Genomic DNA, 72,089 nt, shown 5'->3' with positions numbered 1-72,089 from the left:
ATTTTTAAAATAAAAATTGTTCATGTTAATCTTCAATAGAGAACTGCACTAAGCAGTTTCAGAATTAAATTTAGTTTGTGGTAGTTTTTCAACAACAAAATAATTCCTTTCAGGCCCTGTATGAAGCTGGAGAGAAAATGAAAGGGACAAATGTTGATACATTCATCAATATTCTTACAAGCAGGAACATTCCACACTTAAGGAGAGGTAACGTATTGTCTGTCTAAATGATTGTCTAATCTAACATTCTGCAATTGTGGAGAAATAACAAAATTCATTTTAATATTTAATGTATCATGAATTGTAGCTGTCAAATCCTACCAATATTGATCTTGGTTAGCAATACAATACCTATCCCTATATAATTTACTATCTATACAGCACCTTTTACATAGGGTGGTGTCCTAAAGTGTTTTGGTTGGAGAACCAGGCCAGGGCTCAATGGAGGAAGAGCTGAAGAGTGAGGGTAAGGGAAAAAAGATAACTCAAAAATATGTGTCTAAAGGCGAGTTTTAAAAGTGGGAAAGTAAGGTACAAGGTTTTGGGGGTCAGCTGGGTGTCTGACACATGCATAAACCCATCACCATACTTGAGTATCCAAATGAAATAGAATTCCATGCATCCTTCCTCTACATGGAAATTCCCAAGATACTTATTGGATTGGATCACGCACTTTGGAGGGATGCATCTCACTTGCCTATTCCAGATTGTCTGTTGGGGTACTGCTGGAGTCCAACCAGCTAAAACCACATAGCTTGCCGTTGTGAGCACTGTCTGACATACTTTGCTGCTGCTTGTCCAACTTGGACTACCCCACTCGTTAGGCCTTTGGCTTATAGGGTTAACATGAGCCGAGTGGCAAGATTCCCTGTCTGTGACTGGTCTGCCCTTCCAGGTCCTGCCCATGAGCCAGGCTGACTACGCAGTCCCCTGGACTGCAATGAATCCACCTGGTTCAGGAATTGGACTAACTAGCCAGTTCAAAGTTTTGGTTGACCCCCCAAAAGAAGACTGTTTTCTTGCATTTGATTTTGTCTTCTAAATCTTGGAAATTGCTTCGAATTTGTTTTATTTGTCAATCAATAACAACTTGCATTTATATAGCGCTCTCCAAGTGGGATAGTGTCTCAGAGCACTTAATCAAGGAATTGTGACCTATCCTATGGAAAAATTTGTATGGGTTTAAAATATTTCTTTCATGTGATGGTTGCAACCCTACTGACCTAGGACAAAAATTCAAAACATTCAGGGAACTAGATAGCCAAGCTTGAAAGAGTGAGTGAGCAGGGTTTTCAGGTGAGCATCAATCACAGGGTAAATGCATAAAGACCAGGTTGAATGGTGAATTAATTCACGTTACTTGGACGACTCTGTGCTGGTGCCTTTGTATATTAGTGAAAACTGTAAAGCTCATGTCCTTTGCCTCTGTTGGTTTCCTATGGTTCTTGTCATTTAATTTATGGACAATTAGCAACATCAGATATCAATTTACACAACAAAGCTTCCAAACGTGAGCCCTTAAATGAAATGCCAACCTGGCACACAATTGGCGACCAGTACTCCTAGGCGATGGAGAAAAATATCAGTTATGGTTCCTGTTCCTGGTTACTATTCAGCCACCCTTGCTTAAAAAATGCACGTGTGGTTAGTCAGAACCTGGCTTTGGTGTGATTTTCTTTCATTCTCCCTCCCACCACACAATGCTATTATCTGCTGAGAATTGCTATCTAGACTCAAAATGCAAAATAAATTAATAAACGGTTCCCACTTGGCCAAGAAAATGGAGGCCAACTGATCTCCATGCAGATATATCCCTAGCATTAGTCAATTGATTGTTTGGGAAAAGGATGCGTAAAGATAAAATCAATAGATTTTCACTCAATATTATTTAAGCAATTTTGAAAATACTCTATACTTTTTCTGAATCCTATTCTAGTGTTTCAGAAATATTGCAAGTACAGTAAAAATGAAATTGCGATGGCACTGGAACTTGAACTGAAGTCTGATATAGAAAATCTTCTTGTATCTTTAGGTAAGTGAAACACTCTATACCTGAGAGATGTATTGTTTGTCCTCAAAACTCGTGACCTAATCTAACCACAAAATTTAACCTCGGTGCTGAAATCACACTACCTACTTTTTCACGAAACTAGTATTCGTCATCCAGCTTCCTAGTTGCTATTACGTTGAGAATTGCCAGCTTCTTCAGCAATAGCATTGCCTTGGTTAGCTTACAGTGCCTCGTTTAAGGCAAGGCTGGAGGAAAAGGCTGTGTGGAGAGCTAAATAGGGCTTTATTATTTTATTTTGGAAGAAAGTATTACTTTTACCTTTTTATAATTCAATGACTTTCTAATTCTCAAATTTAGTGAGCTTGAAGGTCCACTAAGGAAATCAAATGCTTTCCCCTGCAGCATTGTACTGCTATCCCACTGAATCCTTGCATTCACGACTAAAAGCAAAAAGCTGAAAGTGGATTTCAGAAATTATATCAAATGCTGTACTATGAACTTTCTCTGGGTTCACATGTGTTTCTTTTTATTTATAGCTAAATCCATTGGAAACAAACATGCCTTTTTTTCTGAGAAACTGCATGAATCAATGAAGGTAATCAACACATCAATTATTGGGCTGGGATTCCTTTTGAAGGATGTTTAAGTACAGACTGAGATGAACAAATAATCCATGGTGCAAAGATAGATGATTTTAAGTTTGATCTTTATCAGGATCAAATCTTCCAAGCTTCAGTTTCCATTACAAAGTAGTCACCTAAAGTTACTAGGGCCACAACTCATTAAGAAAGCCACAAAATAATGAATAGAGACTTTGAAAACCTGGCTTCTAACCTGAACGCTTTAATAAAATCACTAAACATTACTGGGAGTAAATAGGCCAGATTTGAATAATGCAGATGTAGCAAGTGATGAAGTCTGAAGCTTTTTTCTTTGTTACCATTGGGGATTAGGGAGAATCGATGTGTAACTTTTCCTCATGAGATCAAGTGAATGGATCACAGACCACTCAGGGTAGATGCTGCATTATCTGAGGAAGGAACAGCCTTGATGGGTTGAATGTTTTTTTTTCTCTCTTCTTGCTTTTATGACTTTCGCTCTGAACAAGTGTGTCCCAGGTTGCATATTAAGACTGAATTATTATATGCCTAGATATAGTGTATTTTTTTAAATCAATGAAACACTGGAAAATTGCTTGATTGTTCATTGCCTAAAATTATCTTCCTTTAAATGTTAAACCTGGAAGACGAGTATAAGTGCTGTATTAGAAAGAGGAAGATTCATATTTAAGAACAATATTGTTTTCATTTCTGTGTTAAAATAGGGCTCTGGCACCAGGAAGAGGATTCTGAGCAGAATCGTGGTTTCTCGCTGTGAGGTGGATTTGGAGGCCATTAAAGCAGAATATAAGAATGCCTATGGAAAAACTCTACACCAAGCAATTCTGGTACGATTACTGAATCTTCTGACTATTTGTCACAAATGGTTCTTTTCTAAAATGCTCAAACAACCCATTCTATATTTGCAAATAATGATTTGAAAAATGCCATGGATCTTTTTGATTTTTCGTTAACTTTTTTGATGTGAAGTTAATGTTGAATATAGTTCCCACATTGCCATTCAGGAAGATTATGGCAAATGTTACTTTGCTCAATTTTATTTATGTTATGGCTGTGTGTAAATTGGTTGCCTTGATTTACTACAAATACAATACAAAATTCCATTTGTAGAGCGCCTTTCACGTCGAGAGCATGTCTTAAGGCACTGAACTGTCAGAGATTAGGACCCGAGTAGGGGAGATGGTTAGGATCAGGGAAAGTGGAGGGCAAAGAGGGTAGGAGAATGGCCAAAGGCGTGGTTGAAAAGGAGGGTCTTGAGGCAAGCCTTGAAGGTGGCAAGGGAAGTAGTGAAGCAAAGTGAATGTGGGATGGAGTTCCAGAGATTGGGGGCAGAGGCTGAAGGCCCAACCACTGATTGGGGGGGCAGACGAGGCGGGGGACATGGAGCAGGCCAGAACCCGCTGAGTGGAGGGAGCGCACAGGTTGATAAGGGGTTAGCAGGTAGGAGGGGGCAAGGCCATGTAGGGCCTTGAAGGTGAGTAAATACAGTCATTACACCTTACATTAAATCCTATGAAATGCGTTGAGATCTTTTGAGAAAGTGATAAGACGCTGCATCAAATGTGAGATTATGAAGTACAACAACAACTTGCATTTACATAGCACCCTTCACGCAACGTTGTGTCCCAAAAGCCTTCAAGATCACTGTTCATATGTATAATGACTGGTCATACCTTCGCCAGATTTTCAAAAAATTTGTAAAGACTGAATTAAAATCTAATTTGCTGGAAAGATTATGAAGTATTGTAAGACAGCATGTTTTGGAAAGAATATTATGATAATAATAATCCTTGCATTTGATATAGCGCTTTTCACGTCTTCTAGATGTCTCAAAACGATTCACAGAATATGCTGTAAAGTGAATTGACTGTATTTATGGGCGAAACGCGGCAGCCGATTGCGCATAACACAAGCACTTGCATAATATAATCATCATCCTTGCATTTGATGTAACACCTAATCACGTTGTTGAGTTATCTTAAAATGCTTTACAGGACAAACTGTAAAATGATATGATTTTTGTGTGTATATTGGGCAAACAATATATAAATGACAACATCAACCTTTTTTTTTCATTCCATACAGGATGACACCAAGGAAGATTATGAAAAAATCTTGCTGTGTTTATGTGGCAGAAATGAATGAATAGGATGCACTTGTTCACTTATGCATGGAATGATGTCTCTTGTAAATGCAATGAAGATAAAATAAGACTAAAACTAAAATTATATTGGTTCATATTCAGTAAAAATAGTTCATCTGAATTTTCTCTCCTATTTATACTTGAATGCACACCAGTTTACTTCTATTATTATTGAATACGCTTCCTGATACAGATTTACTCTCAGGCTCTTCCATATATAATCGACTCTAAGTGACGTGGCACAATTGTTGTACTTTGTATGTCCTTAATTCAGGTCCGCAATAAGATGAGAACTAATTTAGATGATCGTCTGTAAGAAAGGCACCCATGATGCCATATGTTTTGATCTTTTAACAAACTGCCTGTAGAAAATCTCAAATAAAATTTCACCTCTGATACCAGTTGGGTTGTGTCATGCCATCTGGTGAATTATAAGCCATTGTTTAAATAATGCATGGATGTCTAAAAGAAGCGGTTCTCACACACCTTTTAATGAAGTCTATGAATCGTGAGGTATTTGCAATGGGGGAAGGGAAATGCTCAAATCAGACAACCTGCCACAACCTTTGGATTCAGGAAGCACACATTGATATCACAAGATTAATTGAAAGAAATTACTTCACTCCATTTCATAAGATTGGTTTGGGCGAAGAAGGCCTTTAGCCCATGTGGATTCATTCTTGCTGAACGCCTAACCTACTTTTAAACAAGATCAGTGTCCTGGCCTCAACCACCCTTCTAGGCAACTTGTCTTAGTTGTTAATTATCCTCCGAGTAAAGAAACTTCCTGCCATGTGTCCTGAAATTGCCCTTTGCAACTCTAAATCAATCTCTTGCTTTACTGTCTTGGTGTATCCAAAGGTGGTATTCTGGGTGTGCTTTTATCAATCCTATTTACAATGTTATACATCTCTAAGAGGTCCGCTCTGAAAATCTGATGACTAACTTGTTTAGTGATTGCTCATATTTCTATTCCTCTAAAACTGCAGAAAGCCCTTGTTGCTCTCCTCACTGCCTCTGGGACCTGGGAAGCCCCTTGAAGTCACAGTGATCAGATCTATATGCAACAACAACAAGATTCCATTTATAGAGCGCCTTACACGTCGGGAGGACGTCACAAGGCGCTGGACAATTGGGTCAGGACCCGAGCAGGGGGGAAATGGTCAGGGTGAGGGGAGGGAAAGGAGGGGGTAGAGAGTCGAGAGGGGAGCTGAAGGCACAGTCAAAGAGAAAGGTCTTGAGACCGGCCTTGAAGGAGGAAAGGGAGGAGGCGGTGAAGGCACTGGGGGATGGAGTTCCAGAGCCTAGGGGCTGAGAGGCTGAAGGCCCGGCCACCGATGGTAGGGTAGTTGGGGCGGGGGATGTGGAGCAGACCGGGGCCAGAGGAATGGAGGGTACGGGCAGGTAGGTAGGGGGACAGTAGGTCGGAGAGGTAAGAGGGAGCAAGGCCATGAATGGCCTTGTGGATGAGGATCTTGAATTTGATCCTCTGGGGGATGGGGAGCCAGTGGAGGCGAGCGAGGGTGGGAGTGATGTGGTCGTGAAGCCTGGTGCGGGACAGTACACGAGCTGCAGAGGTCTGAATGACCTGCAGTTTGTGGAGGGAGGTGCCGGGAAGGCCGGCAAGGAGAGAGTTCCCATAGTCCAGCCTTGAGGTGATAAAGGCGTGGACCAGAGTTTCAGCAGCGTGAGGGGTGAGGTAGTGCCGTAGTCTGGCGATGTTTCGGAGGTGATGGAAGGCGGTGCCAGTTGTGGAGCGGATATGAGGAAGAAAGGACAGCTCAGGGTCGAACAGAGCACCGAGGTTCCTGACCGGCTTTGAGAGGTGGAGAGTGCAGCCTTGGATGCTGATGCTGTCAGCGCCTGAGGTGCGGAGGCGCTTACGAGCGCAGCTGGGAGGCGACAACTCTTTCAAGGACCTTGGACAGAAAGGCGAGGCTGGAGATATGCAGTATCTTCAGGCAGGGTTGTCTAATACTAGCCACATATGATGAATTGGGAATCCAGCACCATTAAAACGCAGCACCCTGGAAACACCAGCGGTATATTTATGGAGGGGAGCTGTCAATTGAAGTCATTCGGAATAACTGCACCAGGCCAGCAGAAGAAAGCAAATCCAGCCAACAATGAGTAACTCCAACAGGGCACATCATGGCAAAGGGCAAGCAACATCCAATCGTATTCTAGATGGAGATTGTGGGTGTATCTGGTGCATCTCATGAGAGAAAGATAAAGCACACTTCGAAGTTTCACAATCATAGAATTATACAGCACAGAAGGAGGCCATTCGGCCCATTGTGTCTGTACCGGCTCTTTGAAAAGAGCTACCCAATTTCCATCCCACTCCCCCACTCTCTCCCAGTAGCCCTGCATACTTGCCCTCCCCAAATAATTACTCTCTTAAAAGTTGTTATCAAATCGGCTTCCAATGAAGGGTGCAGATTAAGTAAATTAAGTAAATATACCTGTAAAAGTACATGTGAAGTATGTTTACCTTATATTCCCAGGCTCCAGAACAAGTGAGGAGAGCAACACGTGTATTTAAGGTGTTTTCTACTAACATTAGTGCATGCGGCCACCTGTGGCTAGTCAGTGATTTCTATTGGGCAATATTGCTCTGAGGTGTGGCCCGATCAGTTACTGAACATGTTACAGTAAAGTTGTGAAACCAGGGATTTCACAAACTCGTGAAATTTTCAGTAAAATTGTGAAACCATGAAATCACTGAAATTAGGAGTCAGGGATATTGTGAAAACATGATCATTTCATCATATTGATAACCTTCCTTGACACTTGTCAGCATTATCAACAAATAAATAAACACATTATGAAAATTTATATTTTGTTTATCATAAACTTCATGTGACATTTCATTCACTGATGAGTTAACTGTCCATTTGTTAACACAAACGAGGCTTCCATGACACCGTGAGTTATTGATGAGTTATTATCGCTTTGAAGCCTTTACAACGTTTGGTCAGACATTTCTTCTGACTGCAATTACACTTCATAAAGCCTTGTTCACCATAAACAGTCTGTGCGATGACAGCTTCATGGAGTGACACGGAATACTTCTCCTGGTTGAGCCAGGTCTCTGTCAACAATCATTGTGGGCAAAGGTCAAATTGGGTCTTGGAATAGTGACCACTCAGGATGCTGGCCTTCACTGCTATCTGGTCAGTGTCTAAATCTCTATTAATGATAACACCAAGGATGTTCCTGGGATCCCCTTGACCCCTGTCAACTGCCGGGATGGGGACAGCCACGTTGTCTTCAGGTGTAGCAGCTTGGAAATCAGCCGACTCCGTTTTACCATCTCTCTGCCTAATATACTTGTGCTATTTGTGCAGCAGCTCTTCACTTTCTGAGCTGAGTCGTGTGATCTTCCAGGGCCTGTGATATAGGAGCCTGAACAGGAGGATCACAAGATATCTCTATCCTCGAGGAAATGGAGATGACAGCACCAAACTGTGGTGGTCTGTGCCACTGGAGACTAGAGAAACAAATGCACTGGTAATGGGTGTCTTGAGCTTAATTGGACTGGGTTGTCCTGCCAAAGTGCCAGTTGACAAATGGACGGTTCAGCAGTGTATGTAGCCCCAACGCTGTCACTCACTCTAAGCTTCTGTGGTGGTGTTACTTGAAGTGGAGTGGTTGTCAGCTGGTACTCTTTCTGGTGCATTTACCAGCAAGAACAGCCAGGAGATCAAGCTCACTTTCCAGTGTAGTTAGCAGTGATGAAGATGTTAGGCCAAAATATGAGTCTTGTGTTGGCCTAACATCTTCATCAAGGTCATGGCAGCATAAGGGGAGCAACTTATTCCGGAATGGTAAAGAGTTATTTTTGACCTGCACAAATTTAATGCTAACTGTCCAATCCTGTGTGTTGTTATCTGATAGCCAGTCTACTAACATATTCTTGATGTCACCAATGGCTCGTTAAACAGAACCTTGACGTTATGGGTGGCGAGGTTTGCCATGAAATATAGGGAAGTTTTGGCCAGACCTGTTTTAGCTCAGTGATGATTTGGGTTGTAAATTGGGAGTCATTGTCACTCTGGAGAATGGAGGAACCCAAGGAGAAGGAAGATATCCATGAGCTGAAAGGCTACTTGTGCAGCACTCTCGGTTGTGAGAGGCCTCAGTTCACAGAACTTGGTGAGACCATAATCCACTTGAAGTTTGAATGTGACATAGACTTCATATCAATGAGATCATTTAAGTGGAGTCCTGTAGCTCAGTGGTTAGAGCACTCGCTTTGCAAGTGAGAGACCTGAGTTCAATTCCAGGCAGGTCAGGGCGAAACCTTGGGCAAGTTTCGTTACTCCACACAGAGCCTAATAATAATCCCTCCAAAAACCAAAAACAATAATAAATTGGTCATTTTCAATCTACGACTGTTTGTGGGACATTGCTGTGCGCAATTGGCTGCCGCGTTCGCCCACAAATATACAGTCAATTCACTTTACACTGTGTTCTGTGAAGTGCTTTGGGACGTCCTCCCGACGTGAAAAGCGCTATATCAAATGCAAGGATTATTATTATTATTATCCAAATCAACCCCACACTCTCGCCATAGCCCTGCAAACTTGTCCTTCCCAAATAATTAATCTCTTAAAAGTTGTTATCGAATCGACTTCCATCCTTCAATGTATTCCAGATACGAACAACTCGCTGTGTGAAAAAATTTCTCACCTCCTCTGTTTCTTTTAACAACTATTTTAAATCAGCGTCCTTGGGTTACCGACACACCGACCAGTGGAAATAGTTTCTCCTTGTTCACCCTATCGAATCCCCTCATAATTTTGAAAACTTCTGTTAAGTCTCCTCTTAACCTTCTCTGCTCCAGGGAGAATAATCCTAGCCTCTCTAGTCTCTCCTGATAACTGAAGTCCCTCATTCCTGGTACCATCCTGGTAAATCTCCTTTGCAGCCTCTCCAATGCCTTAACATCCTTCCTAAAGTGAGGTGCCCAGAACTGAACACAGTACTTTAGCTGAGGCCTAACCAGTGTTTTATAAAGGTTCATCATAACTTCCTGACTTTTGTATTCTATGCCCCTATTTATAAAGCCTAGTAACCCGTATGCTTTTTTTTAACAGCTTTATCTACCTGTCCTGCCACCTTCAAAGATTTACTTATTTGAACCTTCAGGTCTCTCTGTTCCTTCACCCCTTTAAGATTCTACCATCAGCTTATATTATCTTTTCTCGTTCTTCCTCCCAAAATACATCATTTCACATTTCTCCACATTAAACTTCATCTGCCATGTGTCTGCCCATTTTACAGTCTATGTCCTCTTGCAGTCTGCTACTATCTGCCTCACAGTTTACTACTTTTCCTAGCTTAGTATCATCTGCAAACGTGGAAACTGTACTGCCTATACCCAAGTCCAGGTCGTTTATATAGATCAAAAACAGCAGTTGTCCCATTATTGACTCCTGGTCAAATTTCAATAGTGAGTAGAATATTTATTAATATTATTTGTCTGTCTGTTTGTTTGAAACTCTGATGGATGGACAAGTAACAATACATAACATAAGATCATACTTTGGACGATACAGCAATTTAACAATTAAAAGATACAATACTAAAATGCATTGAACAGATAAAGGGAAATATAAATTTACTTTAGACAGAAAATAGTAGGAACTTCTGATCTTTGTATGAGTGTCTGCAGCAGCAGTCGTCACTTTCAGTAATATTGTAATATTCAGCCTTGGATATGATACTTTTTACATTTGTCATCTCTCTTAAACAATTCCCTCTTGAAAGCATTTTCTGCGCTTTCTGAAGACATTTGAACAGACAGCATGGATAATTAAAAACAATATGATGGAAAACTCAATTTTATTAATATTTAATCTTTATTGACACCTTTATCGACAAATAACTTTATTAAACTCAAATAAAAACAAGACGTTCCTGGGAATATTCAGCAGCTCAGGCAGCATCTATGGAGAGAGGAAAGTGAGTTAATGTTTCAGGTTGATGACCTTTCGTCAGAACTGGGGGATGTTGGAAGTAAAAAATTAGGTGCAGGAAATTTGATGACATCAGAGGTCTTGATAGTGCAAGACAAAAAGGGAGGAATTGCCAGGTTTCACAACTTGAAATCCCTGGTTTCACAATTGTATTGAAAATTTCAGGGATTTTGCAAAATCTCTGGTTTCACAACTTTACTGTAACATACAACCTGAGAATGATTTCTGGGGAACCGAACTGATGGAGCAATATAGCCCACATTAGAGTTTGCAATCCAAGGAGTTCAGGAGCACCATTACAATATGGTAGCCCAGGAATCCGTATGGTAATTATTGTTTACTGTTTTGACATAGTTAGCAACAAAAATATGGATAAAAACACCCAGATCTCATTGAGCTTCACTCTTGACAAGTTCTATCTCATCCAGAGCACTTGTGTTTCCTAATCTTACTTTCTATATGTAGTACCTTACAGTTATCTGTGCTAAACTTCATTTGCCAGTTATCAGCCCATATATATATATATATATATATGCTCCATCAAGCTATCTTTGTAGGAACCTTTGCTGCCTCCTCTGATTCCATAGATTCCGCCAACTTGCTATCGTCTTAATTTGGAAGCCGACTTTTTACAGTTAATGAAAAGGAACGGCTTCCACCTGAATGAGTTTCACAAAGTTTGAGGCGAAATAATCTTCCCGGCTAAGATACCATAGGGGCAGCATCTCAGTTTGGATAATCTTATTCACGAGGATGGGGTGACCACGTGCGCCAGACACGGGGCAGCCGAGGCTGACCGAGGGAGAGAGAGTTAGTGTTATTAATGAAACAAAAAAGAAATGATGTTCTTGTGCAGTTTGGGACATGACGTGCCGAGCGACTGCCAGGATGGTGGGAGGCGCACGAGATGGACTTCGGTGTCTTCGTCCGACCAGCAAATTCCTACGTTCTTAAGTCCTCTGAGAGAGGCCCTTCAGTCCAAATAAAAAGGGGTTTGAACAATTCCAGCCCCGGGCCTGCAGGCGGCGCTCTTCTTTACAACGCCCGAGTTGATCTCACTACAAGATGGCTGACTTTTGCAAATGCAATGGTGAAGGTGTGCAGTTTACCTTTAGGGAGAGAGGGGGGGAGAGGGAGCCCCTGAGTTGGCTGCAGTGTGTGAAGCGTTGCAGAGTCCCCGGGGGGAGGGGAGGAGAGGGGCGGCACTGAGCGCGCGGGCTCCGCTGTCCCGGGGCGTTCGGCTGAGCGAACGTTGACCCGGAGCGCGCGGCGCTCCTCCTCCACATACACAGCAATGTGGCTCTGTGTGTGTGTGTGTCTCTCTCCCCTCCTCCTCCTCTTACAGATACACAGCAATGTGGCTCTGTGTGTCTCTCTCCCCTCCTCCTCCTACAGATACACAGCAATGTGGCTCTGTGGGTGTCTCTCTCCCCTCCTCCTCCTACAGATACGCAGCAATGTGTCTCTCTGTGTGTGTGTGTCTCCTGCTGTTGTAGCAGATACACAGAGCAGCAATGTGGCTGTGTGTGTGTGTGTCTCCTGCTGCTGTAGCAGATACACAGAGCAGCAATGTGTCTGTGTGTGTGTCTCCTGCTGCTGTAGCAGATACACAGAGCAGCAATATGGCTGTGTGTGTGTCTCCTGCTGCTGTAGCAGATACACAGAGCAGCAATGTGTCTGTGTGTGTGTCTCCTGCTGCTGTAGCAGATACACAGAGCAGCAATGTGGCTGTGTGTGTGTGTGTGTCTCCCCTCCTCCTCCTGCAGATACACAGAGCAGCAATGGCTGGCCATGTCAACTTCTCGCTTCAGCTACTTGCACTGCTCCTCTGTCACTTGCCAGATTAAGAGAGATCTTCTTGTACTTTGCGTGTGTGTGTGTAAAAAAAAAGGCTTTGGGCAAGTGCCTCAGCTTTAACAATTTAATTTAAACCAGCAAAGTTTTTTTTTGTGTGGGGGGGGTTCCCTTTGATGGCCTTTTATTTCACAGCTGCAAAAGCACTAATCTATATTGGCCACTCTGCTACCCATAGTGGGCAACACATACTCTTGGGCTAGTTTGGGGCTAGTATTTGGTTGAATTGGGCTACAAACTTATTTTCAGTTTGGGCAATTTTTGCCCCTCCCCCCAGTTCGTGGGGGCAAGCTTGTAAGATTTTTTCCTTCGTTTGCTGCAAGTCTTTGTTTAAACCCTCGTTCACCTTTCCCCCCAACTCAATAATCATGGATTCATATGCCAGTACAAAGGGTAGTGATGGTGTTTTTTATGCAGAAAACACTTGCAGTGGTATACAGAAAATTTGTATCTTTGTTTCTTCATGTTCTCCAGGAAGTCCAACAAAATACTATTGCCCAATAAACATGATAGATTCATAGAATCGTACAGCACAGAACGAGGCCATTCGGCCTGTAGAGCTATCCCAACATGTGCTAGCGTCAGTCAAGCCACTGGGAAAAAAATCCTTTTCCGAATAGTACTATTCTTTAACATTCACCTGAACAGGCAGATGGCACCTCAATTTAACGTCTCATCTGAAGGATGGTACCTCATAAAAAGCAAATGGAATTTAGAAAAAAAGTAATTGAGTATAAAAACTGAAGTGAATCAAATTTGTAAAAGGCATTGGTTAGGGCACCGTCAGAACATGGCATCTGGTGTTTGACACTTATAATAATGGTATTGAGGTTAGAGAGAGTACACCAGTTTCACTAAGATGGTATTAGAGATGAGAAGTTATAGTTATGTGGAGAGACAGCATTTTGAACTGCTTTTGCTGGAGCTGAGAATATCAAGGAAGGAAGGAATTCAGTGGCGGTGTTAAAATTTATGAATGGTTTTGTGAGAATAAATTGAGAAAGTAAATTTTTCCAATAATTGGTGAGTCACTAACAAGATAGATTAAATTGAGGTTATCATGAGAAGAAAAAAAAGACCCTTTTTATATACAAAGAGGGTTGTTACCAGAATTATTACCAGTATTACCAGAAACAGTTGGTTGAAACTGAAACGGTTGGTCATTTCAGGATACAGGAGAAAGTTGTGAAAAATCATAATAAAGTAGAAGATTGGGGGAAGTATGGTGTAAAATGGCAAATAATGTTGTAAGACCATTTTTGAATAGTGATTTTCCATTTTTAAGTATTATTTTGTATTCCAGTCAATTAAATCAAGTCCATTTTATGGGATTTTTTTTAGGGTTCACCAGAGTGAATTGAAAAATGAAAATTTTATATTGTCTTATCATGCAGCCCATATCGCTATATAATATGATACAAAAGGATGACAGTATGTGAAGAGTTAATGCCTTTTTTGTTGTTGTTGCAGGAAACCACTTGATTGTGCGTTGATATCGAAAAGGTTGTTTGGTGCCAAATGACACTCAAGTGAAACCATGAAATCAAAACTGAGGACACTTGTAATTTTGTACTTTGTCCAAGGAATTCCCTATGGAATACAGTCTGGTTTATTACCAATTTATCTAAGAAGTGTTGGAGTCTCCCTTACGAGAATCAGTTTGGCCAAATTACTGTATTTTCCATGGATACTCAAGATGTTATGGGCTCCTTTGGTGGATTGGTATGGAACAAAGCAGAAATGGCTGCTGGGCAGCATGTATGGACTCGCTTTCAGCTTTTTAATCATTTCTGGGTTGTCTCCAGAGATTCATTTCCTAATTTTGGTGTTCATGTTGATGATGATAAACTTCTTCGCTTCAGTTCAAGACATTATTGTTGACGGCCTGGCTGTTAAGATACTCAGTGTTGATGAAATTGGCTATGGCAACACAATCCAAGTGGTGAGTTATAAAATGGGCTCTGCCCTTGCCGGAGGAGGGCTGCTGACAGTGATAGACTTGCTTGGCTGGAGAATCCTTTTTATAATGTTAACTGGTATTTACGTTGGAGCTATAATTTATGCTTTGTGTGCTCCTGAACTTCAAGCATCCCTTGGAATGAAACCAAAGTTATCCACACTGAACCCCTGGGTAATATTAGAAGACCTGCTTCGAGTGCCTGGAACAGTTTGGACCATGATTTACGTCATCATTTACAAATTAGGTGAGCTCGCTTTGTGCATTAGTAAAAACAATTAATATTTAAAAGCTATTTTTGGCACAGGACCTATGGGTCTGAAACATAGATAAAATGGGCTGAATGGCTGCCTTCTGTGCCTTAAATTTCTATGGTTGTATTTCCAGGTCCTTGTATATTAATTAAGTAGCCTGCCTGAATTAGACCTATAGTTAGTTTACAATATTGTCTGCAATTATAGAATGCACACGTTGTACTTCATTGAAGAAAGCTGTACCTTTGTAGCTACCAGTTATAGTAATAAAAATAATAATAATTCTTGCATTTGATATAGCAGCAGCCACTTGCGCACAATAATGTCCTGCAAACAGCCATGGAGGGAATGACCAATTTTATTTGGGGGCCAGAACACTGCGAGAAACTCCCCTTCTCTTTTCGAAAAGTGCCAAGGGATCTTTAAAGTTCATCTGAACAGGCAGGTGGGACCTTGGTTAAACTCATTATTCGAAAGATAATGCAGCACAACCCCAGCACTGCATTGGAGTGTCAGCATAGACCAGGCATGTGGGCTGCATCCGGCCCGAGGGATGGTTTAATTGTCCTGCCTTCCTCACCAGCAAACCGTCCTCTCATGGCAGTGTCAGGAGTTGGCGGTTGGGAGAATGCACTTGCCTTCCCCTCAGCTCAGGAGGGACATGTAAGATAAAATAGGTCATTCACTTCATATCTTTTTGGGGGACATTGCTGTGCACAAAATTGGCTGCCGCATTCGCCCACAAAGTATGTGGTCACTACACTTTACTGTAAATCTTGTGAAGAATTTTAAAATTACTTCTTGAGGTGAAAAGCATTATATGAAATCCAAGGATCATTAATAATAATAATAAATGATCCCTTTTACAAAGAAGCTGTTTTTAAAATTGTTTAGTCATATTTTTAGCATTTTAAAATGCAAATAGTGAAAGTGAAACAATAAAATGTACATAGTGAAAGCCTGTCACTTGCTATATCTAGGCCTGCCTGTAGACTGATCCTATGTGTAGCCAACATATTCATACAATAACAGTTGTGATAGGCTGGCTATTGTGATGGTTATTCTAACTGACAAAGCTGGGATTTGGAAATGGGTCGGTAAGTGATTAATATATACAGATGTTAGTGCAGTATTGTAATAACGACCAATGATGTATTCAATCTTTATTTTGATTTATAGAATTCAAAATATAAAATGTATGTCTGGTCTTAATTTGGATATAGATGAACCATCTCATTCCATCACAGCTGAAAATATAACTTGTGGTATCATTATGAAGCACCAAAGATGGATGCTCTTCAATTATTTCTTTAAAAAATCCATGACTTTTACAAAACAATTTTTTTAATATAAAGTTCGCTTCTAAAATGATTTAGTTTTTAAAACAGTTAATAATATAGATTTTTAAACAACGTTTCTCCTGTCATGCTCTGTTACGTATTGCTCGCCCTTGATAATAAATAAAAATAATCTTGCATTTGGCATAGCACCCTATCACATCATCAAAATCTCCAATAACTTCACACAGTTTACTATAAGTAGTGACAGTGTATTTGTAGACCAACGAGGCAGCTAATTTACCCACACTAAAGCCCCGCAAACAACCATTGATTGCAGAACTGTATATCGACATATTGCAGAAAAGATTGCGTCTATGCAAAATAATTTGATATGGCTTTCAGTATTTAATTTTTTATTACTGTGCGAATGGATATTGCAAGGTGAGGATGGCCTGTGCGCATGAGGAGTGTTATGGAGCTCCCTCTGCTGGACTCTTGTGACCTGGGCTTTGGTGTCCTGGCCATGTTTAATGCTCCCTCTGGTGGAATCTTCAGTGATCTGGTTTGCAAGCTTTTATCTTTCAGCTAACAATAATTTTGCAGAGGTAAAGATTGTGGCAAATTCCACTTCATCGGTATTTCCAAGAGTCCTGTTCCTGATCAAATAGTGGGTGAAATGAGAGCCACCAATGTTTTCAACCAATTTGTGCGAGTTTCACATGGCAGATTGAACAGTGACAGCTGTTAAAAGTTCATACATCCTGTTGAGCTCCAGTTTTGCTGATACAGGAGTGTACATGCCATTATCAGTGCCGTAGAGGATATAAACGGTGTAAATTATGAGCTGTCACGAGCAATTCATCAAGTTGCAGTCAATGCCCTTCCTTCAAGGACAAGCCCACAGCTCTGGGGACACCCATTGGACTCATCAGCATTGAGGTGCAGGGAAGTCTGATGTCTTTTAAATGCTTTATTTATTAGGATCTATTATATGCTGTGTGTAAACCATGTTTAATAGTTAATGACTGGTTAATGACGCAGTTAAGGGTACTTGTAATTCCTTCTGTACACATGGTTTACACCTGGTGCAGAACGCAGCTGGGTTTACCTATGGTTTACATGTAGAACCATTAGAATTTACAACACAGAAGGTGGCCATTCGGCCTATCGTCTCTGTGCTGACTGTTTTAATAGCAATCCCTTCATTCCCATTTACAGATAAAGAAATCAACTAATATGAAAGTAACCCAATACACTTTACCAAATTCAACAGGAATACCTACCAAAAGGCCTCTGTAATCTAATATATTTCTTGTTCAACTTCAGGCATCCGGAAAGGCAGCCTCTTCCGTTATCAAAACGAGTAAGGTTATTTATTTATCTAATGATAAAGCCGGATTCAAAATTCATGTGCGGAATTTTTCTGTTTTCAGAGAATTCATAGTTTTCTCTCTGGAATATGATGTGTCAGCCTGGCTTAGTAGGTAGCACTCCCACCTCGGAGTCAAAAGGTTGTAGGCCCAAGTCCCAGGTCAGGACTTGAAAATAGTATAGTCTAAGCTGACACTCCAATACAGTAATAATAATAATAATCCTTGCATTTGATATAGCGCTTTTCACATCTTCTAGACTCCCAAAGCGCTTCACAGAATATACTATAACGTGAATTGACTGTATATTTGTGGACGAACGCGGCAGCCAATTGCGCACAGCAGTGTCCCACAAACAGTCGTGGATTGAAAATGACCAATTTATTATTGTTTTTTGTTTTGGAGGGATTATTATTAGGCTCTGTGTGGAGTAAGGAAACTTGCCCAAGGTTTCGCCCTGCCTGGAATTGAACTCAGGTCTCTCACTTGCAAAGCGAGTGCTCTAACCACTGAGCTACAGGACTCCACGTGCTGGAGGAATTGATCCATTTTTTGATGAGATGTTAAACCGAGATCCTGTCTGCCTGTTCCGGTAGATGTTAACGATCCAATGGTACTATTTGAAAAGGGGAGTTTCTCCTTGTGTCCTGGCCAACCATCTCCCCAAATAAAATTGGTTATTCATTACATGGCTATTGTGGGAAGTTGCTGTGTGCAAATTGACTGCCACATTCATCCACAAAACACTAAGTCATTTGCCTTTGCAGTATATCATGTAAAGTGCTTTGAGAAGCACACCCCCTCCCAAGGTGTCATATCTGATGTAATGATTATTTTATTCGATGTATTTATCCTCTCTCCAGAAAAATAATGTATAGAGACAATATTCCACTTCAGACAATGTAGTTTTTGTAGGTCTCTCTCTTAATGCCCATGAACAACTGAATAGTCGTTTCACCACTCTATAAGTTATAATAATCAGTGTTATTGTTAAGCTTGTTATGTTTATTAATGTTGGACATTTTAGGCTGTAGTAATTTTACTGTGTTGGCACTTGTTCCCCCATTTTCCCCAAGTGAGAAGGAGTAATATTAACAATCCTTATCAACGTCTTTCACGTCGAGAAGACATCTGAATGAACTTCACAGGATGTGCAAATTTGTCAGCCAATTTGCATACAGCAATGTCCCACAATCAACCACAACGTCCTGTGGCGCAGTGGTTAGCACTCTCGCCTCGCAAGCGAGAGGACCAGAGTTTGATTACCGGGCGGGGCAAAACATTAACTTACTCCACACGCCTCTGTTTACCAAGCAGGAAGTAAGAACTTGGTTATAATCCTTGCATTTGATATAGCGCTTTTCACGTCGGGAGGACGTCCCAAAGCGCTTCACAGAACACACTGTAAAGTGAATTAACTGTATATTTGTGGGCGAACGCGGCAGCCAATTGCGCGCAGCAATGTCCCACAAACAGTCGTAGATTGAAAATGACCAATTTATTATTGTTTTGGGTTTTGGAGGGATTATTATTAGGTGTGTGGAGTAAGGAAACTTCCCCAAGGTTTCGCCCTGCCTGGAATTGAACTCGGGTCTCTCACTTGCAAAGCGAGTGCTCTAACCACTGAGCTACAGTGAGCTGGTTGTTAGTTGATTGGTGGATTGCTTCCTGGGGGTAATCCCTCAAAAAAATTGATCACTCAATCCATGACTGTTTGTGAGACACTGCTGTGCACAATTGATTGCCACGGTTTGTCCACAAAATACAGAGTCAATCCACTTTTCACGATCTATTCTGTGAAGTGTTTTGAGACAGCTCAACAACATGATAAGGTGACATATCAAATGCAAGGATTAATATTATTGTTATTATAAGTGAATGACCAATTTTTATTGGGGAGATTGTTGGCCAGGACACCAAGGGAAACAGCCTTTCCTTTTTAAATAGAGCCATGGGATCTTTAACATCCACCTGAACAGGTAAACGTAACCTTAGTTTGAGTCTCATCTGAAGATTGGCACCTCCAACAATACATTGGAGTGTCGGTCTAGATTATAATGGAAGAATATAAAACCAAAGCAGAATAATGTAATAATAATAATAATAATCCTTGCATTTGATATAGCGCTTTTCACGTCGGGAGGACGTCCCAAAGCGCTTCACAGAATATACTGTAAAGTGAATTGACTGTATATTTGTGGGCGAACGCGGCAGCCAATTGCGCACAGCAATGTCCCACAAACAGTCGTAGATTGAAAATGACCAATTTATTATTGTTTTGGGTTTTTGGAGGGATTATTATTAGGCTCTGTGTGGAGTAAGGAAACTTGCCCAAGGTTTCGCCCTGCCTGGAATTGAACCCAGGTGTCTTGCTTGCAAAGCAAGTGCTCTAACCACTGAGCTACAGGACTCCACATGTACACAGTCCATTTAAAATATTTTATTTAAGGGGAGGGTTACAAAACATGAAAAAGCACCCAGTGGAGAGAGAGATTTAAGGTACTTATTTCTGACCCAGACTAAATCAATAGCCAGCGTAAAATATTATTGATGTACCACAGTTAAAATAACAACATGTGACAAAACTTCAATTAAAGGTCATGTAATCCAATTTTACTGTCTGGTGAGTCATTTTTTATTTATGCTGTTAGTTCTGAGCCTGGCAAATGTTGTGAGATTAGATATTGTCTGAGTAATGGTATCATTTCAAATATTAATGTAAACATTATTACAGTACTGTGCAGATTTAATTTTCAGCCATAAAATACATAAATAAAAAAATAAATGGGACGTCCTCCTGACGTGAAAGGCGCTTTATAAATGGAATCTTGTTGTTGTTGTTGTTGTTAATGAACCCGATTATCACCCAAAAGAAATGAATCAAATTTTTCTTTATCAGAACACAAATGTGAAAACTGAGCACATTTTATTCCTTTTAATATTCAGTCAAACAGATTGGCAAATGTGTAGTAAATCAACTCTAAGAGATGTCCTTTACTTATGTTAATAATAATAATCCTTGCATTTGATATAGCACCTTTTCACGTTGTTGAGACGTCTCAAAGCATTTCATAGGATATACTGTAAAGTGGAGTGTATTTTGTGGGCAAAACAACATTCTGCACAGCAGTGCCCCACAAACATTCATGAACTGAGTGACCAATTTTTTTTTAAGGGATTATTGCTCCCTTAAAGCGAGCTGCTAACTGACTGACAACTGGGTTCCGACTTACTGCAAGGTAAAATCTGAAAATGACAGGTTTAAATATAAAATGATTTGATTTGATAAAAGGTAAACCTTGTGGTGTCAGCCTTGCTCAGTTGGTAGCACTCTCACTTTTGTGTCATAAGGCTGTGGTCCAACTTCAGGTCTTTGAATTCACAAGTCAAGGCTGACACTAATGCACTCTGGGGGTGCTGCATTGTTGGATCAGATGATATATTAAACTGAGGTCCTCTTTGCCTATTCAGGTGGATATTAAAGAGATCATTGCACTGTTCGAAAGAAGGATGTTTTTCCCGTGTTTTCCCCGAAATTAGCAAAGGGAGGAATTTTTTTTACACAGAGTTGTTGGGTTGTGGAATGTCCTGCCAAGAGTGGTGGGGTTGAGGCAAAATTCATATAAGCTTTCAATGGGGAGCTAGATAGATAGTCAACGAGCAGCAATTCACAGGGGTTAAGATGAAAAGGCAGGTAGATGGGACTGAGTTGAATGGTCTTTCAAAGAGCCAGCATTTACAAAGTGGCCAAATAACCTCCGTGCTGTAAGTTTCTGTGGTTTTGTGGTACAAACAGCCTGTGTGCTCTTCGGAAACTCTTAATTTCAGTTATATGGACAATTTTAGAAAATTTCAGGCCTCAGTTAAACAATAAAAAAGTTAGTATGTTGGGGTAGAAACAATTCACCTGCTGTCCAAGGGTAAACAGGAACTTAATGTACATCTCAAGAGGCCAGCTGGTGCTTGAAAAAATCTGAATCTGGGAAATTATCCCAGTGTTCAAGAAGTTCTCAGAATGGAGCCAGTTTGGTTTCCAATTGTAACTCAGTGGTCATCCAAACCATACACACATTCATTATAATCTCATGTAATGGATCTGCACTGATATCTGCTCAAGGTAAACTACCATGTAGCCAGCGCCTTGGGACGTCCTCCCGATGTGAAAGGCGCTATGCAAATGTAATTTTGTTGTTATTGTAGACAAATCTATGAACAGACATCAAATTTTCATTATGTGAGATTGCACTGAATGGTGTATGACATTACTGCATTTACTGATTGATTAACCATGACTTTGATAGCTAATATCAATCAGCATTGGGCTTGTGGTCTTCAAAATGAAACTTTTGGGCAATTGACTGAAAAATAAGCTAATACTACACAAGTTTAATGTTTCTGTTACATTCAGGTGTCAGCCTCGCTCGGTAGTATTCTCACCACTGAGTGAGAAGGTTGTGGGATCAGCGCCTTGCCACGTCCTCCTGACATGAAAGGCGCTATACAAATATATTTTGTTGTTGTTGTTGTTCAAGCCCTACTTTGGGACTTTGACTTTGGGACCTGACCAACAATCCTCCAGATAAATTGACTTCACTTTATGGCTGTTTGTGGGGCAATATAGCTGTCTATGTGCAAATTGTCTGTTGTGTTTGACTAGAAATATGCAATCAATGCACTCTACAGTAAAGTCTGTTATCCTGTTCTATCTTCCTAATAAGGGGTCTCCTTGGAGCTGAACTGGCAGTAATGTCGGAATTGAGTCAACCCTCTATGATGGTCTCGGTAGTTGGGTTTCTGAGTCAGGTGGGTCCCCAGTATTGCAGGGCATTGCCGATGACAGGCCAGCCAGCCTGGCCTATCGGTAGAACTTGAAGGGGCAGACCAGTCACTGGGAGCAGGGATTCTTCACACTCAGCTCCTGTTAACTCTGCATGCCAAAGCCCTAACGGGTAATGTGATCTGAGCTGGACAAATAGTTGGAAAGGTTGCCAGACAGTACTTTCAATGGCAACCTATGCAGTTTTGGATGGTTAAACTCCAGAAAGATCCCAACACGCCCTCTGGGGTCCACAGGCCTCAGCTTTTATCAGTCAGCCTATATTTAATACTCTAGAATAAGCAGGAAGCATTCCTCCAGAGACAGAGTGTGCATTCCATTCCAATACACAGGAGTTTCCATGTGTAGGTAGGGTGGATGGAACTCTGGTTTGGATAATCTTAAGCACGATGATGGTTTTCCACCTGTCAGATACCTGGCTGACCAAAAGACATCATGTGAAGTGCTTTGAGATGTTTTGACTACACAATAAAATACGATATCAAATGCAAGGATTACTATTATTCATTTCTTACCAGTATGTGGTGTGGGATCAAAAGTGGGAAATGTTTAACAAGAAAAGTCTGAAACCAGAGATAATTCTAAACCAGTAAATTTGTTTACACCTCGGTAAACACCGAGGATAACATTAAAAAAATGCAATGAGATATAGATAGGCTAGGTGAGTGGGCAAATAGGTGGCAGATGAAGTATAATGTAGGGAAGTGTGAGGTCATCCACAGTAGAGCAGATTATCTTTTAGAAGGGGAGAGACTAGATAGTGTTAGCGTTCAGAGGGACTTGGGTATCCTTGTACACCAGTCACAAAAAGCTAGTTTGCGGTACAGCAAGCAATTAGGAAAGCTAACGGTATGTTGGCATTTGTTACAAAAGGGTTAGAATATAAGAGTAGGTAAGTCTTGCTGCAACTGTATATGGCCCTGGTGAGACCACACCTAGAGTATTGTGTGCAGTTTTGGTCTCCTTATTTAAGAAAGGATGTACTCGCCTTGGAGGGGGTACAACGTAGGTTCACTAGGTTGGTACCAGGGATGAGGTGGATGAGTTATGAGGATAGGTTGAGCAATTTAGGCCTATATTCTCTAGAATATAGAAGAATGAGAGGTGATCTTATAGAAACCTATAAGATTATTAAGGGGCACGACAGAATAGATAGTGGGAGACTTTTTCCCCTGGTTGGAGAAACTATAACCAGGGGTCACAGTCTTAAAATTAGGGGTAAGCCCTTTCGCATTGAATTGAGGAAAAACTTCTTCATTCAGAGGGTAGTGAATTTATGGAATTCTCTACCCCAAAGGGCTGTAGATGCTCAGTCCTTGAACATATTCAAGACTGAGATTGATAGATTTCTTGTGGATTAAGGGATATGGGGATAAGGCGGGTAGGTGGAGTTAGAATAGATCAGCCATGATCTTATTGAAGGGCGGGGCAGGCTCAAGGGGCCAAATGGCCTACTCCTGCTCCTAATTCTTATATTCTTATGTTCAGGATGTACCATTGCGGTGGAAGTTAGCCACGGTTGTTCTTGTCACTGTGATTTGTCGCGACCACCCAGACACTTATCTTTTATGCAAGCCCTCAAACACATCCTTCTTACAATTGAGTAAGTCGTAACGATAAACTCTGGAGTGGATTGTTTGGCAGTACTCCTGATATAAATACAGTCAGCCTCTATAAGGGTTTCCCGTTTCACACACAAAATATACAGTCAATTCACTTTACAGTATGTTCTGTTAAACGCTTTGAGATGTCTCGATGACGTGATAAGGCACTATATCAAATGCAAGGATTATTATTATTATAAGGAAACTATCTATGATCTACACAAACATTTTATGTTTATATGGTGCTTTTCATGTAAAATGAACATCTCAAAGCACTTGACCTGTACAGTGCGTTGCAGCAAGGATCATGAATAGGAATGTTTTAAATGGTTTGGCTATTTGAGTTGAAGTCAGAAGCTGTATTGTTACATGTCTTGAAATGAACTTGTAATGTGCTAGATATGTATATACATGCAAACTTGTCTTTGACCTATCTGGAGTACTGTGTTCTGATTTTTAAAACAGTTATAATATTATAATTGTTGAATTTAAAGTGATGCATTATCACACAAAAAAATCTCAAAGCGCTTAACAGAATTTACTATAAAGTGTAGTAATAATAATAATAATCCTTGTATTTGATAACGCTTTTTCATATCTTCGAGGACATCTCAAAGCACATCACAGAATATACTAAAGTGAATTGATTGAGGACCAAATTATTATTCTCATTATTTTAAAAAAATTTTTTGAAGAGATTATTACCCATGGAAAAACAATCTGCCAATCAACTAACAAACGGGTTCCATTTACTGCTAAATAAACAGAGGCGTGTGGAATAAGGAAACTTGCCCAATGTTTCATCCTGCCTGGAAATCGAACCCAGGACCTCTCGCTTGCGAGGTGAGTGCTCTAACCACTAAACTACAGGACTCCACGGTAGGCATAGTAGGCGAATTACTGTCACATGATGGTAAATAACTCAATTTCAGCAGAAATTTTTTTAACTCGAAAATTTGGTGTATATTTAATTACATTTTTACTTTGATTATAACATCTGGATAGGAAAAATCATTAAAAGGGAATTAGGTAGATGTCTGAAGAGCAAGAATATTAAAGGGTGTGGGGAGCGAGCAGGGGAGTGGGATTAAATTAGATAGCTCATGTTGGATAAAAATACCAGCACAGATTTGATGGACTGAATGTCTTATTTGTCGTCTGAAGCATTCTATGATTCCAGATAGAAAGAACAAGTGGATTTCTTGTTATCTACCCTTCCGTAAATGTCTTTTGAGTGTCTTTAAACATCAGCATTTGTTACAACATACATATGTCTAGAAGACGTGAAAAGCTCTAGGAATATTGCAAGGATTATTATTATTATTGCAACTGCTTTGAGATGGAGATTGCGTTATGCCATATTGTGCTGTAACACAATCAAACTCCTCCGATTGGGACTGCAAAACGGTCATTTTAAACCCTGAGATTAGATTGCAGCCTGTAACTCCAAATTTGAAAAATCATTTTATAATGTGTCACAGTCAGTTTGTTTTTATATAGTGGATAGGTTAGGCAACTTTACAGAAGAAATTATTTCATACAATATATAAAGTGAGTGGGATCAGATTTTGTACTTAAAATGGCCTCAGTGCACCAACAACATATAGCTGTGAAATTAAAGTTTCACACTTAATTAACATCAAAGTGCCATGATGCTGGTGGCTGTTGTATGGTGTAAAATATTGGGGAGTGGGAGAACAGTATATGCTTTGTGACCTGAATTTTCCAGTGTATTGCACCATGCAACTGGAAGAACTACAAAATAACTTCAGGAGAATGATTCCGATTGAATAATCGAGACTGGTCAGTTCTGACATTTAGAAAGGAATTGAGTAAGCATGAGTAAGAATGAGTAAAACTACAGCATATGGGCAAATAACAGGGATTGAGTTTAGAGCATTTCATTAGGACTTCTGAATATAACATTGTGCTCCTTCGAAGACACGTTAAACCGAGGTCCCTAAGATCCCTGGCATTATTCGGAAAGAGAAGAGAATTTCTCCTGGTGTCCTGGCTAACATGTCGGTGTTTGTGGAACAATGCTGTGTGAACTTGTGCTGCCAAGTTTGACCACAGACACTTTATTTCACAGTAAATCCTGTGAAGTGCTTTGAGATGTCCTTCTGACTTGATAAGGCACTATACCAAATGGAAGGATTATTAATAGTCCTCGCAATTTGGATATAGCGCTTTATAATGTCATTGAGATGTCCTTATTATTATTTTATTATTGCGCTCAGATCTGGTTGTTAGTAGAGTAGTTCAAATCTGAGCAGATCCCTCTAATAAATTTATTTATTTTTACACTGGTTGCCACAGCTTTCTAATAAAGCGATTTTCCTGATATTATAATAATTTTTGCATTTGATATAGTGCCTTATCATGTAGCTAAGACCCCACAAAATGCTTCACATGATTTACTGTAAAGTGGCACTGTATTGTTTTGTGAACAAAATTATTCTTGTGTCGAATTGGGAATTACAATGACAACAAATTGCATTTATACAGTGCCTTTCACATTGAAAGGACATCCCAAGGCACTGGACAGTTGAAGATTAGCTCCATACTGGGACTTTGAGTTCACAGTCTAGATTGACATTCCAATGTCCAGAGAGTACTGCATTGTTGGAGGTACCTTTCTTCAGATGAGATGTTAAACTGAATTCTACCTATTCAGGTAGATCCTGTGGCACTTTTCAAATAGAGAAGGGATTTTGTCCAATGTCCTGGCCAACAATCCCCCAGATAAAATTGGAGGAAAACTTATTTGGCTGTTGTGGGTCACTGCTTTAATAATCCTTGCATTTGATATGGCGCCTCATATTGTAAAAACATTTCAAAGTGCTTCACACGATGTACTGTGAAGTGGTTTGACTGTCTTTTGTGGGTGAAATGTAGCAGCCAGTTGCGCATAGCAGCGTCTCACCAAAACCAATGGAGTGAGTGACCAATTTTATTTGAGGGATTTGTTGGCCAGGACATTGGGAGAAACCCGATTCTCTTTTCGAATAGTGCCATGGGATATTTATTGTTCAACTGAACAGGCAGATGGGACCTTGGTTTAATGTCTCATCTAAATGATGGCACCTCTGACAATGCAATACATCCCACAGTGTAATTGTGCTGATCAGCACACTGCCTGCACTCATTGGGCACTCCTGCTTCCTTCACAATCCGGAGCACAATTATGCATGACCAGCGCATGCTGAAGCACTCCGAGATACCATCCCACGTGAAGCTTACTTTGTAAAATTATTATCGTTGTTGAATCTTAAGTGCACAATCTTGAGTAGTATCCTCAAAGTGCAGTGGCACTGTTATCCTTTTCGAGGCGCAACATTTCTCATGGAGTGTCGCTTAGACTATGCGATTCTAAGTCACAATGTGGAGCTTGAACCCACAACCTTCTGACTCAGTGGAAAGAGTGATACCACTGGGCCAGGCTGACACAGTTTGCGCTTTGCGTAAATTGTTTGCCTTGTTAGGTTACAAACTACAGAGTTACTACGCTTTACAGTAAATCCCATGAAGAGCTTTGAGGTAACCGTTTGACATGAAAAGCACTGTATCAACTGCAAGGATGTTTTTTTACGCGACGGCCTTAGTAATATGCTTAAATTGTGCTGATCAGTTACACTGCCTGCACTCATTGGGCACTCCTGCTTCCTTCACAATCCGGAGCACAATTATGCATGACCAGCGCATGCTGAAGCACTCCGAGATACCATCCCACGTGAAGCTTACTTTGTAAAATTATTATCGTTGTTGAATCTTAAGGAGCGAGTGCACAATCTGAGTAGTATCCTCAAAGTGCAGTGGCACTATTATTCTTTTCGAGGCTCAACATTTCTCATGGTCTTAGCCTAAGACCTTTGCTTTAAAATTGCAGGCAAGGTTTGGAAATTTCTTAAATTGAATGTTAATTGGAAGCTGCTTTAAGACCTGTATAAAACTAGCTTAGAAATTCAGGTTCAATTTAACAATTTTTCAAAATTCTCGTAAGCTTAACTTTTATGAGAAGGTCCTAAGTTTAAAACTGTGAGAACTTTTTGTGTCTCTAATGTTGTAGATTCTGTGGTATTGTGTTAACTGGAACGAGTGGATGGGTGTAAAGGGCAGAACCCCCAGAACACACTTTTGCTTCAGACTACTATACTGGTTAGATGCCTTCGTTAAGCTTGATAACGTATGGTAGGTCTACACTTGAATTTTAGTGCTACCTTTGCCCTGAAAGTGATGTGAACAGGATACTGGACATTAAATACTAACAGGCTCATCAAAGAGTAAGTAAAATTTGGAAGAACTCATCAGGCCTACATTTCACTGTTTGTCCACTAGGTGAAGCTGGTATGACGTGGGAAACTAAACCTCTGTCTTCCTTGTTGCATTTGAGAAATTTAGGGAGGTGTGACTGTCTAATCTACTTCTGAGAATAATGTGTAACAGTAACATTTCCAGATACTGATTATAGTAAATCTAAGTTGAGTGAAGTAATTTTCCATCATTAGACAATAATAAGAGTAAGGTACCAGAAGGGGATTACTGTGCGGGGATTACTTTTTCTTTGTGTCTGTAGCACAGTTAATGTACTATAACACAGTACCATATTACAAGTCCCAATTGCAGCTTCAGTGCACCAATGGGACCTGAATTTTAGCAGTAATCCCAAAATCCACAATTACCACAGCATCAGACGGATTACTAAAAATAGTCTCCAACCACGGTAATCTGTCTGGATTACTGCATTTGTGAAATTGCCAGCATTTAAAGACATTTTATAGAGAGTGATTTTTAAAAAAAAAATTATCCTGAATACAGTTCTGATCTATCCGGCAAATGATACTTTGCGATATGTTTGCAACCACACATGTATTTGGGAGCAGTCTGAGCAAAGCAGTTATTTGTGATATAAATATCACAACCTAAAATACTGCCAGTGGATCTCAAATAAAGCAGGCAATTTGATTGAGGCAAGTCTCAATTTAGGAATCCAGCTGTTTAGTATGTCTATTTCTCCTGTATTATATATTTGCAAAAGTATTAATTCCCCCATTAGCAAATAAAACCTTTTAATTTGCTCCAAAATGCTCCAGTAACCAAAATTAATTACGTACAGGTTTTGTTGAACACGACATTTAAATCTTGATGGTAGGCACAAACGTGTAAATTAAAGAATCTTAAGGACGTGCTGCAAAAATTGTGCATATCTTCCAGTTCCACAGACACAGCCGGGATAAAATTAAATCTCAATGGCAATAAATCTGAAATCTTAATGCTTTGATGATGGGAGAAATTGCATAATTATTTTTAAATTTCAGAATTTTAGGCAGTTTTATTTTTATTTTGGAAATGCCTCCTATTTTGGCTTAATTATTTTGTATATCAGCTGTGATGCAGCTTCTATCATCGTCGTGTTTCAGTGCTAGAGAATAGCATTTGAAATGATATTTCTTAACCCTTGCACTGATTCTGAATTCAATGCAATGGTTCTCACATGTGGCGATAGTTATATTTTGCTGACTGACTTGTTAATTTAATGGAAACACTGGTATGATTTTTTAAAAAATGGGTTACTGGTCACTCGTAATTTGATAATAATAATAATAATAATCCTTGCATTTGATATAGCGCTTTTTGATGCACTCTTGGTTTAACTTAAACATTGCAAAGTTAATTGTGAAATGAAAAACAATTATAAAACTGACTGATCACAATTCATAATTCAAAGTTTGGTTTACCTGAGTTTCAACACACAAGAGTACATTGGGTGCTACAGTTACTGAGCCGATAGAGAGTGCGGCTGAGATGGAGATGAAAATAGAAGGAAGAGTGCCAGACTTTGGGAGTGTGGGTTTTTGATGGACCGGCATCAATGGTGGGAGTGGGGGACATGCAACAAGCCTGAGTTTACCGCCAAAAAACTCTTTAACTGGCACCTAAATTCTGTGTTATGGATTTGTGTGTTCTGAAAGCGCTCTGAGACACTGCCTCGTGTGAAGGGTGCTATATAAATGCAAGTTGTTGTTTTATGTTGATTTATTTTTATGTTTCCAGGAGAACAATGTGCTGTAAACATGTTTCCGCTGTTTTTACTGGATAATGGCATCTCGGCTGCACAACTGGGATTCTGGAATGGAATGCTTGGAATGGCTTTCTCTATTTTTGGATCGTGCCTTTGTGGTGCATTAATGGCTAAATATAAGTAAGTTCATAAAATTATTAATTTCATTCACATACTAGATATGGAGTATATAAATCACCTTCATAATTACATTTGGTGTCGGACGTATTCCAGCTAACTAGTTATCAGCTGCACTAAGATTGTGTTTGGAAACATTGTGGTGAAATTTACATTGATCACATCAAAAGGGTGAAGTTAGAGAAGCCAGGTCTTTGGACTTTCAGCTTACGGATCATGGCTTTCAGCTGCAAGGTATTGGGATATCAGATCTTTGAGCTGTTTGCTGCTTTCCGCAAACTGCCAGCCAAAGATTGCAGTCTACAAACTGAAAGTTCGCCATTGTGGACTTGGCTTTTCTAACAACGCTGTTGAGCAGCCTCGGGGAGGGTTCACCTGCAGCCCTTTTAATATCGTAAATATGACATAGCCTGCAGTATTTCAACCCTTTGTTATCAATTTGAAAATCTCTTCCTTCCCGTTCCTTGACAACATTGGATAATTCGGCAATTCTGTTTGAATATTGAACACTAATTAATATGGCTTTTGGACAGTTTTGTGAATACAGGCTGGTCCTGTTATAACAGAGTAGTTGAGATCTATAGAATTAGACTCCACATTATAACAGATTCAAGAAATACTGGCCACCTGTCTGGCCTCCGGATTGTCAGGTCATCACTTCCAGTCAGTCAGCTTCCAGTGCGTAGTCAGCAGTCCGCACTGGATGTGCACCACATTTCTGCAACCTTGAGTCCACACTGGAGTCACATTTTAGTGGCTTTGCGTTCTAGAGAGACGCCTTACAACTATTAAGTTGTCCTGTGTGAAGTGGGCTATATAAATGCAAGTTGTTGTTGTTGGATTGCAATTTAGATTCCATTATGGGTCACTTTGATGTTTTTAATATGGACGAGATTGATTTGCTAGCAGAAAGAATTGAAAATGAAACATTTTGTATTTCCCTTCCTTTGTGTTTAAGAGAAGTGTAAGTGACCTTTTCTTGTTCTCTGCCTGAAATTAAACTTGATGTGACTGACTCGCAATCCTCTTTCTAATCCTGTCCCTGGGCTCTCTTGATGCTTTAGCCAAGAACAGGAACTCTGTTCTGCTATGCTGGATGATAGTGGGCACGAACCTCCACACTGTGTCACGTCCTCTATCATAAATGGTAACATTTACTTTATAGTCATTTCACATATTTTTTTAATAACATTAAATTGTCAAAGAAGTGCAGCCCTTGCCTACACCAGCCTGCCAGCCCGATTGGCAGTGTATCAGTGCTGGAGTTGTTGTTGCACGTCCCCACATGCTGCTTGCACTTTGTACAGAGGACAGCTCAGCTCTCACGAGCTGGAATGTTTACTGTGAAGAAAGGATGCACTGTATTCCTGGACCTCAAACAAACAAATCCCTTTGGATTCATGTGAAATAGAAAATACTTTTCGGCTAAAAGGCAAATCACCATTTAGAAATGTTTCTTCTTAATTTGGGACATATTGTTGCAGTTATGGCATTGAACTGGTGCTTGCTTTTTTTTACACAGCATTGTGTAAGAGCAGAGGTGGTGGGAACTAATCAGACTCTAAAATAAACAAAGGTCTGGTATCATTGACTATTTGAGGATATGCCATGTAAAAGACATATTTTAAATGTTTTTTTAAAAAAAACCTGATCCTAAATGTGCCAAATGTGAGCCTTGCTGATTTTTTTTTAATATTTACGAAAGCTAATTTTAAACAATTCAAGGTTGGATTGCCCCTTTAAATATGTAGTTCATGAGCTGATGTACATTTCTACCTAGTTTGCTTTTAAAATGTAATAATAATAATCCTGCATTTGATATAGCTCCTTATCAAGTCATTGAGACGTCTCAAAGCATTTCACAGAATATACTGTAAAGTGGATCGACTGTGTATTTTGTGGGTGAAATGTGACAGCTAATTGCGCACAGCAGTGTCCCACAAACAGTCACAGATTGAATGACTAAATTAGGTCTACAGAAAATACAGAAAAATTCTACACTTTACGTAATGAGCTTTGTGACATCCTTTTGACGTGAAAGGTGTTATATCAAATGCAAGGATTTTTCAGGAGAGCTGCACAGTTTTATAATTCTAAAATACTGGGTAATGCACTGGGTGAGGAAAAGTTACTTTAACCTCTGGCACCTCAGCTCCATTTCAACCCAAAATGCTAGTAACAAAGTTTCTCTGACTTAATGACAGTAAGAGTCTGAAGTGAAATTCATTTGGAAAGGCTTAGTATAGTCCATTATGTGTGTGAGTTTTGCAGCATAAAACTGGCTTTAATGGCCCTAAATATGCATTCTGCCTCAAAGTAAGTAAGTGAGTTGGTGTAGGAAATCAAAATGTCACACTGGTGCAGCAGGGGATGCATAATTAAGTTTGTACGAACGAACAATTGATGAAACAGAGTGAAAGGCACATCATATCCAACCAGTACTTTAATCGATGTTGACACTGCATGCAAATAGTAGAAGAGTGCTTGATTTTTATCTTGATGAGAATATTTACACCAAAAAAACTGCATAAATGCAAAGCTCATAAACTCATCATGTTCAAGAGAGAAACTAATAATAAGTTAACCCATCCTGGACACATTTGATTTGCATCAGTTGCAAGATTGCAAGAGTTGGAAACTAAATGGTTAACTCATGAATGAATTGTTGAAAGTTATAAGGTGAAAGACACTTGCACCTACAACTGCAGTATTAATTCTGTGCAGTTGTTCTGAGTGTACTATGAAGCATATGACCATTATACTATTAATTAATCAGTTACTCTGGACCCTGGGGAAATGCATCACATGCATCAGAATGTCACTCTTCAAGGGAAGACAATTTAAGTAGAGTATGTGAAGGTTAACCTAGTAGTCGCTTTTTAGAGAGAGAAAAAAACAATTGGGGAGCGTGTAACAGCAGGGTGCTAAGATTAGTTTTTCTTTCAGTGATATAAGCTAAATGGTTTTCATTGTTTTCATGCATTGTGTTTCAAAATAAATGGATTTCTGAGGTTAGGCAATAAATCTAAGCCATTATACGATTAAAAAAAAGTAGGTCAGGCCTAACAAATTTATTGGAATTCTTTGTGGATGTAACCGAATTGGTGGAGAGTGGTAATATGGGGCATGTTATGTCTCTTGGCTTTCATAAGGCATTTGATAAAGTGCCACGGAAAAGACGCGTTTCTAACGCAAAAGATCATGGCATAAAGAGAGCAATAAATTGGAAAGTAAATTGGCTGAATAATAGGAAACAAAGGGTGATGATAATCAATATACTTTCAGATTTGCTAGCTTGTGAAGGGCAAGTTTAGAATGGACACCAGGAAGTATTTCTTTGCACAGAGATTAACAACATCTACATTGGGTGACTGAGAAGGGGACACCACTATTTAAGATACAGCTTGAAACTGAAATGGGAAGATGGTGAAGTTGGTACTTTGGAAGAATGAGATCAAATGTTTTGATCTTGTGAAACGCAAAGCTTATTATTTTTCTAATAATGATAATTGCTAATATTTACCATTGGATGTTCAACATCCATTTGAACAAGCAGGCTTGGTTTAATGTCTCATTCGAAGGATGGCACCTCTGACAATGCAGCATTGGATTGAAATGTCAACTCATAGTCCTGACATGAAGTTCAACCCTGCAATCTCCTGACTCAAACATGAAAGTGCAATGAATTGAGCCCAGGCTAACACCGATATATTTTAAATCAACAAATGGTTGTTCTGGTTATTTAGATTGCAGGATGCTTGTTATACTTTGTTTCCTTATTCAAATTGTTATGGCACTTGAGAATAAAATGAGAGGGCTGGAATCAAATCCACACACCATGATTTCAGTACTGATCTAATCTGATTTGGGGATCATTGTTTAGGATGACATTTAAATCCAACCTCATTGTCTTTTGTTAACATATTATTACAACAACAACAACAAGATTCCATTTATTGAGCGCCTTTCACGTCGGGAGGACGTCCCAAGGTGCTGTTCAGTTGGGTCGGGACCAGAGCAGGGGGGAAATGGTCAGGGTGAGGGGAGGGAAGGGAGGGAGCGAGGAGGGGGTAGAGAGTCGAGAGGGGAGCTGAAGGCACGGTCAAAGAGAAAGGTCTTAAGACCGGCCTTGAAGGAGGAAAGGGAGGAAGCAAGGCGAAGGCACTGGGGGATAGAGTTCCAGAGCGTCGGGGCTGAGAGGCTGAAGGCCCGGCCACCGATGGTAGGGCGGTTGGGGCGGGGGATGTGGAGCAGACCGGAGCCAGAGGAACGGAGGGTATGGGCAGGTAGGTAGGGGGATAGTAGGTCGGAGAGGTAGGAGGGAGCAAGGCCGTGAATGGCCTTGTAGGTGAGGATGAGGATCTTGAATTACATTTGTAAAGCCCTTTTCACGTTGGGAGGACGTCCCGAGGAACTCTGGCCTTGGCATTTAACACTGTCCTATAATCTTGTGTGATCTTTCAACGATCATTGTACTCCCAAAATAACATCCAGGTTCCTACATGCCAGTTGAGTCTGACTTAAGACCAGGGAATTCTTGGTTTGGAGGTACACTTGGCCTTTCACCCTTTCAAGGTGGATAAAATGTAATAATATTTTCCTTTGAGGGGGAGATAGAGAGGGTACCCCTGAAGAGACTTTGCTTTGAAAAGACATGCTTATCAAAACTGGCTCTGCAGTAACTTGAGGCAGGCTTGTCCAAAACATTGCATGTGAAAGCTGGTCCCGGCTGGATAAATACCTGGCTCCTATGGACAAGGAAGTTAAAGCAAAGCCATTCCAGGAGAAATATTCATTGTAGAATGGAGCCAAATAACAGATAATTGGCACTCAGTGGACAATTGCATCAAAAGTGGTCGCATGATGGCTGATGTGAGAAGTGAAAAATGCCACTGGTCAGGACTGAGGCATTTTGTTGGAGTCGAATGGGGGAAACTTTCCTTTGTGTTTAATTATTCTATTTGTCTTGGGAGTGCTTCATGCAGACCAACAGCGTTATATTCACAACAAAATGTACAAGCCGTGACATAGGTAGGAGGCAGTATTCAAAGTACAATAAGTAATGTGTGAAGCAAGGTGATGTACACTGCCATACCAAGTTCTTTACTGAGGCGAATATTCTGTTTTCTTTGGTTGGAAACCTGAGCTACTCAGTAAAAGCATCTGAATTTTATGTCATAAATGGAAAATGTTAAGACTACCTGTAACTGTCCCTTTCTCTCCACCTGTTGGGTTGAATAGCTGTGTTTGAATGGCAATCATTAGCAGTACATTAAAGCCAGTGCTTTAAAGTGTGAGATTCTCTCATGCTGCCTACAAGCTAACGACTGTCACCACTTTGAGAAAATTGGATGACCAGGGAGAAAGGTGTTACTGATGCCTGCTAGGAGCTGTCAAACGATTTGGATATACTGAACAATCCAAAAATCTGAATCTACTGACTGGCGTTAAAAGGGTGGTATAAAATAAATAATAATAATCCTTGCATTTGATATAGCGCTTTTCACGTCAGGAGGACGTCCCAAAGCGCTTCACAGAACACACTGTAAAGTGAATTGACTGTATATTTGTGGGCGAACGCGGCAGCCAATTGCGCACAGCAGTGTCCCACAAACAGTCGTAGATTGAAAATGACCAATTTATTATTGTTTTTTGTTTTGGAGGGATTATTATTAGGCGTGTGGAGTAAGGAAACTTGCCCAAGGTTTTGCCCTGCCTGGAATTGGCAGGGCAAAACTCAGGTCTCTCGCTTGCAAAGCGAGTGCTCTAACCTCTGAGCTACAGGACTCCACAAAGGTGTGGATACTTTGTGCTAATGGTTTTGTCAGGCTTTTCCCAGTTTAAATGAATGACATTTTTATTGACCTTTACTGATTGAAGTTTAAAAGGAGGAAGGCAGTATGTTTCAAGAGCATTGTAGAATTTTACACTGCTGACTCTGGTTGAGTGACACTATGTTATGTTTAACATTAAGTTTTCTGGGAGTATTTTGGGCATCAGCCTGGCTCAGGAGCATAGAGCCCAGCAGTGTGAGGAGGGAACTGAGTGAGGTGGTACAGAGTGAGAATTCTGTTAAAGAATTTGGTGAGAGTAGGAATTCGGTGCAGCGGGCAAAAGAGGTGAAAATTATAAAATATCTAATAGTTATATTAAAATAATATAAAATATGGCAGGGCAGCTGAAACCAGTTGCATGCACAATGTGCGACATGTGGGAACTCCAGGATGCTTTGTGTGCTCTGGACAAACGTGTGTAGGAAGTACCTCTGGCTGCTCGAGCTTGAGCTCAGGGTTTCTGATCTCGAGGAGAGGCTGATGTGACCACATAGCATACGGGAGGCTGGATCATGGATCGAACGTTTCAAGAAGTGGTCACTCCACAGCCACAGAGGGTTTAGAAGGAGAGTGAGTGGGTGACCACCCGGCATGAGGGGACGAGAAGTGCCAAAATCTCCTGAGAATGTAGCACTCACAAACCGGTTCTCTGTACTGAATACCGGTGATGCCACTTCTGAGGAGGGGAGTTAAAAGCAAATGGATGCACAGGGGGACACAGGGTAGAGTGTCAATGCAATTATCATTGGGGACACAATAGTGAAAAGCGTTTCTGCAACCAAAGATGTGACTCTCGCATGGTATGTTGCCTCCCTGGTACCAGGGTTGAAGACATCATGGAACAGGTGCAAAACATTCTGCAAGTAGAAGGGGAACATCCAGAAGTTGTGGTCCATGTTGGACTCTATGATGTAGGGAAAAGAAGGGCTGAGATCCTGTAGTGAGAGTATCAGAAGCTAGGGAAAAAGCTAAAGAGTAGGAGTTCAAAGGTGGTGATCTTTGGATTACCCCCAGTGCCTCGTGCAAGTGACTACCAAAACAGCAGGATCAAACACATGAATGCATGGCTGGAGAAATGGTGCAGAAAGGAGGGCTTCAGGTTCTGGGTCACTGGGACTAGTTCTGGGGCAGTGGGACCTATAAAAGGTGGATGGTTACACCTGAACAGGGCTGGGACCAACGGCCTCACAGGGAGGTTAACTAGTGCTCTGAGGAAGGGCTTAAACTAATTTTGAGGGGGGAAGGGAATTAGGATGTAGCATTAGAGAGGACAAACAAGTTACATACTGGGAAAGATGAATAGCAATGTAATAAGGAGCAGTCCAGAGAAAGGAGAGATTAGACGGGTTAGAAATGCAGAGCAGACTCAGTTGGTCTTGGAATGCATGTGTGTAAATGTGACAAATAAGATTGGTGAGCTGCAGGCTCAAGTTGCCGCATGGGGTTACGATATAGTGGCAATAACAGAGACCTGACTCAAACAGGGGCAGGAATGGGAGCTGAATATTCTTGGCTACAATGTATTCAGGAGGGATAGGGAAGAAAAAAAGGTGGTGGGGTGGCAATATTAAAAGCCACGGTTAGAGTTCTGGAAAGGGTCGAAAAACAGAATCTATTTGGCTAGAGTTAAGGAGCAGAAAAGGAGCTGTTAACTCTCTTAGATGTATACTATAGACCTCCAAATAGTGGGAAGGAGATAGACGAGCAAATCTGCAAGCAGATTTCAGAAAGATGCAAAACCAGTAGAGTAATGATAATGGGAGACTTCAATTATCTAACACAGACTGGCATAATAACAGTGTAAATGGCAAGGAGGGGGAGGATTCCTGAAATGTGTGCAGGATAACTTTCTGGATCAATATGTTTCCAACCCAATGAGGAAGGAAGCAGTGCTGGATCTAGTTCTGGGGAATGAAGTGGAGCAGGTTTCAATAGAAGAGCATCTGGACAACAGTGATCACATCACAAGGTTTAGAGTACTTATGGAAAGGGACAAGGAAGAATCAAAGGTGAAGATACTCAACTGGAAGAGGGCTAATTTTAGTGAGTTAAAAATGGACCTAGCCAAGGTGGACTGGAAAGAAAGATTGGCAGGTAAAACAGCTAACAATCAATGGAAAGCCTTCAAGGAGGAAATAGTTTGGGGACAGAACAAATACATTCCCACAAAGGGGAAAGGTAGGCCATCCATGAGTGAATAAGAAAATTGGGATTAAAATAAAACAGAAAAAGGAAGCTTATGATAAATGTCAGATCCAAAATACAGAAGATAATCAAATAGAATATAGAAAGAACAGAGGAGAACTGAAAAGGAAAATAAGAGGGGCAAAGAGATTGTATGAGAAAAGATTAGCGGGTAACATAAAAGGGAAACCTAAGGTAGGATGGATCCAATTAGGGACTAAAGAGGAAATCTTCTTGTGGAGGCAGAGGATGTGGCTGATGTACTGAATGAGTACTTTGCATCTGTTTTCACAAAAGAAGAGAGTGCAGCCAATGCCATAGTATCGGTGGAGAGGTTAGAGAAATTGGATAAGATAACAATAAACTGAGAGGATGTACTAAAAAGGTTGATCGTGCTCAAGGAAGATAAGTCACTAGTCCGGACGGGATGCATCCTAGGTTACTGAGGAAAGTAAGGGTGGAAATAACGGAGGCTCTGGCCAAAATCTTTCAATCCTTCTTGGACACCGGGGTGGTGCCAGAGGATTGGAGAATTGCAAATGTTACTCCCCTATACAAAAAGGGGCAGAAGGAGTTCAGTCAGCCTGACATCAGTAGTGGGGAAACTTCTAGAGAATAAAATCTGGGACAAAATAAATTTTCACTTTGAAAAATATGGGTTAATAAAGGACAGACAACATGGGTTTGTTAAAGGCAAATCATATCTAACAAACCTGATAGAGATTTTTGATGAAGTAACGGAGAGGGTGGATGAAGGTAGTGCAGTTGATGTAGTTTATATGGATTTTCAAAAGGCGTTTGATAAAGTGCCACATAAGAGATTTGTAAGCAAAATAGAAACCCACAGTATTAAAGGGACAGTGGCAGCATGGATACAGAACTGGCTGGGAGACAGAAAGCAGAGAGTAGTGGTGAACGGTTGTTTTTCTGACTGGAGGGTAGTGTGCAGTGGTGTCCACCAGGGGTTGGTTTTGGGACCACTGATGTTTTTGATCTATATACATGACCTGGACTTGGGTATAGGGAGTACAGTTTCCAAGTTTGCACATGATACTAAGCTAGGAAAGGTAGTAAACAGTGAGGAGGATAGTAGTAAACTGCAAGAGGACATAGACAGACTGGTAAAATGGGCAGACACGTGGCAGATGAAGTTTAATGTAGAGAAATGCAAAGTGATGCATTTTGGGAGGAAGGATGAGGAGAGGCAATATAAGCTGATGGTACAATCTTAAAGGGGGTGAAGGAACAGAGAGACCGGGGGGTTCATATAAGTAAATCTTTGAAGGTGGCACAACAGGTAGATAAAGTAGTGGGATACTAGGTCTTATGAATAGGGGCATAGAATACAAAAGTCAGGAAGTTATAAAACACTGGTTAGGCCTCAGCGAGAGTACTGTGTTCAGTTCTGGGCACCACACTTTAGGAAGGATATCAAGGCATTGGAGAGGGTTCAAAGGAGATTTAACAGGATGATACCAGGTATGAGGGCCTTCAGTTATCAGGAGAGGCTAGGGAAGCTAGGATTATTCTCTTTGGAGCATAGAAGGTTAAGAGGAGACTTAACAGAAGTTTTCAAAATTATGAGGGGATTCGATAGGGTGAACAAGGAGAAACTGTTTCCACTGGTGGGTGGGTCGGTAACCCAAGGACACTGATTTAAAATAGTTGTTAAAAGAAACAGAGGAGGTGAGGAAAAATTTTTTCATGCAGCGAGTTGTTTGGATCTGGAATGCGTTGCCTGAAAGGGTGGTGGAAGCCGATTCGATAACAACTTTTAAGTTTGCAGGGCTATGGGGAGAGAGTGGGGGAGTGGGATTGATTTGGATGCTCTTTTCAAAAAGCCGCCACAGACACGATAGGCTGAATAGCCTCCTTCTGTGCTGTATAATTCTATGATTCTATGAGTTGGTAACTCTCTCCTCTGAGTCAAGTGGTTGTAGGTTGAAGCCTCTTGTCAGAACTTTGATCTGAATGTCTAGGCTGACACTCAGTGCTCGGGGAGACATTTATTTTTGGAGTTGCTGTCCTTCAGATGAAATGTTAAACCAAATTCCTGTCTGTCTGTTCAGGTGGACTTTAAAATCTTATGGCACTAATTCCCTCCTGGAATCCTGGCCAACAATCCTTCAGATAAAGTTGATCATTCACTTCATGGTTGTTTGTAAGACATTTTTCTGCACAAATTGGCTGCTGGATTTGTCCACAAATGCTCTATAACAAATCCTGTGAAGCACTTTGAGTAATCCCGACGATTGCTTTTGGTCAGCCGGGTGACTGAAACATGATGAAACCCATCACTGCTTAAGAGTATCCAAACTAAAGCGAAAGTTCCATGCATCCCACTTACACGTGGAAATTCCTGTGTATTGGGATAGAATGAGCACTCACTGCTTGGAATTGAGACAATGTGAAAAAGCACTATATTAAATGCAAGGATTATTATTATTTACCTTAACTTTCTATTCTATGTAAGTGTGACTCACTGCTGATCAGTAAGTTTATAAACTGTGAGGTGTGAGCATAGAATGAGACTTTCCACAGCATCACGTTCTATAAATCACTGAACAACAGAGAATAATGTTTGCTCACTAAAGCTAGTAAATTTATGTTGTCAATGAATTATAATCACAGTATCCAACATTTAATTTCTTTAAAATAATCATTTTGCTTACATTTAATCAGATTTTGGGATTTCATGCAAGTGAAGGCATAAGACAACACTAAGGGTTGTGTGTTTGTGCATAACCCCAGACTCCTCTTTTCTACCATAAGCCAAATCCTCCGTCCTCCCTCCCATGCTTCTGCCATCCTCTCCTCCAACATCAAATGTGAGGAGATTATTATTTCCTCGAGTTCTAAAATCGAGGGGATCCGCTCTACCACCTCTAGCCCCACTTCTGGCACCCTGTCTCCACCTCCCGCTCCCCTTCCAGCACCCCATCCCTCCCTCTACTTTTGACCCTGTCTTCCCCTCTTCGCTCACCTTCATCATTTCCCATATGAAACCCACCACCTGCTCATTTGACCCCATCGCTAACCCTCTCCTCACCTCCCAGCTCCACCTCCTTGCCCCCTACTAACAGACCTTGTTAACCTCTTCCTGTCACTGTACCCATCCCTCGAAAGACAGCCGTCATCACCCCTACCCTCAAAAAACCTTCCCTTGACCCATCTCTGGTCTCCCAACTAACGCCCCATTGCAAACGTTCCTTTTCTATCAAAGGTCACGGAACGAGTTGTCGCTCTTTCCTCTCCCAGCATTTCCTCCATGATCCCCTCCAATCTGGGTTTCATGCTGCTCAGAGCGCAGAGTCAGCCCTGGTCAAAGTAACAAACGACATTCTGTTCAACAAAATTATATTTATTGATCGCCTTTCGGGTCGGGAGGACGACCCAAAGCGCTGAACAGTCAGGTATCGGGACCTGAGCATGGGGGAGGGGTGGTGTAGGGGTGAGGGAAGGCAGAGAGGTGGGAGGGAGACCAAAGGCACGGTTGAAGAGAAGGGTCTTGAGTCTGGCCTTGAAGGAGGCAAGGGAGGAAGCGAGGCGAAGGGACTGTGGGATGGAGTTCCAGGGCGTGGGAGCAGAGAGGCTGAAAGCCCGGCCACCGATGGTAGGACGGGTCAGGCAGGAGACATGGATTAGACCGGAGCCCGCTGAATGGAGGGAGCGGGCAGATTGGTAGGGAGTCAGCAGGTCAGAGAGGTAGGAGGGAGCAAGGCCATGGATGACCTTGAAAGTGAGGACGAGGATCTTGACCTCGATCCTCTGGGAGATGGGGAGCCAGTGGAGTCGGGTGAGGGTGGGAGTGATGGGGTCACGGAGCCTGATGCGCAAGAGTAGATGAGCTGCAGAGTAACCTGTAACCAGGGCTCTCTCTGTCTCCTCGTCATCTCGACCACTTGTCCGCTTTCGATACTCTTGACCACTCTTCTTCTCCACCGCCTCTTCTCTCACCTCCACCTCAATGGTTCGGTTCTTGCCTGATTCTAATCCTACCTTTCCCACCATCTGCACTTCATGACCACCAACGGCTTCTCCTCTAGCCCCTGCATTGTCAAGTGTGGCATTCCTCAGTGTTCTGTCCTCGGTCCCCTCCTCTTCAATCTATACATGCTACCATTCAGCGATGTCATCCACAGGCATGGGATCAATTTCCACATGTATATGGATGACGCCCAACTCTATCTTGCTGCCTCCACCCTTGACTCCAGGACCGTTGATGTCCTGGCTAATTGTTTATCTGTCATCAAGTCCTGGAAGAGAGCCAACTTCCTCCAGCTCATTGTTGGCAAGACAGAGGGCCTCCTTCTTGGCTCCCGGGAGCACCTCTTCACCTCAGCCACTGACACTATCACCATGAATGGCTGTACTCTTCACCTCACTGAGCCAATCCGAAACCTCATTGTCCTTTTCAACCCTCAGCTATCCTTTAAACCCCACATTCGTGCCGTGATCCGTTCCGCCTTTCCACACCTCTGCAACATTGCTTGCCTCCACCACTGCCTCTCACTGCAGAACCACGAGACCCTGATTCATGCTTTCATTAAGTCCGGGCTTGACTATGTCAACTACCTGTTCACTGGACTTCCCAACTCTTCCCTCCACAAGCTGCAGATTATTCAGAACTCTGCAGCTCGTGTCCTCTCCCGAACCAGGCTCCGGGAAACTATCAACCCGTTCTTGCCCGGCTCCACTGGCTCCCCATACCTCAGAGAATCGAGTACAAAACCCTCATTCTTACCTTTAAGGCCCTCCATGGTTTTGCTCCCCCCCCCCCCCACCTCTCCGACCTCATAACCCCATATCAGCCTGTCACCTCCCTCCGCTTGGTGGACACCTTCTTCAGATTGGTGGTCGGGCATTCAGCATCTCTGCCCCCACACTCTGGAACTCTATTCTGCAATCCCTCTACCTCATCTCCTCTATTGCCTCCCTCCGTTTCCGTCTGAAGACCTTTCTCTTCGACCGTGTCTTCGACAGTGTTCAGTAGTGAACGTGCAGTAGTTATTATATGCCTTGAGTGCTGATGAAGGTATTTGTATAGCAGGTGTCGTAATAGCAGTGTTTTGCTACGGGTTGTATTTCGAGTACTGACCATAGTTTACTTGTGGATGTATTTAATGTACATTATCCTATATGTATTACTGTGGAATGTCAAAAGATACAGGTTTTTAAATCTAGATGGTAAATGTGATCAATTAGGTAAATATATTTTACACTTCAGCTTTAGTCATTTAATTGATGGAACATCCTGTAATATAACTAGATTTACATTATCAATGGAGAATAGTTTCAGACTATATCAGCTTCACACCAGCTTTCACGTAACTGACTGGGTACAAAGCACATTTTTCAGAACTTTTAAGTTTCAATGGATGGAGTCTGAACTCCCTTCAATTCCAGAAAAAACAATCAGTTCTCCCACTGGCTCTTCACTTTGAGCTCACGAACTAGACTGATGCTCCAGTGCAGTGCTGGAAGAGTGCTGCATTGTCGGAGGTGTTGTCTTTCAGACGAGACATTAAACCATCTTTTAGATGAGTTATTAAATTGTCTGCCTGTTCAGGTGTATGTTAAAGATTCCATGGCACTATTCGAAGAAAGCAGGGAGCTTCCCCTCATGTCCTGGCCAGCAATCGTCCCAGATAAAATTAGTCATTCACTTTTTGGCTAAATTTGTAGGACATTGATGTGCACAAATTGGTTGCAAAGTTTGCTTACAAAATGCATAGTCAAATCTCTTTACGGTAAACCCTGTGATGTGTTTTGAGTCGTGTTGCCAATATGAAAGGTGCTGTATCAAATGTTAGGATTAGAATTATTTTTGTATAAAGAAATGAACTGGCGATAACTTACTAGGAATTTTAATATGTACAGATATCTGTTTAAGTGCACCTTGCATAGCAGAGGGTGAAGCCAGTACAGGTGTATGTCACCAATTTGCATTGCTCGATGGCACATACAGTTTGATCCCTAGTTATTGCAGTATTACTGATGTATTGAAAATAGAACTCTGTGTAAAAACCTGTAATGTTTTGGTGCCTTTGTCGTAATTATAGCATCATTGAGACTGTGATGCTCTATTGGCACTGTATAGTCAAATCCCATTTCCGTGTTCTTTCAGCCATAGCCTTTTATATTATTTCTCTTCAAATATTTATCCAATCGCCTTTCAAAAGTTGTTACAGTTTCTTAGCTTCAGTACCTACTTGAGCCAAAGCCTAATCATACAATCCAGTAATTTTCCTGGTCCTGTTATATTGGAGGAAACCACGTGTAATTTGTTGTGCAGATGGGATTTTTCGGAGTTTGTAAACAGAGTGCTATTACCACCATAAGATTCTGACAGCACTTTACATTTGTAAGTAACAGAATTCAATACAAAGGTGTGGAAATCGAGTTCCCAAATCACTATAAAAATGTACATTTTGGTCAAGCAGGCAAATATTTTATCTTTAATATAACATAGTTTTTACTGCAAGATTCCAGGTTGCTTGAGCAAGGGAAATCTTGCTTACCTGAAACCCCTGTCCATTCATCTTTTTTTGTTTAACTCTTTTGACAGATAGAATGTCTTACTCTTTCCTTAATTTGACTAAATTTCATGCTTCTAAAAGCAAATTTGGACAATGTTCCAGTACAATTTGATATGCTTCACCAATTAACAACTGATCGCCTTTTATACAAGATTCCACTTCTGTAACAGAATATTCTAGTTCTTGCTCTTTTCCCTTAAACCTGAGCTGCTCTATGCACTCTGCCCACAGGCTTTTGTACTTTCCACAGTATTTTTCCTGTTTATAGTTATCAGAATTTTATCTAATGTGATGCTTCTGAGGGGACAAGTGCAAATTTTTAAACTGTAAATAAAACATTGGCTGGCTATTAATTACTATCCACTTGTGCTGCCTATCTTGTTGATAGACTGATGGGAGGTACATCCCAGAGGATGCACTGTGCTTTAAGTTCTTCCAAGGAATCAATTAGCTGGAGTAACACTGGGGATGGCTTATGTTTCGCATCAAGTTGTGGCAAGTTTCCAAGCGAGCTAAATAATGAATCGTTCTCTGTAAAACACTAAAACTTTATCTACAGGAAGTTCTGGTTAAGAAAAAATTAATAAAAATATTTTTTTTCACGTGGAATTGTGTTCCTTCCAAACCTTGAAGCTGCTTTGGCTCCATCGCTTTTGAAATTGAGTACAAAGCAAGTGATATCTGGTTTTAGTTAATGCAGTCCCAGGCCTTTAAAAAAGTCTGTACAGAGGAATCCTAGGCGATGATAACTAAGAGCTTCACTTTGGATTATTCAGATAACCCACTTTGAGCCATTCCAATTTATAAAGCACCATAAAAGTGCAAATTCTTTCTTTAATCACATCTTCTAGTTTTTAGACATGTTTGCTACCAGCATTAATGAGCTGTTAGTGAAGATTTTTGACACTGTGGAAATAGCCGCAGTCCTTAATTTTTGTATTTCTAGATCCTAAATAATAGTAAAGTATTATTTGCTTGGATTTCTACACGCATATTACAAAGGTCAAAAGGATTGTGGTAGAGTGATGTTAATGCATTGTAAAGGTTAATGACAGTGCTTCATGTAACTGAAAGCTTTATGTCATGCAAAGGTGAAACCATTTGTTAGTCATTTCTATATACCTAACACAAATGACTGTTGAAGCTGAGTCCCTCATAGCATTTAAAACGAAATCAGAAAAGTAATTTTAAACAGTAATGGAGAATGAGATTCCATCATATCTCTCCTGGTGCTAGCTCCCTCCTCCAGCAGGGGGTGTTAACTCAAGTACAAATATGATGGGCAGAATATCTTTTCTGTGCTGTGAACTTTCTATGATTCCTTGAGAATGCCATTGCCATAAAATTGTGTGTGCTTGAGGTACTCGTGCAGTGTTTCTTTTATAGATGGTGATCATTGGATTAATACAGCACATCCCAGAGAAGTGAGTAATTACTGTCCCTTGGATAATTTATGGTTACCTAAACATAATTTGTGTTCATTTACAGTCCATTCTCACTCACTAAAGCCCTGTTCATCCTGCGACTTGGAAGCTTGATCTTCCAGACATTTCTTCTCTTTTGGTTTCAACGTGACTCCCAGCTGATGGAAGGTATGTTGTATCAAAATATTGGTGGTGGAAAATATTGATCGCCGACTGATTTGTTTAATTTAACGTAAAGCATATCATTTAGATTGGTCGGTTTTGTTACCTGGGACAGCAGTTGGGGCACCACAATTTGGCTTGAATCCCCCTGGAAATGGGTAAGGGAAAATTAACTAGTGTTGTTAAGGGAAAACAACAGTCAGTTGTTGTTCTTGTAATAATAGTAGTGTTTCTGCTCTTGATGGATATCTGCAGACCTGTGATGGAAGGTGTGGCTATCAGATGAGGAAAGGATTGGGTTCAGATATCATATCCCTGGAGTTGAATAACTTGCCAGCTCACAAGTGAATATTTTTTTGTTGGGCTGAGGACTGAAGAGGGCCTGGCATCTGTGCAGCTGTACACCGGCAAATGAAGTTCGATACAGATAAATGCAAACTACTGCCTATAGGAAGCAAGAATAGGAAATAAGTAAACTCCACAGGTGGAATAGAACTTGCCAAGAGGGAAGGTGAAAGAGATCTATGATGGGTAGGCAGTGCTCTCAATGGCAAGCTATGCGGTTCTATTTGGGTAAACTCCAGCTATACCCCAGCGCACAATCTGGTGCTAATACCTGGCTTTCGCCAACCTGCGCTTTAATACTCTCCAGAATTAGGTAAGCAGGGTGTGTCCCTCCAGGCAGTGAATGCACATTCCATTCCAAATGCAGGAAAAATTCCACGGTATGTCGGTGCCTCAGTCTGGTTTGCATATTCTTAAGCATGGTGAGAGGCTTCCATATGTCAGATATCCTGTTGACCAAAACAAACCTGCATTTACTCTCAAGACTGTCTTTTTTCTTGCTGTTTGAAAGGCTGTTTGAAAGGCTGCTTTAATATGCATGTTTTCAAAAATGAGACCAAAGAAAGACTTTGAAATACAAATGCCAACAAAAAAAGGCCAAAAAGTGAGAGAGGAAAAGGAGTTAATATAAGAATATCGAAAAGTCACTCATATTTGCAGACAACTCCAATAGGTCACACGTTGCATCAAAGTTGATGCCCAGGATGATAAACAAGTTCAGAAAAGTGTTTTGATCTTTCATATCACACCAGGCGTCAGCATATGTGTGAGACTTATGAAGCAGTTTTCAGAGTTTGGACAAGTTTTTGTTGGAAACAAAGCATATGTGACCAGGTTGTCCACAAATATATAGTCAATTCACTTTACAGAATATTCTGTGAAGTGCTTTGAGATGTCCAGAAGATGTGAAAAGCGCTATATCAAATGCAAAGATATAGGATATATTGGATATAGATTATTATCATTATTCGTGTGATATGCCATGATACTTCAAATAAATAGAAATTCATTATATGGCTGTTGGTGGGACAATGCAATGCAAATTGGCTTCCACATTCACTGCAAAAATGCACAACCCCAAAGAACCCAGTGAAGCACTTTGATTTGTTGTCCTGACATGAAAAGCTCTGCATCAAATGTAAAGGTTATTATCATTGATAATATAGGCCAGAGTCTGTAAGTAAGGGAGAAGGTTAACATGTTTTAGAATGTTTTAAATATTGATTAGAAGTGTGGAATTTGACCAACGAATTCTCACATTATTTCTTAACCATCATATTATTCTGAACTAATCATTCCTATTAAGTAGCTACTTTTTTTAAAAAAGAGCCTCAGAGGACTGAATGTATTAGACCATTGCCCTTTGACCTCTGCTGCCCATCTTGAATCCAATCCCGACTGGGATGAAAGTTCCTTTTTTCTGAAGATTTTCACAGGGCTCAAGTTATTAGTAATGCGCGATAGGGAAAATACAATTCATTGTTTTCCAGCTTTGCTGATAGTGCAACTACTAATTTAAGTAAGCTAAATTATTATCCATTTGTCTTCCTTTCTCAATTACAGTCTCCCCAAAATTATGCTATGTAAAGTACAGAATATAGATACAGTATATAGAGAAGTTAATATATTCTGGATGAAGAGTGTGATTCACATCTGGGAAAACAATTGCTGTTTATCTCATTTAATCATTCACACTGTCAGAAGTGTTGAATTGAATGTCTGTGTGTTTGTTCCTTTTATTATATATGTAACAAAGCGACAGAAAAAGACTGAAGGACCAAAATGTTTTTTGAACCTTGTTTAGATTCTGGAATTAGATTATTTTAGATTGCTTAGATCTATAGATCTATTTGCATAATGAAGTACCTCTAGCTGTGTGGGTTTACTGTTGTGATCATTCAGAACTCTGCAGCTCGTGTCCTCTCCCCCACCAGGCTCTGTGACCCCATCAACCCCACCCTCGCCTGGCTCCACTGGCTCCCCATCCCTCAGAGGATAGAATTCAAAATCCTCATCTTCATTTTCAAGGCCATCCATCATCCATGGCCTTGCCCCCTTCTACCTCTCTGACCAGCAAATTACATTTATAGAGCGCCTTTCACATCGGGAGGACGTCCCAAAGCGCTGGACAGTCAGGTGTCGGGGCCCGAGCATGGGGGAGGGGAGGGTAGGGATGAGGGAAGGTGGAGAGGTGGGAGGGCAACCGAAGGCATGATCGAAGAGGAGAGTCTTGAGACCGGCCTCGAAGGAAGCAAGGGAGGAAGCGATGCGAAGAGACTGTGGGATGGAGTTCCAGAGTGAATAAGGGAACAAGGGAGTAATAAGGAACTAGTTAATTTTCATTTATTGATCACCTTGATCGTTGTGAAATGTGAATTAAATAGAAAATACTGTGAATGTTTTATATATACATACATATATATAATTATATATATATTATATCTAACATATATATATAATTTTTTCCAAAAGTCCCATTATTTGGTCACTAAAATACTTAACAAGCACAACTATAAGTCCAGGTTGCTCCATAACCTTGCTGTCCTAAAGATTGGTGACCATAACAGGTGGAAAGAGCTTCCAGAATGTCACTGAAGTGATGACACTGCATGCGTGAGCTTGAACAGTCACTGTTGTGCGAGAGAGTTACATTTATGAATCTTGTACTCATTGAAGTGAGGGCCAATAATGTGCAGAATGGGATTCTTTCTCAATCTGAAACTGGTGAACGCAGAAAGCACTCCCAAGTCGAGCAATGTGTGGTTAGATGTAAATAAATCATCGACTCAGAAGAGTTCCCCATTCTGCACCATTAACACTTTCCATTTCCCACACCAGAGGCCCAAAATTCCTCATATGCTCTTAAGAAGTCTTTTTAGGAGCTGCTGAAAACTGGCTTCCAACTCCAGCTTCCAAATTCAGAAACAAAATTAAGATTTTTTTCAAATTTCTGCATGATCTTAAATTTTAAGGCAATGGTCATAAGACATAGAACAATAGAAATGCTGGATCCTGGGATTCTTTATAGAAACTCTTTTGCCCTTGTAGAGCCAGGCTGTCATTTTAGGTCAGGTTCACATTGTTCTGGTGGGACTGCAAAATCCACTTGAACATAGACCCTCATAGCCAACAGGCAGAGAAGAGTTTCCCTCAATTATTTTCAAATGAATTCAGGATTCAGTCATCTTTAATGGACTGTGCCCCAGTGTGGAGAAACAGTAGGTGGTCCTTCCTGCAGTAGCATATATCCTGAAGCAGGTGCTTTCCTTTGCGTGTATGGAGATTTAATCATTTGCTTCTGAAACAAATGTCCCTTTCAAGGACACATTTCCCATTAACTGGTATCTGCTGTACTTGTATTTTCATTTGATTATTTCAAAACTGTGGTGCTGTGCCAATATTTCTCTATAAGTGCATGCATTCTGTCTTTAGAAACAAATTATTATCATGCCAATTTACTGTGCACAATGCTATTTTGACTATTACTGCATTCGTACATTTTAATATTTGGTGGGCATTATACACATTTTCTTTATTATGATGCAGAAGTACAATGGTGAATATTGGTGGGCGAAGCAGCTGCCCCAAATGACTGTGAGTTTATCCAGTGAGTCACTGCACTGTACACACTGGGAAGATACTTGGCTCAATCCTTGATCTTTGCTGAGTTATTAAACGTCAGCAAGGGCAGCAATTGAGGTATCCCTTTTCTTGAGGAGGGGAAAGATCAGCCAGGATTTCCATACCTCCTGCAAGATCGTGTTGAGATCGAAAAGGATTGGATTTGACTGGATGTTTCCCTTTAATTGCTTAGTGGAGTCCTGTAGCGCATTGGTTAGAGCACTTGCCTCGTAAGCTAGAGAACCTGGGTTCGATTCCCGGGCAGAGCGAAACACTGGACAAGTTTCCTTACTCCACACACCTCGGCTTACCTATCAGTAATTAGGTAACTGGTTGTTAGTCGATTGGCCAGTCACTTTTCCGCGGGTAATAATCCCTTCAAATAAATAAATAGATAAATAAATAAAATTTGGTCACTCAATCCATGACTGTTTGTGAAACACTGCTGTGCGCAATTGTTTGCTGCGTTTCACCAACAAAACAAACCGTCAATTTACTTTACAGTAAATTTTGTGAAGCACTTTGAGATATCTTGAAGACATGATAACAACATCAACAACAACAAGATTACATTTGTATAGCACCTTTCACGTCGGGAGGATGTCCCAAGGCGCTGGACAGAGTACAGCATTTCAGACCCAAGCTGGGGTTGGGGGGGGGAAGGGAGGGGAAGTGGGTGGCCGATGGCATAGTTGAATGATAAGGCGCTAAATCAAATGCAAGGATTTTTTTTTGTTATTATTATATTCCTCACTGCCAGGGTTCACAAGAATAATAACCACTGGAGTAACGATGTATGACAGAGAGACTGTTAATGTACCTCAGTAGAAGGAAAGGGGAGTCAAATGTTTCCAGAAAAGTAGGAAGGAAAGGAATGAAACTGGCGAGGGGTGGGAAGAAATTGGTGAAGCTATGGCACCAATGTAATGCGTGTTAATGCATCCTATCATCTGCAATAGGTCATGAAAAAAACATTAAAAAGACTTCATACAAGGATACCTGTGAAGTTGGCTGTAGCAATATAAATAATTTCTCTCAGGAAAAGATATAAACTTTGCAACAATTTGCTTATGTTAGGAATTTGCCTGGAAATTGCTTATCCTGTATCAGTTCCCCCTGCAATGTTGATATGACAAGTCTAAAACAAAGTTGAGCAATTGAAAACTTATGACACTGTTGTAAAAATGTAGTCACAGCTTTTTAAAATGCGAACACCAGATTAATTATATTTAATCATGAGATTCTCCGGTTCAGACAACTGCCATCATTTTTATCTATTCCAACATTTCTATTCCCTTAGGACAGGTTTGCTCTTCACTTTAATGATTTGACATTGGGCATGAGATTTTAAATACCTTAAGATATGTTTAGTTATGTAACAACTCAATAACATTTTAATTTTTCCCCATCCATCCAATTTTTGTTAACTTTCTCTCACTCCAAATACCCTGCTTCACACATACTATTAGAATATTTTAGAATATTTTCAAAATGATGAGAAACTAAAAATTGTGGAGGATTTCACAATATATGAAAGAGATTTCACAATACACAAATCCACGTACACAAATCACTAAAAACAAGCTCACAGGTACAAAACGTTATCAAAAAGGCTAATGGGATGTTGGACTTCTTGTCAAGGGGCCTGGAATATAAAGGAGAGGAAATGATGCTTCTGCTGTACAGAGCCTTGGTCAGACTCCATTTGGAGTTCTGCATTCAGGTTTGGGCACTGCACCTCAGGAAGGATATATTGGCTTTAGAGGGGGTGCAGTGCAGAATCACCAGAATGATACTGGGCCTTAAACGGTTAAATTATGAGGACAGGTTACATAAACTTGGTCTGTATTCCCTCGAGTTTAGAAGTTTGAGAGGTGATCTATTTGAGGATGTTTAAAATAATAAAGAAGTTTGATAGGCTAGATACAGAGAAACTATTTTCTCTGGTGGGGAATCCAGAACAAGGGGGCATAATCTCAAAATTACAACAACAATTTTATTATTTATATACTGCCCTCCATGCCGGACGGCGTCTCAGAGCACTTCACAGTAACAGATCCCGGGGCTGAGCGAGGGGGAGGAAGGTGACCAAAGGCGGGGTCGAAAAGAAAGGTCTTCAGCAGAGACCTGAAAATAGGAAGAGAGGGGGCGAGGCGAAGGGAGTGAGGAAGGGAGTTCCAGAGCCTTGGGGCATAGTGGCTGAAGGCACGGCCGCCGAGGGTGGAGCGGAGGACTCGGGGGACAAGGAGGAGGCCAGACCCAGAGGAACGAAGGCAACGGGCACTGTTTTGAGGAGAGAGGAGGTCAGAGAGGTAGGGGGTTGCAGAGGAGTGGAGGGATTTGAAGACAAGGGTGAGGATCTTGAAGTCGATCCTCTCTGGGACAGGCAGCCAGTGCAGTCTGGCAAGGACTGGGGTGACCGGGGAGCGGAGTTTCGTGCGGGTGAGAATGCGGGCGGGAGAGTTTTGAATGATCTGGATTTTGTGGATGGTAGTGGAGGGGAGGCCGGCGAGGAGGGTGTTAGAATAGTCCAGCCGAGAGATGGCAAAGGCATGGACCACGGTTTCAGCGGCTTTCGGAGAGAGATATTGGCAGAGATGGGCGATGCGTCGGAGGTGGAAGAAACCGGTGCTGGTGAGGGACTGGATGTGGGGGAGGAAGGATAATTGGGGGTCGAACCTGACGCCTAGGTTGTGTACGGGTTCGGAGAGTTTTAAGGGGAGGTCGGATAGGTGGAGGAGGTGAGAACCATGAGATTTTAGACGTTGACGAGCGCCAAAGAGTATGGCTTCCTTCTTGTCAACGTTCAGCTGAAGAAAGTTTGCGCTCATCCAGCCCCTGAGGTCTGACAGGCAGCCTGACAGAACGTCAGGGGACTGGGGGTCGCAAAGAGAGGTGGATAAATAAAGTTGGGTGTCGTCCGCATACATGTGAAAATGTATTCCATGTCTGCGGATGACATCCCCAAGAGGGAGCATGTAGATCAGAAAGAGAAGGGGGCCAAGGATGGATCCTTGGGGTATCCCGCAGGTGACCGGGTGAGAGCAGGAGTAGAAGCCATTTGTGCAGTTATACTGCTGGCAGTTTGTGAAGTAGGACTCGAACCAGGCAAGTGCGGTCCCATTGAGGTGGATGACGGAGGACAGACGGTGGAGGACGATGGCATGATGGACTGTGTCGAAGGCGGCGGAGAGGTGTCCAGTAGGACAAAGAGGCAGAGGGAGCCCTGGTCACAGATAGAGAGGATGTCGTTTATGACTTTCACAAACGCAGTCTCTGTACTGTGGGCGGAAACCGGACTGGAGGGGTTTGAAGATGGAGTGGGAGGAGAGGTGTGCGCAAAAATGCATTCTAGGACTTTTGCGAGGAAGGGCAGGTTAGAAATAGGGCGATAGTGGCTGGGGTTTGAGGGATCTAGGGAAGGTTTTTTGAGGAGGGGGGTGATGACAGCAGTTTTGAGGGAGGCAGGGACTGATCCGGAGGAGAGGGACTGTTTGATGATGTCAGCCAATAGTGGGAAGAGGAGAGGGAGCTGGGTGACCAGCAAGTTGGTGAGGAGGGCTCGAGGCAGCAGGTGGTGGGTTTCATAGAGGTGATGGTGGGTGACAGGGAGGAGGGAGAGATGGGGAGGAAGGAATATAGAATGGAGGTGGTGATAGGAGCAGATGATGAGGAAGGTGAGGGGTACAGAGAGGGCGTGGTGCCGGGTGACAAGGGCCAGGTGGATGAAGCTGCCTGGTGGATGTTATGTATTTTAAATGAAAATAAGTACATGACCTTCTCGCACTTCGCATTTGATTTGAAGATTGAGGAGGCCTGAGGGGGGGCATGGAGGAGGTAGTGGGTGGTGGAAAAAAGGATTTTAGGGTTGTGTTTAGCCTCTAAGATGATGTTGGAGTAGAAGGCCGTTTTTGTGCATGTCAAAGAATGACAATAGCTGTGGAGCTGCTCGAGCCACAGTTGGCGGTGAACTGTCAGGCCAGTTTTCTGCCATCTGCACTCGAGCAGCTGGGTTTGGGTTTTTTGACGGCGGACATGGTTGTTGCACCAGGGGGATCGGGTGGGTTTAGAGATGGATTTCAGAGGCACGAGGGAGTTGAAGGTGGAGCAGAGGTGATCAAGGAGCAGCTGGACGGCTGCTTCAGGATCTCCGCGGATGGAAGGCCCGACGGATAGGATGTTTGATGATGAGAGGCCTTTGTGAGGGTCTCAGGGGGTAGCCTTTTCCAAGGGCGGTAGAGGAAGGTTGAGGGCTTGGTGGAGGAGGGATGTGAGAGGGGAAGGAGATGAGGAAGTGATCCGAGATGGCCTTGTCCACTATGCTGAGGTCGGAAACGTCAAGGCCGTGGGTGATGACGAGGTCAAGTGCATGACCACAGTTGTGTGTAGGTGAGTTTATATGAAGGGTGAGGTTTAGGGAGGAGGGCAGTGAAATCAGCAGAAGTAGTGCAAGGGGAGTTTAGGTGGAGGTTGAAATCGCCCATTATGAGCAGGCGCTCGGAGCAGAGGGACAGAGAAGAGAGGAGAGTAGAGATGTCTGTGTGGAAGGAGCCGGGGGTGCTTAGGGGGCGGTAGAAAAGGAGGATTTTCAATGGGAGAGAGCGGTGGAAGAGGGTGAGGTGCTCGAAGGAGGGGAAGCTGCCAGAGGAGTAGGGGATAAGACCACGGGAGGCTTTGGAAATGAAGGCCACCCCGCCGCCATGTTGGTTTGGACTGGGGGTGTGGTGGAAGGTGTAGCCTGGAGGGGAGACTTCCACTAGGGGGACAGGGTCATTGGGGGAGAGCCAGGTTTTGGTGAGCCCAAGAATGTCAAAGTGCTCGTCCAGGATGAAGTTGTGGATGGTGAGGGCTTTATTTGAGAGGGAACGGACATTTTGGAGGGAAATGCAGGTGGGTTTGCAGGAGGGAGGAGAGAGTGGTGCGGAGAGGTTTTTGGGGTGTACAGAAGAGATGGTTGTGGAGAGTGGTGTGAGTGGAGAGTTGGGGAGGGTATGTATGAGTGAGGGGGAAGTTGGCTTTGCCTTAAGGAGGCGGTTTGAGCGGAGGGAGTGAATGATTGGACACGTGGGTTTGCTGCTCTGGGACAGCCAGTGCCGGGAGCCACGATGGGCCCGGCGGAGGGTGCCCAGGCTGGAGCAGAGGGAAGTGGTGATTGGGTCAAGGAGACAGAGAAGGCGGGGAGGGCGGTGGGAGAGAAGGACAGAGGGGGAGTAGCGGATAGAGGGGGGTGGTAGGAGAGACATTTAGAGTGGAGGGGGAGGCTCGGGTCGGGGCAGCAGCCAAAACGCGCACGCAGAGACTAGGAGCGAGCGATCAGCAGGACGGCATCAGCCCTCAGGCTCAGCCTCCCAGGTCATGGCTGGGATGGCAGTGGCTGGGGCTGCCAGGACATTGTTGTTGTAGCTGCCGCTGCTTTTTTTAATCGTGACGTCACGCCAACGTCACTTTGTGAATCGCGCCGCCCCGTCACTTACCCCCCTGCCCCCCCGCGCTCTCCTGATTCCGCTCACAACTGAGTGGCTCCTCACCTGGCTGGGCTTTATACCCGCAGCTGGGCCTCGGCTCCGCCCCGCGCTCTCCTGACTCCGCTCCCAACTCAGGTAAACCTGAGGTAATCCATTTAGGAGTGGCATTGGGAGGCACTTTTACACCCGAAGGGTAGTGGAAATCTGGAACTCTCTCCCCACCCAAAAGGCTGTGGATGCTGGATCCATTCACATTTACAAGACTGTGTGGATAGATATTTGTTAGGTACGAGTATCAACGGATATGGGGTAAGGGCAGATACTTGGAGTTGAGATACAAATCAGCCATGATCTTATAGAATGGCAGAATAGGCTGGAGGGGCTGAATGGCCTACTCCAGTTTCTGTGTTTCTCACCTTGTGCTGTCTGACTTGAGAGATTTTTTTAATAAAAAGTTTACTTTTTTTTTCAAAAAAAAGTTTTTGTACAGCAAAACCTCAAGTTATATTTTTCTCTTAACTGTACTTGTTGGAAAACTTATTTTCTTGGCCTACTCCTGTTCGTATGTTCCTATGCTCTTATAAATTCACTCACACACGTTTATACACACATGCACACACGCATACACTCTATCTCACACCTTCTCTCACATGGTCACATGCACTCTCTCAAAGCCTCACACACTTGTATGATTGCATGCTTTGACATGGCTGAGGTTCAGCTCAAGGGACTGAAAAACCAACAAACTTCCAGGAAAGATGAACTGTACCCTAGGGTACATAAAGAGAGACAAGATAGAAGACTTGTGCTACGCTGATAGACAGACATGATGGAGTTGTTCACTACTGGTGAAGTTTCAACAGACTGGAAGCAATCATATTGTGGTCCCTATATTCAACAAAAGGTGACAGAATCATACCTGGCAATTAAAGACCCATTAGTCTGACCTTCATACAATCGAGGCTGCTTAATGTTATATTCTGTCGGATAAAATTATAACATTGTATGTACTATAATAAATTTTGTGTTTGTCGAAGTACCGCATGCATGGTTCATTCACGTACTGATGTCACTGGGTATCAAAGGCAAGAGGTGGCTGAAGGGAAGGAAGCTCTGGGTAGTTCTTAGGGGAGTTAGATCAAACCTTGGGGAAGTATTAAGTGAGGTGCCTCAGGAGGCTGTACTGGGACAACTGAGAAGTCAGACATGGATTCTGTCCCTGGGTCTGTGTCATTGCTCCTCTTAGATGGGGCTAAGCTCGGGTATCTTTGGCGGTGAGGTTTTGTAACCTCTCAGCAGGAAAATGCTGCAAATCGGTTAAAATGATTTATTTAAATTTTTAACCATTTTTTCCACAAAGAGTCATGTTGTCACAAGGTTTTTAAACTTGCATCTTGGCTTTCTTTCCCCTGTGTGTTCCCTTATCTCTTTCTCTCTGTATTTACCACAAGTTGACTCCATATTAGCCCCAGTAGGATTGTGTGAGAAGAACAATTCTCTTCATTGGAGTTGTTACAAATAGTAATTGTTGATAATTCAGTACATTCAGATTAATAGCCATTAATAACATTGAGAATCATATGTTTATTAAGATCAAATGGATAAGAAAAGTAATTTAATTGAGCTCCCATTGCCTCACTCCATCCTCTGAAACCTCCTGCGACTCTGTTGTCCCGCCCGTTCCCTCCACTCAATAAATACTAGCCTGCTTCATGTCCCCCCGTGGGTGAGTCTGGAACTACTACTACAACAACAAAAACAACAAAATGACATTTATAGAGCGCCTTTCACGTTGGGAGGACGTCCCAAAGCGCTGAATAGTCAGGTGGGTGGGGCCCGAGCATGGGGGAGGGATGGTAGAGAGGTGGGAGGGAGACCAAAGGCACGGTTGAAGAGAAGGGTCTTGAGACCGGCCTTGAAGGAGGCAAGGGAGGAAGTGAGACGAAGGGACCGTGGGATGGAGTTCCAGAGTGTGGGGGCAGAGAGGCTGAAAGCCCGTCCACCGATGGTAGGGAGGGTTGGGCGGGTGACATGGAGCAGGCCGGAGCCCGCTGAACGGAGGGAGTGGGCAGCATGGTAGGGAGTCAGCAGGTCAGAGAGGTAGGAGGGGCAAGACCATGAACCTGAGTTCAATTCCCGGCAGGGCGAAACCTTGGGCAAGTTTCCTTACTCCACACGCCTAATAATAATCCCTCCAAAAAAAACACTAATAAATTGGTCATTTTCAATCTACGACTGTTTGTGGGACATTGCTGTGCGCAATTGGCTGCCGCGTTTGCCCACAAATATACAGTCAATTCACTTTACAGTATATTTTGTGAAGCGCTTTGGGACGTCTAGAAGACATGAAAAGCGCTATATCAAATGCAAGGATTATTATTATTATTTTCATTTGGTTTAAAAAAAAGTAAAAAAATTGAAATCTAAAGATTTGTGTGGTCTTAAAATATCTTTATTCTTTCAAAACTGTTACTCCACTTTACAGGGGTATATGAAAAGGGCAGGTAAGTGAGACTGAAAGGATTGCTATTGAAGGAGCTGGCACAGACACGATGGACCGAATGGCCTTCTTCCTCACCACATTTCTGTGGTTCTACAGTTCCATTCTCCCTTGCTTTGACGCAAAGGATTAGTGAGTTTCAAGCTCTGTGGTAGCAGTTTTTCATAGGAAATCACAGTACTAACCTTTGCCTCATACTTACTTAAAAGGAAATATCGCTATGTTGGCTGTGCATAGAGTACTGATCTTGTATCCAGATCAAATCAGTGATTGTCAAAAGTCCAGGAGAATGTTTTATTTCAAAAAGAGAGACTATGGCAAAGCCCATAAGTTTCCTCTTGAAACAGTTATTTGAAACATTTAAGAATGCTTTCACAAAAAGTTGAAGTATTTTATTTTGTCAGCTGGGTGCCTGACACTTGCAGAAGAAACCCATCACCATGCTTAAGAGTATCTAAACCAGACTGAGAGTTCCACATATGTATGCCAGATGTCTTAATCTTTTCTAACATTATTTGACTGCATTGCTTACATATTTGAATGCATTTTTCTGAGTTCTTTTGGTGATGGATATACTGTGTAAATTGCTAATGTTACACATCCATCTCCTGATTATCTGGGTATTTGAGGCTTATTCATAAAATTACTTTTGGTCATATAGTCTCCTGCCAAAGCATTCATCTTCTTGCGGTTTCTCTCTCTCTACCTTAGTTTCTGCAACAATTTTGACTTTTGTAACGGTGATTTTGACATTTGCCACTGTGATTTTGATGTTCATTGCTGCAATTTGTTTCCTAACTAAATTCAATCAGAGAATTTGCTTGTATTTTTGTCAGAATCAAGGGACCGATACACCGCTGTCTGCAACATTTAACCGACATCTGTGGGGTGTTATACTGGATTATTCTAATTTAATGGAAAATGCTGAAATCGTCTAAAATCAGCTAACAAGGCTTTTCTATTGGCCGCCTGGGAGGTAATCCCCGTGGCATTGAATACTAAAGGGCATAATAGGAAAATAGTTTACAAGTCTGAATAAATAAGGATATTCATATGGATAATGTGCATAAGAGGTGAATAGTTGTAGCTCACTCAGGAAGATGAAATAATTGATATCAAATTCACCTCTTGTCACTCCAACAGTTTCCATAACATCAACCAAAGAGCTCAGTGGTAAGACCACACATAACGATCTTGAATATTCTAACCAAGAAGGTTTTTTTTTCATTTCAAGTGAAGTGACACAAAATACTGCTGGGCATTTAGGTTTCATGAAACTTAATCTCTGCCTCACACCTGACAACTAAGTGACAGGCAGCTTTTTTAATCAGACCATTTTATAGTTCAGATTCAATTAGATGAATTCTCAAATCACTTCCTGGTTTTGTCATAAAATTACAGTGTTTTATGCTTTTTTCATCTCTGAAATAATACTTCAGGACTTTTGATCTTCTGCAATAACAGGTGTTTGCTTTGAGGCATTGGATCCTGAGTTTTAAAGCAAAATATGTCATAGGAGAAGATTTTTTTAAAAAAAGTGCTTCTTTGCTTGTTGTCTTTCAAAGTATCAATAAAACATTTTAATTAAAATTTATTTTATGTCTCTCCTAGGTGCAGTTATGCTAAGTATTATTTTACAGAGTTTTCTCGGTGGATTGATAACAACATTGACATTTAGTATCATGATGTTATGCTCTCAAAAGGCTGAGGAAAAAATACAGGTAAACTGGGCATTTTTTTTTCTTGCACAGTATTTTATCGTTTTAGCACCAGAACTTTGCTACATTACATTTTGGTGCCTGTTGCAGTTTACTGCACTGGGAGTTTAGGTTTGCTGTGGGCTGGAATTCCATGTAGTATCAACCTTAATTTTAAAACCATTGTGAAAACAAATTAATTAAGATTTTTAATGATTTTTGGAAATTTCTTATATTGAGGCTCAGTTGGGAAGCTTTCTTGCAGCTCTTTAAGGAAAGCTGGCTTCTGAGTTTAAGATTTTTTTTATATTTCTGCGTAATGTTTAATGTTAAGACTATGGTCAATTTAGATTTATATAGCACCTTTCACAAATTTTACTGCATAGAAACTCAAATTGACAATTCATGAATTTAAATGGACCAAATGGAATTCCAGGCTTCTGATTCTCACTACAGTGAATTATAAGAACATCTGTTCCAAGAAACATCCTATTGATAACAACGTATGTTTATTGCTTCACTTTCCCCTCTTCGCATATATATCAATGCTACTTTTCTTGCTATCAGGAAGCTTCTGTTTCTGTTTTTTAATGGTGAACAAATATCTTATTCATGGTAATACAATTGAGTCATTTGGAACAGGTCAAAAGACTGCAAGCCATTAATATATGCAACAACAAGATTGCATTTGTATAGCGCCTTTCACGTCGGGAGGACATCCCAAGGCGCTGGACAGCGTACAGCATTTCAGACCTGAGCTGGGATCAGGGAGGGAGAAGGGAGGGGAGGGGAAGGGGGGTGACCGATGGCATGGTTGAAGAGGAGGGTTTTGAGGCAGGACTTGAAGGAATCTAAGGAATGGACGAGGTGGAGTGATTGGGGGATGGAATTCCAGAGTTTAGGGGCAGAGTTTTTGAAGTTTGTTTCAGGATTGAATTTCATCAATTGTCAATTTGTCTTTCTATGGGTCAAAAATCTTGAAAGGTGCTAAAATCTAAATTGTTGTTGGCTGGTTTGAGCCTCAACCTGATTTCAGAGCACGAAGTGCCACCAAGATACAGATCAAATTTAAATATGTTTTACTTAACCTTGGCCATAATAGACGATTGGTGACCGATCATCTCTGGTAATGATGTTCTGTAACCCAAATCCACTGTAATTTGTATCATCCAAATCAGTGTCTGGGATTCTACCACATGGTTGTTAATGTTCTCCTTTCACATATCTTGGAATAACACAATACCGCAGAATCTGCAACATTAGAAGCCCAAAGAGTTCTCATAGTTTTAAACTTAGGACCTCCTCTTAAAACTTAAGATCATGAGAATTTAGATTTTTAAAAAAAAATTGAACCTTAGTTTAGAAGCTAGTTTTACACAGTTCTTAAAGCAGCTTCCAATTAACATTTAAATAAGACATTTCCAAACCTTGCCTGGAATTTTAAAGCAATGAGCCTAAGGCTATAATCATGAAAAATGTTGGGCTTCGGAAAGGATAGCAATGTCACTGCACTTTAAGATATTACTCAGATTGTGCACTTGCCCCTTAAGATTCAACAACAACAACAATTTTTAATGTAGCCACCTTCGTGGGATGGCATCTCGGAGTGCTTCAGGATGTATGTGCTGGTCATGCGTAATTGTGCTCTGGATTGTGAAGAAAGCAGGAGTGCCCAATGAGTGCAGGCAGTGTAACTGATCAGCGCAAAGGAGGCATGTTAATAAGGCCATCACTTAAACAAATAATCCTTGCAGTTGATGCAGTGCTTTTCATGACAAAAGACTACATCAAAGCTCTTCACAGTATTTACTGTAAAGGTTACTTCGTAGCCTAGTCAATTTATACAAAGCACAAAATGTGTCAGTCTGACTCAGGTGGTAGCGCTCTTGCCTCAGTCAGAAGGCTGTGGGTTCAAGCCTCACTTCAGGACTTTTAACTCACATAGTTTTAAGAGGAAACTCCAGTGCAGTGTTGGGGTTGTGCTGCATTGTTGGAGGTGCCGTCCTTCGACTTGAAACGTTAAAGCAGAAACTACCATCTGTTCAGGTGGATGTTAGAGATCCCAAGGCACTATTCGAAAAGAGAAGAGTTTCTTCTGGTGTCCTGGCCAACAATCCCCCAATAAAATTGTTCATTGACTTCATGGCTGTTTGTGGTATTTTGTCTACTTCCTGGACTTTTGTCTATCCATTTCCATCAACTGTAACAGGTGCACAGAATAGACCTCTATAAATAGACCTATTTTACTGATCAGTATTAGGGAACATCATTACTTCTAAATATTATTTGGCAATTTTCAAACTCTATAAAGGGAACTGGGTGCTTATTTTGAAATGGTTTGATTTGAAATATCTTTTCCAGGGATTACAAAGTACTGTACCAACAGTGCCTGAAGGGTAAAATAAAACATTATTTAATCTTTTTCCACTTGATTATTTGCTGGAAAATAAACTAGTTGTTGGAACAGTTATATAAAACTTGAGCAGGATTTCAGCCTTTTATAATATGGGCTGCATTAACAAGCTGGTCTAATCCCATTGTACAAGTCTCCCTTTCCAAGTGGAACTTTGAGGTAGATTGTAGCTTTCAAAGCCAAACAGTTCCAGCAGAAATATGGAGATAATTAAGCACAACTTTATTAAGGAGGACAAATGGAAAGCTGCTGTCCGAGTTAAGAAAAAAAGTTTGTAAAGGTCACTTTTAGTGTTATTTGCATTACTGCATTCAATCTTCTAAGAGCATGGATAAACATTGGTAATTCATATCTGAATGTAATCTAATTTTGTGTAAATTTTTGAAATGCAGCGTTATGAATATGAAATCTAGTTGGTTGTACATAAAGATAAATAGCAATAGTTTCATGTGACGATCTTCTACTCTAGTAACACATTCTTTGAGCTCTACATTTTCTCAGGGTTTATTGAAATTATTGAAAATAAATAAATTGGACTCATTCCAAAGTACTTTTAGAGGAAAGGTACCAGAAAACCAAGAGCTAATTTGTTCCATTAACATTACATTGAAGTGGAGAGACTTTTTTTGTATTTGTTAATAATGATAATCAACAAGATATTTATCAATGACCCCATGTTACAGAATATTAAATGAATCCCATCAGCCTTATATTTGTTGTGTCATTTTGGTTAGAGTACTCCACTCGCAAGTGAGAGACCTGGGTTTGATTCCCACCGAGGCAAAACATTAGGCAAGTTTCCACATGCCTTTGTTTATCTAGCAGTGAAGGAACACGGTTGTTAGTAAATGGATGGATCGCTTTTCCGGGGTTAATAATTCCTTCATAGATAAATAAATAATAATGTGGTCACTCAATCCACGACTGTTTGTTGGACACTGCTGTGCGCAATTGGCTGCCACGTTTTGCTCACAAAATATACAGTCAATTCACTTTACAGTATATTTTGTGAAGTGCTTTGAAACGTCTCGAAGATGTGATAAGGTGCAAGGATTATTATTAGTAGTAGTTTTAGTTCTGAATTTGCCATTTGATGCCCTGGGAAGGATTTTGACAACTTTTCAATATCGTACAAGAACTTTGTAAAGCTTTGAAATAATAATAATAATTCTTGCATTTGATATAGCACCTTATCGCATCTATGAGACATCTCAAAGTGCTTCACAGAATATACTTAAATTGTAAAGTGAATTGACTATATATTTTGTGGGCAAAATGCTTAATTTTTTTTTCTTTTTTTAAAAAAATCATGCGTGATACGGGTAGCACAGAGATTAGACACTGGCCTCTGGCCTCAAGACCTTGGGTTTGCACCCAGCTCCGACCAGTGAGATGTAGGTACCCTGTAGTAAGCAAAAGTGTTCCCCCACAACAGTTATCACTAAGATATCTCCAGTAGCAGTATTTGCTAGTTATCACACACATCTAAAGCCCTACCTTTTTATAATTTGAGAATTTGTCATGTTTAAAATTGCTGCACAATAATGCTTTTTGTTCTCATGAAATCCCTTCTGGCTTAACTGTGAGACCGTTCACCTGCTGCTTTTGAGTTTCAGCATTGCATAACTTGTATTTGTTAAGGAGAATGCAGCAGCCATTCAGATTATTAAGTAAAGTGTAGTATATGATTGCACATATCATATATCAGTTGTTGCTGGAGAAAGGCACAGCTATTCGTGCGGCATCCTAACCAGGTTTTGTTCCCATCTGATTTTATTCAGAAGCCATTTATGGGTGTTTTATAGTAAACTGTTTCAAAGGTCTCCTTTTTTTCTCCACTCCCAGGACACATTCTTTTATCTGAATGGTCTGATTGTGCCTTATGCCAAGAGAGCAGGACAAAAGACAAGAAGTTCATAGATGTATAGGGTAATTTTTGGAGAGACATCAGGAAGTATTTCTTTACACAGAGATTCTTTACACAGAACTGCTGGAACAAGTCACCAGGAAGGATGGTTGAGGCCAGGTACTAAACACTGTTTAGGAAACTGTTTGTTCTTTCCTGTGATGGGAAGATAGTAGAGTACATATTCAGATCAGATGGGCCAAACAGTCTTCTTCATCCTAACGTGCCTTGTGAATGTGAAATTAATGATTTAAATAAATTGTATTTTAATTGGACTGCTGATCATCACAAGGTAAAGGGACTGGTTGTAACACTGCGCAAACCATTGCTATCATAACGAATGAAAACAACTAAACCTAATGATAGTTTCACAATGACTGATGTATACAGTCATAGGTAGACGTTTTGATACGTACAGTGATTGGGAATTATTTCTTTACCCAGAAGATAATTAATGCCTGGAATAATAATAATAATAATCCTTGCATTTGATATAGCGCTTTTCACGTTGGGAGGATGTCCCAAAGCGCTTCACAGAATAGACTGTAAAGTGAATTGACTATATTTGTGGGCGAACGCGGCAGCCAATTGCGCACAGCAATGTCCCACAAACAGTCATGGATTGAAAATGACCAATTTTATTATTGTTTTTTGTTTTAGAGGGTTTATTATTAGGCGTGTGGAGTAAGGAAACTTGCCCAAGGTTTCGCCCTGCCTGGAATTGAACTCAGGTCTCTCGCTTGCAAAGCGAGTGCTCTAACCACTGAGCTACAGGACTCCATTACTATGAGTTACAAGGAAAGATGATTGCAGCCAGTACGCTGGACTCATTTAAGATGCTGTAATGAATGAACAATATGGAAGGTATTCTGGAAGGGTATTCTGGAAGGCATACTTTATCGACACCTTTCTTATGATTATTAGTGATTATCTCCCAGTCAAACAAATGGCAAACTGTAGTAATTGGTTTGGGTGACGAAGTAGATATTGAGTCTGTGCTGATTTCCGTAATGTGAGTAGCAGAAGGACAGCGGTTGTACCTCCTAATGTATTTGTCATGTTGTTTCAGAGAGCCGTTGGCATGTTTTATGCTAAGGCACAAAGGCATCTGATGCCCTTTTGTTTAATTGCAAGGTGAAAAATTCTGTTTAGTGACCTACCAGTATTGAATGTATGGAAAGAGTGGACAGAGAACTGATTAACTTGGCTCCCAGTTCCCTATTCCAGTATATGGATATTCCAGTATGTAATATAGGAACATAGCACTGAACAGGATTGGAAAAGACCACCTGACTTGTCGCAAGATAAAAACAAAAATTCATGTACTGTAACTTTCATCTCCTTCAGCTGATCTTTTTGCCAAATCAGTATCCAATTTCTGCTTGAATTTCCTGACACCATCTGCCATGATTATTATTACCACAACGTAATCTGAGAAAAATTTTCATTTTGTGAGGCAAAGACTTGATTATGTAAAATTTCGACATCATTTTTATATACAAATCACACAGGTCTCAGTATTGCATCTGAAATACATCGCAGGATATGCTATCGCCCTTAGGGAAAACCTAGAATTTCACTTTACAACAACAACTTGCAGTTATAAAGTATATATATTTATAAAGTACCCTTCACAAGGTTCAATCTCCAGCTATCCTTCCTATCCCACATCTGGTCCCTGACCAGGACTCTTTCTTCCACCTCCGCCAGATTGCCTGTTTTTGACCCTACCTTAAATCAAATGCTGCTGAAGCCTGTAAGCATGCTTTTGACACCTCCTGCCTCGATTTTTCAAATGCACTCCTCACCGGTCTCCCCGTTTCCACTATAGATAAGTCCCAAAAGATCCCAAACTCTGCCGCCCGCCCTTCCCTGTACCAGGCTCCGCACTCCTATAATCCCTGTTCTTGCCAGGCTCCGCTGGCTCTCTATTGCAGAATGGATAGTTTTCAAAATTGTCACTTTCAAAATCAATTCATGCTCTGGCACTGTCTACCTCTCTGATGTGCTCATACCATAATCCACTATACGTCGCCTTTGCTCAGCCGGATGGGTCTTCTGGTGTCCTTTGTCGCTGGTTCTCTCCACTCCACCATTGGAAGTTGTGCTTTTAGCCACTCTGCCCAAAACTATGGAACTCGCTGCCTCAATCCCTCCGTCTTCTCCCCTCTTTACCCATCTTCCAATCACACCTAAAGACTTTCCTCTTTCCAGCTTGGCACCAAACTACACCACTGTTATGTAAAGGGCACTATATAAATATAAGTTGTTGTGGAACTACTCAGAGCACATAACAGTAGCAGAGTTTGATGCTGATCTAGAGAGAAAGAAATCACCTTAGGCATGGCCGAAGAGGAAAGTCTTCAGATTTGATCTGAAGACAGGCAAAGAGGGTGCAATGCGGAGAGATTGTATTTCACTTTACCTAAAAATCAGACTGAGTTACTTACCTCTGGATATGATAATCCTTTCTCGAGATGTAAAATGGCATAAAAGAAAAAACAATTCTGATCCAGCTATTTTACAATTAAGGTACGGAGAAAAATTGCCTCAAGAAATTCAGGGTTTGTTTTCACAATAACGCACCAACCATACAAAACCACAGACAGATTTATTTTCTGTGAACCAGAAACAGATAGCATCTTGTAAGCATTAAGTATCCTTTTGTTACCATTCAAGGTTTCTCTCTCTTCAATTATGGTCAATGTTAAATTAAATGGTGATTTGTCACACTGACATTTCATTTGAAAATCCTAGCTCATTAACTTAACTAAAAATACTAATTGGCTATGCATCTCATCGTCTTATTACATAATAATGTGGTAACATGGAACTAGCGGACATAACCCTTTGAATATAAAAACACACTTTGAAAATAATTGGAATAGTTTGATTAGATCAGGATGAATGGTTTATTTCCTCAAGATTTTTTTTTATAGTGCTGATGTATCTCAAAGCACATGTATTTATTGCCAAGTGTAGTGACTGTTTCACATCAGCAGCTATTTTGCACGGCGCTATGAGGTGAATGACTGAACAAACAAGAGGTTTGTGGGCCAGGATGCCAGGAAAAGTGCCCTTTTAATAATCCTTGCATTTGATATAGCGCTTTTCACGTCAGGAGGACGTCCCAAAGCGCTTCACAGAACACACTGTAAAGTGAATTGACTGTATATTTGTGGGCGAACGCGGCAGCCAATTGCGCACAGCAATGTCCCACAAACAGTCGTAGATTGAAAATGACCAATTTATTATTGTTTTTGATTTTGGAGGGATTATTATTAGGCGTGTGGAGTAAGGAAACTTGCCCAAGGTTTTGCCCTGCCTGGAATTGAACTCAGGTCTCTCGCTTGCAAAGCGAGTGCTCTAACCACTGAGCTACAGGACTTCTTTTTGAATAGCATCATGGGATCATTATTTTCCACCTCAATAAGTAAACTGGGCCTCAGTTTAATACATCTTTGAAAGATAGTACCTCCAGCATTAGCCTGATCTTACTGCAACCAAAGTTTTGTAACTTGATATGATGTATGGGGGATTCCCTGGAGAAATCAATGTTTAGGTCTTGGGCCTTTTTATCAAGAGCCATACTACACTAAAGCACTTTTAGATGGCCCTACAGAACTTCCCCAGTTCTGTACTGGAGCACCAGCCTCGACCTTTATTTCCTTACTTCTAAATTAGCCGTTTTTACTGGAAGCTGATAAAAATGAATCAATACATTTAATATTTCCTGTTGTTGAAGACTTTAATATAACCTCATTTGTAAGGTAATTGGTCTTCCTGTAATTGAAACCTATTTTTAACCACAGTAATGAGTTAACCCTATGAAATCTACTTGTAGGGGACCTGAGTGCATTGGAAAAAATACCAAGATACCAGGCATATTGTGTGTGTAAAGTAAATATGTTGTAGTGATATTATTATATGTTCACAGTGAAAAGTTTGAATCACAGATCCATAAGGTCCAAAGATATGCAACTGATATATTAAAGGAAATGCATCCTTGGGTGCACATCCTTGACTGTCCTTCACTTTGGGACGTCGTTCCAACGTAAAAGGCGCTATAGAAATGTAATTTGTTGTTGTTGAGACTGGGGTCTTCAGAGGTAAACCTTCTTAATTGACTGGTGGACTGACTTCTTTGATTGATGGTACTTTTTGAAAAATGTTTGTTCTAGACAGCTGGAAGAAATGTTTTGCTTTTTGGTGTCATTAAATAAGAGATCATACTATTTGTTGAGATTGTTGTTGTATTTGTGTGGAAGCAGAGGTGGTAATATCACCGTTTCTTATTCCTATCATGTGCGGTGACATTTGCTTTTTTTTTTGCAGGCTACTCATTACTCCTTTCTGGCTACTCTGGAGGTGCTGGGGAAACTCACTTTTGGTATCATGGGTGGTGTGATTGTGGATGGGATCGGTTTCCGCTACAGCTTCTGTGTATTTCTGGCTCTTTCACTTTTATCCATTCTCCATGTGTTGAATCCACCTAAGTTGGCCCCAGACAAGTTGTCGAAATAAAATATAGTTTGGTAGAATCCAACCATCGTCACTCTGAATACTCTCCACACAGCACCTGACAGGGCAAACAGAGCGATGAGGCCACTGTCACAAGGCAGCCATGCAGGTCACAGGTAAATGAATAGTAAAAATAACATGGTCCAAATTGCAATATTCCTAAAGTGTCTCTGTTTCGTAATTATCACTGACAATAAATAAGGAGCATTACAGAATTGCAGTTAAAAATGTCTTTAACAACAATAGCACTCTAACAATACAAAACCAGAGACAGATTTCTGTGAACCAGATATTTTGCTGCCAAAACTTACAAGTTACAATTTTTTTTCGTTCCTTGTTGCTGTTTTTTTTACGTTTTACCAATTTTTTATAATAATTTTTGTTGCATTATCCAATACAAAATAGAAATATGCTCTCTCGGAAGCTCACTCAGAGTTTTTCCCGATTCATTTTTCCCAACAATACATGGAAATTCCGGATTTATTTATTGGAATTTGGGATTCATGACAAGCCATTCCAGTCATCAAATTTTAATAAAAAGGTAACAACCTCAAATAGACTATTGCGGTTAGGAGACAGCAGTATTTATTACTTTGCAAACTAATATCACAATTATTTTTTGCAATTGTTAATTTAATGTAAGCTACATGTCATTTTTGACTGTACCCAGGAAGTCACTTACAGCTCCTTCAGATCAACTTTGTCAGGATTTGGGACCCTGTATCTGATCTGAACACTTCTAAAGTAGTCTGAGCCCTTGTTGTCTTAATTGAAAACTTGTGAAGAATGATTACATTGTCACAGACACACTGTACAATTGTAGTTTTTGTTTTAATGAAAAAAATAATCTTTGGAAGTTTTAAGATAATATATGTATGTGTTTGTTCAACGATTGTTCCAGCGGATGCTGTTATATTTGTAAAATGTAACATTTCTGTTGGGGATTATGAATGGATCCAAAGTTAGCACAAAATCAAATAAAAGCCATTATTTAAATGCCTTATGATGTGGGTTTAACTTCAGTCCTTTGGTCAGATCTCTACTTGTTCTTTGTGAAACTAATGTTGCCTTTGGCTAAAGCTGAACAAACCAAACTGATGCACCAGAGTGGTTTAGCATTCATAGTCAGCTGACAGGAAAGCCTCAGCCTCACCAAAAGTACATAGTAACCTCAAGAACCTGTTGACATCTTTAAGTACGCTGCATGATAACATCATCTACTTCAACCTACTTGCTTTTGGGTTCCAACATGCAATGAATTGTCTTAATAGACATTCCTATGTTTATTTAGACAAATTGCATTCAATGTCCCTTCCAAGACAGATAACGTTTCAGAGCACTTTACAAATACGGGGTTGGACCCTGATCAAGGGAGAGGGGGAAGAGGGTGTTGACCATAGGAGTGGACAAAGAGGTAGGTTTTAAGGTCAGATTTAAACATAGTAGAGAATGGTAATGGAAGTGTGTCACACCGACCTGTGAAAATTCAACACCGTTACCATCTACTTTCAGAGTGGAGTTTCTGTCACATGGACGAGATACTGAAAGAAGATATCTCACTTGGATTCCATAATTAGTTGATCCCAGTAAGAAATCACTATATATTATATCACATTATTGAGCACAACGCCTGATTACGCCATCCCTATTCGGTGCTAGAAACTACAGGGATTAAATAATAAAATAATCCATGTGGCACCTTTCACTTTGAAAGGGTGTCTCAGAGTGCTGCACAGGATTTACTGCGAAGTGTATGTTTTGTAGGCAAACTAGGCAGTAATTTGCTCCACAAACAGTCATGTGAATGAGCAATTTTACCTGGGGGACCGTTGGCCAAGACACCGGGAGAAACTCTTTTTTGAACAGTGCCATGGGATCTTTAATGTCCAACTGATCAGGCAGATGGGGCCTTGGTCTAACATCTCATCTGAAGAACGGCACCTCCAACAATGCGGTACACCCCAGCACTCCTTGGAGTGTCAGCCTAGACTCAAAGGTCAGACTTGGGAATTGAGCCCACAACTTTCTGGCTCAGAGGCCAGATTCCTATTAACTGAGCCAGGCTATCAACCTAATCAGGCCAACAACAAAATAAAGTTAGTGGAGCCCAGGAAGCGTCACAACGATAAAAGCAAATAAGATTTTTGATTTTCGGGAGGTGTGGCTTTGCAAGCTCCATGTGGCAGTTTTTATTATCACAGTGAAGATGACTAAAGCTGCTTTAACATTGTCTCAAGTGGGTTGCATGGCTGTCATTTCTGTCTCACGCTAGAACGACACATGGGGTCAGGAGAGGTAAATGTAATGGAATCAGGATGAACGGCATCCCATTATCGACACTTCACTTTTGCACCCTTTGTCTCACCCTCGGAGCTACAATTTCAACACTTGACAAATAACATTGCAAAAGTGGTAAAAGTTACCCTCTGAAGCTGTCAAAGTACAATAGGTGTTACAGCCCAGTGCTGTGACTAACACAATTACTAGTTTTGCACAGTGTCAATCAATTTACAGATTCCGATTTTTTAAAACTACAAGTGATACCACTTGCACTTATTTCAATCATTCCATATTTGATTTTTCATTATGTAAAATGTGTGTTTATAGTCAGTACCAGATGGAGAATAAACACACAAAAACACACAGGATGTTCTTTCAATGTGAGCAAGTTAACTGCAATTCTCAAACAGTGTAAACCTCCATATTTGGAAATCAACTCTGGAAGGTTTCCCAATAACTTCACTCTGTTTGTGTAAAAGGATTAATATCATTTTGGATATTAATGTTCTGTAATATATATTGACATTGTATTTCCTCATAATCAACAATAGATTATTTCTTAATCAATCTATAGTTATAGTCTGATGCATAGCAAACTCCTTTGGGTGAACCTTGTTACCTGTCAAGGACACGAAGCACAGACAGCTGCTGTTGCTGCCACTGGAAAACCTGTGAATAAAATTGAATAAATGCTCCCAATTCCCACTGAAACAGTATATATTATCAAAAATAAAACAAGAAAACGATTAAGGTAATCCGATCTGAGGGTTCGGGTGACAGTTACAAAACACATCATAATATTTGAAGGTGAGAATGTCAGCATTTTCTTAACAAGTAGAACAATTAGCACTTGCTTGTTATCATGTCATTGTTAAATTGCCTGGGGTCAGACCAAGCAGATGTGTGGATTTAAAAGAAAATGTTTTAAAATATGTCTTTTTTTCCATTCAGGTTTCAAAGCCTCCCAATTCTCCAGAGGGTACTTTTAGTTATTTTTTCAAAATGGATGCATTGCTGGCTCACTGCTCGTCCAGCAGAAGGTTTCAGTGACTGGTGCTCTTATGAGCTTATTGCAATTAACCCCA

The 72,089-nt window shown here is 41.0% G+C and overlaps 2 protein-coding genes across 2 annotated transcripts in view; both read left to right on the top strand.

Annotated features, from left to right (window-relative positions):
* The window catches only part of anxa1a (annexin A1a), a 16,105-nt gene extending 10,931 nt beyond the window's left edge, over positions 1-5,174 (top strand). The window contains 5 exon segments of the mRNA NM_001292225.1: positions 114-207; positions 1,937-2,032; positions 2,548-2,606; positions 3,336-3,458; positions 4,717-5,174. Coding sequence (NP_001279154.1) covers positions 114-207; positions 1,937-2,032; positions 2,548-2,606; positions 3,336-3,458; positions 4,717-4,776 — 432 coding nt within the window. The 3' untranslated portion in view covers positions 4,777-5,174.
* A 6,624-nt stretch (positions 5,175-11,798) lies between these two features.
* Positions 11,799-69,724, top strand: mfsd3 (major facilitator superfamily domain containing 3). Its single transcript, XM_007899371.2, has 6 exons — positions 11,799-11,854; positions 14,083-14,816; positions 29,969-30,116; positions 46,159-46,262; positions 59,799-59,908; positions 68,539-69,724. The coding sequence occupies exons 2-6, from the start codon at positions 14,150-14,152 to the stop codon at positions 68,725-68,727; spliced, it is 1,218 nt and encodes a 405-aa protein (XP_007897562.1). The 5' UTR covers positions 11,799-11,854; positions 14,083-14,149; the 3' UTR covers positions 68,728-69,724.
* Positions 69,725-72,089: the final 2,365 nt, after the last annotated feature.

This window comes from Callorhinchus milii, unplaced genomic scaffold (assembly GCF_018977255.1).
Source record: "Callorhinchus milii isolate IMCB2004 unplaced genomic scaffold, IMCB_Cmil_1.0 Scaffold1, whole genome shotgun sequence".
Lineage (NCBI taxonomy): Eukaryota > Metazoa > Chordata > Chondrichthyes > Chimaeriformes > Callorhinchidae > Callorhinchus > Callorhinchus milii.
Note: the sequence above shows the minus strand (reverse complement) of the source record. Positions and strands in the feature narration are given on the sequence as shown.

Excerpts from the sequence above, each read along its gene's own strand:
- mfsd3 (XM_007899371.2), top strand. The coding sequence starts at position 14,150 with ATGAAATCAAAACTGAGGACACTTGTAATTTTGTACTTTGTCCAAGGA. Across the intron at positions 14,817-29,968 it reads CGTCATCATTTACAAATTAG|GAGAACAATGTGCTGTAAAC; the intron begins GTGAGCTCGCTT and ends TTATGTTTCCAG. Across the intron at positions 30,117-46,158 it reads GCATTAATGGCTAAATATAA|TCCATTCTCACTCACTAAAG; the intron begins GTAAGTTCATAA and ends GTTCATTTACAG.